The following is a 72089-nucleotide window of genomic DNA, read 5'->3' on the forward strand; positions in this document are numbered from 1 at the left end:
TACAGTATATAATGTCCTCAGAGTATATAATGTCCTCGTACAGGGTATATAATGTCCTCATACAGAGTATATAATGTCCTCATACAGAGTATATAATGTCCTCATATACAGTATATAATGTCCTCATACACAGTATATAATGTCCTCATACAGAGTATATAATGTCCTCATACAGAGTATATAATGTCCTCATACAGAGTATATAATGTCCTCAGAGTATATAATGTCCTCATACAGAGTATATAATGTCCTCATATACAGTATATAATGTCCTCATACAGAGTATATAATGCCCTCATACAGAGTATATGTCCTCATACAGTATATAATGTCCTCAGAGTATATAATGTCTTCATATACAGTATATAATGTCCTCATACAGAGTATATAATGTCCTCATACACAGTATATAACGTCCTCATACACGGTATATAACGTCCTCATACACGGTATATAATGTCCTCATACACGGTATATAATGTCCTCATACAGAGTATATAATGTCCTCATACAGAGTATATAACGCCCTCATACAGTATATAATGTCCTCAGAGTATATAATGTCCTCACACACAGAGTATATAATGTCCTCATACACAGTATATAATGTCCTCATACACAGTATATAATGTCCTCATACAGAGTATATAATGTCCTCATATACAGTATATAATGTCTTCATACAGAGTATATAATGTCCTCATATACAGTATAGAATGTCCTCAGAGTATATAATGTCCTCATACACAGTATATAATGTCCTCATACAGTATATAATGTCCTCATACAGAGTATATAATGTCCTCATACAGAGTATATAATGTCCTCATACAGTATATAATGTCCTCATACAGAGTATATAATGTCCTCATATACAGTATAGAATGTCCTCATAGAGTATATAATGTCCTCATACAGAGTATATAATGTCCTCATACACAGTATATAATGTCCTCATACACAGTATATAATGTCCTCATACAGAGTATATAATGTCCTCATACAGTATATAATGTCCTCATACAGTATATAATGTCCTCATACAGAGTATATAACGCCCTCATACAGTATATAATGTCCTCAGAGTATATAATGTCCTCATACAGAGTATATAATGTCCTCAGACACACAGTATATAATGTCCTCATACACAGTATATAATGTCCTCATACACAGTATATAATGTCCTCATACACAGTATATAATGTCTTCATACAGAGTATATAATGTCCTCATACAGAGTATATAATGTCCTCATATACAGTATATAATGTCCTCATACAGAGTATATAATGTCCTCATACAGAGTATATAATGTCCTCATACAGAGTATATAATGTCCTCATACAGAGTATATAACATCCTCACACACAAAGTGTATAATGTCCTCATACAGAGTATATAATGTCCTCACACAGCGAGTATATAATGTCCTCATACACAGTATATAATGTCCTCATGCACAGTATATAACGCCCTCATACAGTATATAATGTCCTCAGAGTATATATTGTCCTCATACAGAGTATATAATGTCCTCACACACAGAGTATATAATGTCCTCATACACAGTATATAATGTCCTCATACACAGTATATAATGTCCTCATACAGAGTATATAATGTCCTCATATACAGTATATAATGTCTTCATACAGAGTATATAATGTCCTCATATACAGTATAGAATGTCCTCAGAGTATATAATGTCCTCATACACAGTATATAATGTCCTCATACAGTATATAATGTCCTCATACAGAGTATATAATGTCCTCATACAGAGTATATAATGTCCTCATATACAGTATAGAATGTCCTCATAGAGTATATAATGTCCTCATACACAGTATATAATGTCCTCATACAGTATATAATGTCCTCATACAGAGTATATAATGTCCTCATACAGAGTATATAATGTCCTCATATACAGTATAGAATGTCCTCATAGAGTATATAATGTCCTCATACACAGTATATAATGTCCTCATACAGAGTATATAATGTCCTCATACAGTATATAATGTCCTCATACAGTATATAATGTCCTCAGAGTATATAATGTCCTCATACAGTATATAATGTCCTCATACAGTATATAATGTCCTCATACAGAGTATATAATGTCCTCATACAGTATATAATGTCCTCATACAGTATATAATGTCCTCATACAGTATATAATGTCCTCATACACAGTATATAATGTCCTCATACAGAGTATATAATGTCCTCATACAGAGTATATAATGTCCTCATACAGAGTATATAATGTCCTCATATACAGTATATAATGTCCTCATATACAGTATATGTCCTCATACACAGTATATAATGTCCTCATACACAGTATATAATGTCCTCATACAGACTATATAATGTCCTCATATACAGTATATAATGTCCTCATATACAGTATATAATGTCTTCATACAGAGTATATAATGTCCTCATATACAGTATAGAATGTCCTCATAGAGTATATAATGTCCTCATACACAGTATATAATGTCCTCATATACAGTATATGTCCTCATACAGAGTATATAATGTCCTCATACACAGTATATAATGTCCTCATACAGAGTATATAATGTCCTCATATACAGTATATAATGTCCTCATATACAGTATATAATGTCTTCATACAGAGTATATAATGTCCTCATATACAGTATAGAATGTCCTCATAGAGTATATAATGTCCTCATACACAGAGTATATAATGTCCTCACACACAGAGTATATAATGTCCTCACACACAGAGTACATAATGTCTTCATATACAGTATATAATGTCCTCATACAGAGTATATAATGTCCTCATACAGAGTATATAATGTCCTCACACACAGAGTATATAATGTCTTCATATACAGTATATAATGTCTTCACACAGAGTATATAATGTCTTCATACACAGTATATAATGTCTTCATACACAGTATATAATGTCTTCATACACAGTATATAATGTCCTCACACACAGAGTATATAATGTCCTCACACACAGAGTATATAATGTCTTCATATACAGTATATAATGTCTTCACACAGAGTATATAATGTCTTCATACACAGTATATAATGTCTTCATACACAGTATATAATGTCTTCATACACAGTATATAATGTCCTCATACAGAGTATATAATGTCCTCATACAGAGTATATAATGTCTTCATACACAGTATATAATGTCTTCATACACAGTATATGATGTCCTCATACAGAGTATATAATGTCCTCATACAGAGTATATAATGTCCTCATACAGAGTATATAATGTCTTCATACACAGTATATAATGTCTTCATACAGAGTATATAATGTCCTCATACAGAGTATATAATGTCCTCATACAGAGTATATAATGTCTTCATATACAGTATATAATGTCTTCATACACAGTATATAATGTCTTCATACACAGTATATAATGTCTTCATACACAGTATATAATGTCCTCATACAGAGTATATAATGTCCTCATACAGAGTATATAATGTCCTCATACAGAGTATATAATGTCTTCATACACAGTATATAATGTCTTCATACACAGTATATAATGTCCTCATACAGAGTATATAATGTCCTCATACAGAGTATATAATGTCTTCATACACAGTATATAATGTCCTCATACAGAGTATATAATGTCTTCATACACAGTATATAATGTCCTCATACAGAGTATATAATGTCTTCATACACAGTATATAATGTCCTCATACAGAGTATATAATGTCTTCATACACAGTATATAATGTCCTCATACAGAGTATATAATGTCTTCATACACAGTATATAATGTCCTCATACAGAGTATATAATGTCCTCATACAGAGTATATAATGTCCTCATACAGAGTATATAATGTCCTCATACAGAGTATATAATGTCTTCATACAGAGTATATAATGTCTTCATATACAGTATATAATGTCCTCATACAGAGTATATAATGTCCTCATACAGAGTATAGAGCTTTATTCAAGGGGGAGGACATTATGAACATTTCCAAATATCATTCAATTTTGGATGAAACTTTTCAGGTCGCTGCTAAAAAGTTGAAGATGAAGATGAATTCACTTTTCATAAAGACAACGACCCTAAGTAACCTCTAATCACAATGGCTGTGCCGGAAGAAGATCACAGTTTTGGAATATTCCAGCCAGAACCCAAACCTTACCTCTCGGGTGACCTGAGGAGGGCGCTGTACTCTGGAGAAGCCGCCATTACAGATGTGGCGCTACTATAAGATCGTCCTTCTAGATGTGTGATAGACTCCGACCAAAAAAACTGGAGGCTGACATAATACAAAGGGGGCTTCAGCCAAGTATTAGTGTAAGGGTGTGCATATTTATGCAACCACATTATTTTAGTTCCTCATCTTTCATTTTCCACCCGAAAAGACTTGTGTTCATTTTTCAATGGATTTGTATAGATAATGGGCAGAAAAAGTTCTGAATCTAGTCTTCTTGGCAGGATTAACCAGGGGTGTGTAAACTTTTTACATCTACTGTATATGATGTCCTTATATGGGGCTGATAGAAGGAATCCCAATCGTGTCATTAAATCTACCATCAGGGGGCCCCCGGACTTGCCCTAATATTAGGGTACCCACAGTGCGCCCCGCCATGAGCGAGGACATACAGGTATCCCTCGTGCTATCCCATCCGCCTCTATTAGCCGAATCGTCCCCACAATTACAGACACAGATTTACACTAAAGACTCGTCAGAAACATTTTTTTTTTTTAAAGTTTGGAACTGTTAAATTGAAATCTAAAAAAAAAAAAATAAAAAAAATATTCAAAAACTAAAATGTTTCTAGACTGTTAAGAGTTAACTCCCATAAGAAAAGCATTCTATGAGCAATGATACAAAGTATGGTTCTACATCTGAGGCTCCTGGGTGGCGGAGTGGCACCATGGGGCGCTGCGGTGGAGGCCATTAGCCCACGCTCCACTCCCCCGGCCACAAGCTATATTCCATTCTAGCTAATTACGCCGGGGACATTAACCCTTTGCCGGCAGCCCGATGGCAGTTGTGCTGACTCCTCACGATGGAGCGGAGCGCCTCTAGCTCTTATTGAGTAGGTGTCACTGTCTTAAATGGTCCTTAACCACATAACTCATTACTGAGCACACTCCTAAATTACCACACCAATTAAGAGAAGTAGCGTGGCCCGGGCAGGAGGAAAGCGCCCCCCGAGGGCTCCCCGTAAATCAACGGAAACAGAGCAGATTGTGGAGGGAAATGCTGGTACTATGTGGCTTATAGACCCCCAGGAATCACAGATGAATAATATAGGGGGGAAATGAGTGTAGGAGTGCACCCCGAGTGTCATTATCCTGTACCGAGTGTCATTATCCTGCACCCCCAGTGTCATTATCCTGCACCCCCAGTGTCATTATCCTGCACCCCCAGTGTCATTATCCTGCACCCCCAGTGTCATTATCCTGCACCCCCAGTGTCATTATCCTGCACCCCCAGTGTCATTATCCTGCACCCCCAGTGTCATTATCCTGTACCGAGTGTCATTATCCTGTACCCCGAGTGTCATTATCTTGCACCCCCAGTGTCAGTGTCATTATCCTGTACCCCCAGTGTCATTATCCTGTACCCCCAGTGTCATTATCCTGCACCCCCAGTGTCATTATCCTGTACCGAGTGTCATTATCCTGTACCCCGAGTGTCATTATCTTGCACCCCCAGTGTCAGTGTCATTATCCTGTACCCCGAGTGTCAGTGTCATTATCCTGTACCCCAGTGTCAGCGTCATTATCCTGCACCCCCAGTGTCAGTATCCTGCACCCCCAGTGTCATTATCCTGCACCCCCAGTGTCATTATCCTGCACCCCCAGTGTCATTATCCTGCACCCCCAGTGTCATTATCCTGTACCCCGAGTGTCATTATCTTGCACCCCCAGTGTCAGTGTCATTATCCTGTACCCCCAGTGTCAGTGTCATTATCCTGTACCCCCAGTGTCAGCGTCATTATCCTGTACCCCAGTGTCAGCGTCATTATCCTGTACCCCCAGTGTCAGCGTCATTATCCTGCACCCCCAGTGTCAGCGTCATTATCCTGCACCCCCAGTGTCATTATCCTGCACCCCCAGTGTCATTATCCTGCACCCCCAGTGTCATTATCCTGCACCCCCAGTGTCATTATCCTGTACCCCGAGTGTCAGTGTCATTATCCTGTACCCCGAGTGTCAGCGTCATTATCCTGTACCCCCAGTGTCAGTGTCATTATCCTGTACCCCCAGTGTCAGTGTCATTATCCTGTACCCCGAGTGTCAGTGTCATTATCCTGTACCCCGAGTGTCAGTGTCATTATCCTGTACCCCCAGTGTCATTATCCTGTACCCCCAGTGTCAGTGTCATTATCCTGTACCCCCAGTGTCAGTGTCATTATCCTGTACCCCGAGTGTCAGTGTCATTATCCTGTACCCCGAGTGTCAGTGTCATTATCCTGTACCCCGAGTGTCAGTGTCATTATCCTGTACCCCCAGTGTCAGTGTCATTATCCTGTACCCCGAGTGTCAGTGTCATTATCCTGTACCCCCAGTGTCAGTGTCATTATCCTGTACCCCCAGTGTCAGCGTCATTATCCTGTACCCCCAGTGTCATTATCCTGTACCCCCAGTGTCAGTGTCATTATCCTGTACCCCCAGTGTCAGTGTCATTATCCTGTACCCCCAGTGTCAGTGTCATTATCCTGTACCCCCAGTGTCAGTGACATTATCCTGTACCCCCAGTGTCAGTGTCATTATCCTGTACCCCCAGTGTCAGTGTCATTATCCTGTACCCCCAGTGTCAGTGTCATTATCCTGTACCCCCAGTGACAGTGTCATTATCCTGTACCCCGAGTGTCAGGGTCATTATCCTGTACCCCGAGTGTCAGCGTCATTATCCTGTACCCCGAGTGTCAGTGTCATTATCCTGTAACCCCAGTGTCAGTGTCATTATCCTGTACCCCGAGTGTCAGTGTCATTATCCTGTACCCCCAGTGTCATTATCCTGTACCCCCAGTGTCATTATCCTGTACCCCCAGTGTCATTATCCTGTACCCCCAGTGTCATTATCCTGTACCCCGAGTGTCAGCGTCATTATCCTGTACCCCGAGTGTCAGTGTCATTATCCTGTACCCCGAGTGTCAGCGTCATTATCCTGTACCCCGAGTGTCAGTGTCATTATCCTGTACCCCCAGTGTCATTATCCTGTACCCCCAGTGTCATTATCCTGTACCCCGAGTGTCAGTGTCATTATCCTGTACCCCCAGTGTCATTATCCTGTACCCCCAGTGTCATTATCCTGTACCCCCAGTGTCAGTGTCATTATCCTGCACCCCCAGTGTCAGTGTTGTTGCTCTATTACACAGTCAGGTATGGATCCTGCTGATTTCCTTCTCTCTTGCAGTACTGTTATTCACCACTTTGCTGACAGCAGATCTTTTCCATAAAGCTCAATAGAACAGCGCCACCACTGGGATCATTCAGATAAGTGACACTTGGAATGTAAGAACTTTGGGATACAGAATCTGATGGAAGCGTCCGCACCCTGCAAACCGGAGACTACAACGTACAATGTCACAGATGACGTGATATTACGTCCTCCATATCTGTCCGTCTACATCTTCTTCCTATGCTGCACATCTCTGTCATCCGTTTATTCTCTATCCATTCATTCATCTATTATGTCCGGAGTTTTGTTTTTAATTTTACTATGAAAAAAAATAAAAATGGTGATCGCCTTATGGGTTTTTTAGGCTTTTAAGAAGTTGTCCCATGTGGATAGATAGACCCTCCCTATAGGGGTATGAGGATGTCACGGTAGGGTGGGGTCCCTACTGGGACCCCCTATAAGTCAAAACACAGTCACCAAATAAAGGGTCTCATGATCGGACTCCATGTACTGGTTGTGTCCAGAACCAACAGTGCAGATTACATCAAAAGTGACAGGAAAAACACCCAAACCAGACGGAGCACTCACAGGGCGAGGAGGTCTGCGGGCACGGCGGGGGGTGATGCCAACAGGCGGACAGAATGGAAAAGTGTTTTACTAAGGAGGGATCTGTCACCAGCAAACCCGTCACCGGCAGATCCATCACCGGCAGATCCGTCACCAGGAGACCTGCCACCGGCAGATCAGTTACCGGCAGATCCGTCACCGGCAGATCCGTCACCAGGAGACCTGCCACCGGCAGACCCGTCACCGGCAGATCCGTCACCAGGAGACCTGCCACCGGCAGATCAGTTACCAGCAGATCCTTCACCGGCAGACCCATCACCGGCAGATCCGTCACCAGGAGACCCGCCACCGGCAGATCAGTTACCGGCAGATCAGTTACCGGCAGATCCGTCACCGGCAGATCCGTCACCGGCAGATCCGTCACCAGGAGACCTGCCACCGGCAGACCCATCACCGGCAGATCCGTCACCAGGAGACCTGCCACCGGCAGACCCGTCACCGGCAGACCCATCACCGGCAGATCTGTCACCGGCAGATCAGTTACTAGCAGACCCATCACCAGCAGAACCATCACCAGGAGACCCGTCACCGGCAGATCAGTTACTAGCAGACCCATCACCAGCAGAACCATCACCAGGAGACCTGTCACCGGCAGATCCGTCACCAGGAGACCTGCCACCGGCAGACCCGTCACCGGCAGATCCGTCACCAGGAGACCTGCCACCGGCAGACCCGTCACCGGCAGACCCATCACCGGCAGATCTGTCACCGGCAGATCAGTTACTAGCAGACCCATCACCAGCAGAACCATCACCAGGAGACCCGTCACCGGCAGATCAGTTACTAGCAGACCCATCACCAGCAGAACCATCACCAGGAGACCCGTCACCGGCAGACCCGTCACCGGCAGATCCGTCACCAGGAGACCTGCCACCGGCAGACCCGTCACCGGCAGACCCATCACCAGGAGACCTGCCACCGGCAGATCCGTCACCGGCAGATCCGTCACCAGGAGACCTGCCACCGGCAGACCCGTCACCGGCAGACCCATCACCGGCAGATCTGTCACCGGCAGATCAGTTACTAGCAGACCCATCACCAGCAGAACCATCACCAGGAGACCCGTCACCGGCAGATCAGTTACTAGCAGACCCATCACCAGCAGAACCATCACCAGGAGACCCGTCACCGGCAGATCCGTCACTAGGAGACCTGCCACCGGCAGATCAGTTACCAGCAGATCCTTCACCAGCAGACCCATCACCAGCAGATCCGTCACCAGGAGACCCGCCACCGGCAGATCAGTTACCAGCAGATCCGTCACCAGCAGACCCATCGCCGGCAGATCCGTCACAGGCAGGTCGGTCACCAGGAGATCAGTTACTAGCAGACCCATCACCAGCAGAACCGTCACCAGGAGACCCGTCACCGGCAGATCCGTCACCAGGAGACCTGCCACCGGCAGACCAGTTACCGGCAGATCCGTCACCAGTAGACCCGTCACCGGCAGATCAGTTACTAGCAGACCCATCAACAGCAGAACCATCACCAGGAGACCCGTCACCGGCAGATCCGTCACCAGTAGACCCGTCACCGGCAGATCCGTCACCAGTAGATCCGTCACCAGTAGATCTGTCACCAGTAGATCTGTCACCAGTAGATCCGTCACCAGTAGATCTGTCACCAGTAGATCCGTCACCAGTAGATCTGTCACCAGTAGATCTGTCACCAGTAGATCTGTCACCGGCAGATCCGTCACCGCAGATCTGAACAGCTCATATGTAGCAATGTTTATACAGCGCAAAAAAATGAAACAAAAATAAAACAAAAAGTAACAAATTCAACAGAATGTTACATTCTCCGGCCACAAATAATGGAGGAGACAAACTCCACTCACAAGATGGACAGTCCACGGCTGAGGCCACGGTCACATGTCCGGTAATCTAACGGATCCAGCAGCGATCACTTATCTGCACCGGACAATAAGTTCTGCAGAAATTACTTTTTTTTGTCCGGCTAAGAAATCGGATTGTAACCGGATCCATTCTGTCTAATGCGGAAAGTTATCGAAAACAGAATCGGATAATCATCAGACTGTGAACCATCAGCATCTGTACAGGACAGGGGGGGCGACAAGATGGGTCTGGGGGGCGACAAGATGGGTCCGGGGGGCGACAAGATGGGTCCGGCGGGGGCGACACGATGGGTCCGGGGGGGCGACAAGATGGGTCCGGGGGGGGGCGACAAGATGGGTCCGGGGGGGGGGGGGGGGGCCACAAGATGGGTCCGGGGGGGGGGCGACAAGATGGGTCGGGGGGGGGGGGCGACAAGATGGGTCGGGGGGGGGGGGGGCGACAAGATGGGTCTGGGGGGCAACAGGATGGGTCCGGGGGGGCGACAAGATGGGTCCCGGGGGGGGGGGGCTCCGAACTGGTCACCACCTAAATATAAAGAAACCGGACACATAGAAACAACCCTGCACCGAGGAATGGAGCATTCACAATCTGCTATCACCTATCTATTATCTATCTATCATATATCTATCATTTATTATCTATCTATTATCCATCTATGATCTATCATCTTTCCTATTTATCTTTCTATGTCTCTATGCAGAGAATACACATTGTAGCAGTCCCATGTCAGACCCCACGGAGGCTCAGTGTGTCCCGGCCCCCCGTATCCAGCCCTGTAGACAGGCGGCGCTCAGTGCTGCCCCCGCAGACAGCAGGCAGACAGGTGTGTGGCAGCAGCAGCAGACAATGGGCAGCACTCACCTCTCAGCGCCGTCACTGCGCCCAGGACCAGGCAGATCCCCCACGATCCCGTCCTCCTCCTCATCCTGCAGGGGGCACAGTGCCGGAGCGGGGGTCCCTCCCTGGAAAACTCCAACTCTCCTAAATCCAGCAGTCAGCGGCGCAATCCACAGCGCCCGGGGGAGGCGGCCGCCCAGGAGCCCGCCGGGCGCAGCATCCGCCTGTGATCCACTGGATCCCTAGAATCCCGGAGCAAGGAGGATCCTGCACCAACTCCAGGGAGGATGCGCACAAGACCCACCTGAAGTGGGGGGCACTGCGGGGTCCCGGCTGCACAGGACGCCCGGGCTGAGCGCATCCGCGGAGCTGCCAGGGAGGAGATCACCGGGCGCGGAGCCGGGGGTGCGGGGTGCGGAGCCGGGGGTCCGGGGCGCGGGGCCGGGGGTCCGGGGTGCGGGGCCGGGGGTGCGGGGCCGGGGGTCCGGGGTGCGGGGTGCGGAGCCGGGGCCGGGGGTCCGGGGCGCGGGGCCGGGGGGCCGGGGCGCGGGGCCGGGGTGCGGAGCCGGGGGTCCGGGGCCGGGGGTCCGGGGTGCGGGGCCGGGGGTCCGGGGCGCGGGGCCGGGGGTCCGGGGCGCGGGGCCGGGGGTCCGGGGCGCGGAGCCGGGGGTGCGGGGTGCGGAGCCGGGGGTCCGGGGCGCGGGGCCGGGGGTCCGGGGTGCGGGGCCGGGGGTGCGGGGCCGGGGGTCCGGGGTGCGGGGCCGGGGGTGCGGGGCCGGGGGTGCGGGGCCGGGGGTCCGGGGCCGGGGGTCCGGGGTGCGGGGCCGGGGGTCCGGGACGCGGGGCCGGGGGTCCGGGCTCCACAGGGCGGACGTTAACCCTTGCAGTGGCCGAGCATGCACAGACAGGTCAGGGGTGCAGAGGGGGCGCCGCTCCCAGGATGGGGACCCCTGGCTCGGGCAGGGCTGCCGCGGGGCACGCACAGGATCAGCCCGTGTCCGCAGGGTGCAGGCGGGAGCTCCGGTCCTGAGGGCGGCTGCGTCGGGGCAGGCACGGGGGATGCAGGAGGCGGCAGCCGGCACTCCGGCCCTGTGCTGGGCACTGCTGTCTCCGGAGTGTCCGCTCCACACGTGTTCCCTCCCTTCTCCCCTCTCTCGCCATTGACAGAGCCGTCTCCGAGCAACCCGAGGACGCCGCCGCCCCCGCCTGCCCGGACGGCCGGGGCTCACGATGCAATTGATTTCATTTTTTTGTTGTTGCTGTGAATGATGGCGCCCTCTGCCGGCGAGAGATGAGAACTGCAGCTCTGAGCGGAGGGATGCGGCAGCGGGACGGGTGCGGGAGGCTGCAGAGCTCGGGTCACCGGGAGGCTGTGGGACAGGGTGTGTGCAGGGTGAGGGCAGGACCTGGGTGTGTGCAGGGTGAGGGCAGGACCTGGGTGTGTGCAGGGTGACGGCAGGACCTGGGTGTGACCTCCTGCACCCCACCCGAGGACCTCTGCACAGGAGAAAAGACCTCTGTGTGCTGCTCACCACACACTCCGCCCTGCGGGCGCTGCACATTGCTGAAAGTCTACTGCTCCTTATATATATATAGGGGCTTTCCCCAGCAGGCGGGATGGAGAGAGGACAGTGAGTGTGCACCGAACGAACACAGCGTGCCCTACACCGAACGCAGCGTGCCCTGCACCGAACACAGCGTGCCCTGCACCGAACACAGCGTGCCCTGCACCGAACACAGCGTGCCCTACACCGAACGCAGCGTGCCCTGCACCGAACGCAGCGTGCCCTGCACCGAACACAGCGTGCCCTGCACCGAACACAGCGTGCCCTGCACCGAACACAGCGTGCCCTGCACCGAACACAGCGTGCCCTGCACCGAACACAGCGTGCCCTGCACCGAACACAGTGGGTGTGCCCTACACGGAACACAGGGTGCCCTGCACCGAACACAGCGTGCCCTACCCCGAACACAGCGTGCCCTACACCGAACACAGCGTGCCCTGCACCGAACACAGCGTGCCCTGCACCGAACACAGGGTGCCCTACACCGAACACAGCGTGCCCTGCACCGAACACAGCGTGCCCTGCACCGAACACAGCGTGCCCTGCACCGAACACAGCGTGCCCTGCACCGAACACAGCGTGCCCTGCACCGAACACAGCGTGCCCTGCACCGAACACAGCGCGCCCTACACCAAACACAGTGGGTGTGCCCTACACTGAACACAGGGTGCCCTGCACCGAACACAGCGTGCCCTACACCGAACACAGCGTGCCCTACACCGAACACAGCGTGCCCTACACCGAACACAGCGTGCCCTGCACCGAACACAGGGTGCCCTACACCGAACACAGCGTGCCCTGCACCGAACACAGCGTGCCCTGCACCGAACACAGCGTGCCCTGCACCGAACACAGCGTGCCCTGCACCGAACACAGCGCGCCCTACACCAAACACAGTGGGTGTGCCCTACACTGAACACAGGGTGCCCTGCACCGAACACAGCGTGCCCTACACCGAACACAGCGTGCCCTGCACCGAACACAGCGTGCCCTGCACCGAACACAGGGTGCCCTACACCGAACACAGCGTGCCCTGCACCGAACACAGCGTGCCCTGCACCGAACACAGCGTGCCCTGCACCGAACACAGCGTGCCCTGCACCGAACACAGCGTGCCCTGCACCGAACACAGCGTGCCCTGCACCGAACACAGCGCGCCCTACACCAAACACAGTGGGTGTGCCCTACACTGAACACAGGGTGCCCTGCACCGAACACAGCGTGCCCTACACCGAACACAGCGTGCCCTACACCGAACACAGCGTGCCCTGCACCGAACACAGCGTGCCCTGCACCGAACACAGCGTGCCCTGCACCGAACACAGCGTGCCCTGCACCGAACACAGCGTGCCCTGCACCGAACACAGCGTGCCCTGCACCGAACACAGCGCGCCCTACACCGAACACAGTGGGTGTGCCCTACACTGAACACAGGGTGCCCTGCACCGAACACAGCGTGCCCTACACCGAACACAGCGTGCCCTACACCGAACACAGTGTGCCCTACACCAAGCACAGAGTGCCCTGCACCAAACACAGTGTGCCCTGCACCGAACACAGGGAATCCTGCACTGAGAACGGGGCGCCCTGTACCGAGCATGGGGCGCCCTACACTGAACACAGCGTGCCCTACACCAAGCATGGGGCGTCCTACACTGAGCACAGGGATTCCTGCACTGAGAACGGGGTGATCTGCACCGAACACTGTGCTCAGTAACTATAATTGATACAAAGCTCCCTGCTATCCAGGGGATTCACCCATTTTCCCAATTTTCCTCCTTCACTCCTCATCAATCTCCCCCCTACTCCTCATCCTTCTCCCCGACTCCTCATACTTCTCCTCCCTGACTCCTCATCCCTCTTCTCCCCATCCTTCTTCTCCTTGACTCCTCATCCCTCTTCTTCCTGACTTTTCATCCCTCTTCTTCCTGACTTCTCATCCCTCTCCTCCCCAACCCCTCATCCCTCTCCTCCCCGACTCCCCATCCCTCTTATCCCCGACTCCTCATCCCTCTTCTCCCCATCCTTCTTCTCCCTGACTCTTCATCCCTCTTCTCCCTGACTCCTCATCCCTCTTCTTCCTGACTTCTCATCCCTCTTCTTCCTGACTTCTCATCCCTCTCCTCCCCGACTCCCCATCCCTCTTCTCCCCGACTCCCCATCCCTCTTCTCCCCGACTCCTCATCCCTCTTCTCCCCGACTCCTCATCCCTCTTCTCCCCGACTCCTCATCCCTCTTCTCCCCACTCCTCATCCCTCTCCTCCCTGACTCCTCATCCCTCTTCACCCCACTCCTCATCCCTCTCCTCCCTGACTCCTCATCCCTCTCCTCCCTGACTCCTCATCCCTCTTATCCCCGACTCCTCATCCCTCTTATCCCCAACTCCTCATCCCTCTTCTCTCTGACTCCTCATCCCTCTTCTCCCCATCCTTTGTCTCCCCGACTCCTCATCCCTCTTCTTGTCAACTTCTTATCCCTCTCCTCCCCAACTCCTCACCTCTCTTCTCCCAGACTCCTCATCCGTCTCCTCCCTACTACTCATCTCTCTTCTCCCGACTTATCCCTCTTCTCTCCGACTACTCATCCTTCTCTTCCTCGATTCCTCATCCCTCTCCTCCCCGACGTCTCATCCCTTTTCTCCCTGACACCTCATCTCTCTTCTCAACGACTCATCATTCTTCTCCTCCCCTACTCCACATCCTTCTCTTCCTTGACTCATTCTTCTCCTCCCCGATTCCTCATCCTTCTCCCCGACTCCTCATTCCTCTTCTCCCCGACTCATCATTCTTCTCCTCCCCTACTCCACATCCTTCTCTTCCTTGACTCATTCTTCTCCTCCCCGATTCCTCATCCTTCTCCCCGACTCCTCATCCTTCTTCTCCCCGACTCCTCATCCTTCTACCCAACTCCTCATTCTTTTCCTCCCCGACTCCTCATGCTTCTTCCGACTCCTCATTCTTATCCTCCCAGATTCCTCATCCTTCTTCTCCCCGACTCCTCATCCTTCTACCCGACTTCTTATTCCTTTCCTCCCCGACTCCTCATGCTTCTCCCCGACTCCTCATTCTTTTCCTCCCTGACTCCTCATTTTTTTTCTCCCCGATTCCCCATCTTCTCCCCGACTCCTCGTCCTCCTCCCCGACTCCTCGTCCTCCTCCTCCCTGATCCCAGAAGCAGATGTTCAGCTGCAGGTGATAAAATGTCTGCATAAGCCACCTACAACATAATTGGTGAAGTAGACGGCAGCAGCCAAATGATTGTATGACAAATACATGTTGTTTTGAAGTTCACAGGATCCGACGAGTCGGTTGTAACTATACTCCAAAAGGATTGAGTTACTGCCGAAACGTCGCCTCCAGTGAACTTCAATACATTTGGTTTGCAATTATTAGGAGTGCGTATTCTTTACTTTATGAAGTGTCTTCTTGTTTTTTATCCTCCTTGGCTCCTTCTCCTCTCTGTCTGCAGATCTTTTTCCTTCCTGTCTTCCCACCTTTCTCATGTCTTCTCATCTTTTTTCCCTGCTCCAAATCTTTCTCCACTCTGGCTCCTGATCCTGCGCCTTCCTGGCTCCACATCCTTCTCTCCTGCTCTATAACCGTCTCCTCCCTGATTTTCAATCCTTGTGCTTCCTGGCTCACCAACATTTTCTGGGTCTCCATCTGTCTTCCATGTCTTCCCATCCATTTCCTTTCTAGCTACTCATCCTTCTCCTTTCATCTTTCCCATCATTCTCCTTTCTTTTCCCACATCCTTCTGCTCTGTGGCTCCCTATCCTTCTCCATTGCTCCACATCCTTCTCCTTTCTATCTACCTAGCCTTCTCCTTTCTATATCCCCTTCTTTCTCCTTCCTGTCTCTCCACCCTTCTCCATTGCTCCAAATGCTTCTTTCTATCCCCCCATCCTTCTCCTATTTGGCTCCCCATCCTTCTCTTTGGCTCCCTATTCTCTAGATTTTCCTCCTCCCTTGCTCCACATCCTTCTTCTTTTTTATTCCCCATCAATTTAGTCCCTGGCTTCTCATCCTTCTCCTCCTTGTTTCCCCATTGATCTCCTCTCCGGCTTCTGATCCTTCTCCTCGCTGGCTTCTCATCCTTCCCCTCCTTGTCTCCCCATTGATCTCCTCTCCAGCTTCTGATCCTTCTCCTCGCTGGCTTCTCATCCTTCCCCTCCTTGTCTCCCCATTGATCTCCTCTCCAGCTTCTGATCCTTCTCCTCGCTGGCTTCTCCTCCTTCTCCTCCTTGTCTCCCCATTGATCTCCTCTCCGGCTTCTGATCCTTCTCCTCGCTGGCTTCTCATCCTTCTCCTCCTTGTCTCCCCATTAATCTCCTCTCTGGCTTCTGATCCTTCTCCTCGCTGGCTTCTCATCCTTCTCCTTGTCTCCCCAATGATCCCCTCTCCGGCTTCTGATCCTTCTCCTCGTTGGCTTCTCATCCTTCCCCTCCTTGTCTCCCCATTGACCTACTCTACAGCTTCTGATCCTTCTCCTTGCTGGCTTCTCATCCTTCTCCTCCTTGTCTCCCCATTGTTCTCCTCTCTGGCTTCTGATCCTTCTCCTTGCTGGCTTCTCATCCTTCTCCTCCTTGTTTCCCCATTGATCTCCTCTCCGGCTTCTGATCCTTCTCCTCGCTGGCTTCTCATCCTTCTCCTCCTTGTCTCCCCATTGTTCTCCTCTCTGGCTTCTGATCCTTCTCCTCGCTGGCTTCTCATCCTTCTCCTTGTCTCCCCATTGATCTCCTCTCCGGCTTCTGATCCTTCTCCTCGCTGGCTTCTCATCCTTCCTCTCCTTGTCTCCCCATTGATCTCCTCTCCGGCTTCTGATCCTTCTCCTCGCTGGCTTCTCATCCTTCCCCTCCTTGTCTCCCCATTGATCTCCTCTCCGGCTTCTGATCCTTCTCCTGGCTGGCTTCTCATCCTTCTCCTCCTTGTCTCCCCATTAATCTCCTCTCTGGCTTCTGATCCTTCTCGCTGGCTTCTCATCCTTCTCCTCCTTGTCTCCCCATTGTTCTCCTCTCTGGCTTCTGATCCTTCTCGTCGCTGGCTTCTCATCCTTCTCCTTGTTTCCCCATTGTTCTCCTCTCTGGCTTCTGATCCTTCTCCTCATTGGCTTCTCATCCTTCTCCTCCTTGTTTACCCATTGTTATTCTCTACGGCTTCCAATCCTTTTTCTTGTTGGCTTCTCATCCTTCTCCTCCTTGTCTCCCCATTGTTCTCCTCTCTGGCTTCTGATCCTTTTCCTCACTGGCTTCTCATCCTTCTCCTCCTTGTCTCCCCATTGTTCTCCTCTCTGGCTTCTGATCCTTCTCCTCGCTGGCTTCTCATCCTTCTTCTCCTTGTCTCCCCATTGTTCTCCTCTCTGGCTTCTGATCCTTCTCCTCGTTGGCTTCTCATCCTTCTCCTCCTTGTCTCCCCATTGTTCTCCTCTCTGGCTTCTGATCCTTCTCCTCACTGGCTTCTCATCCTTCTTCTCCTTGTCTCCCCATTGTTCTCCTCTCTGGCTTCCGATCCTTCTCCTCGTTGGCTTCTCATCCTTCTCCTCCTTGTTTCCCCATTGTTCTCCTCTCTGGCTTCTGATCCTTCTCCTCGTTGGCTTCTCATCCTTCTCCTCCTTGTTTCCCCATTGTTCTCCTCTCTGGCTTCTTATCCTTCTCCTCGCTGGTTTCTCATCCTTCTCCTCCTTGTCTCCCCTTTGTTCTCCTCTCTGGCTTCCGATCCTTCTCCTCGTTGGCTTCTCATCCTTCTCCTCCTTGTTTCCCCATTGTTCTCCTCTCTGGCTTCTGATCCTTCTCCTCGTTGGCTTCTCATCCTTCTCCTCCTTGTTTCCCCATTGTTCTCCTCTCTGGCTTCTTATCCTTCTCCTCGCTGGTTTCTCATCCTTCTCCTCCTTGTCTCCCCATTGTTCTCCTCTCTGGCTTCTGATCCTTCTCCTCGTTGGCTTCTCATCCTTCTCCTCCTTGCCTCCCCATTGTTCTCCTCTCTGGCTTCTGATCCTTCTCCTCGTTGGCTTCTCATCCTTCCCCTCCTTGTCTCCCCATTGTTCTCCTCTCTGGCTTCTTATCCTTCTCCTCGCTGGCTTCTCATCCTTCTCCTCCTTGTTTCCCCATTGTTCTCTACTCTGGCTTCTTATCCTTCTCCTCGCTGGCTTCTCATCCTTCTCCTCCTTGTTTCCCCATTGTTCTCCTCTCTGGCTTCTGATCCTTCTCCTCGCTGGCTTCTCATCCTTCTCCTCCTTGTCTCCCCATTGTTCTCCTCTCTGGCTTCTGTTCCTTCTCCTCGTTGGCTTCTCATCCTTCTCCTTTTCTCCCCTTTGTTCTCCTCTCTGGCTTCTGATCCTTCTCGTCGCTGGCTTATCATCCTTCTCCTCCTTGTCTCCCCATTGATCTCCTCTCTGGTTTCTGATCCTTCTCCTTGCTGGCTTCTCATCCTTCTCCTCCTTGTCTCCCCATTGTTCTCCTCTCTGGCTTCTGATCCTTCTCCTCGCTGGCTTCTCATCTTTCTCCTCCTTGTCTCCCCATTGTTCTCCTCTCTGGCTTCTGATCCTTCTCCTCGCTGGCTTCTCATCCTTCTCCTCCTTGTCTCCCCATTGTTCTCCTCTCTGGCTTCTGATCCTTCTCCTCGCTGGCTTCTCATCCTTCTCCTCCTTGTCTCCCCATTGTTCTCCTCTCTGGCTTCTGATCCTTCTCCTCGCTGGCTTCTCATCCTTCTCCTCCTTGTCTCCCCATTGTTCTCCTCTCCGGCTTCTGATCCTTCTCCTCACTGGCTTCTCATCCTTCTCCTCCTTGTCACTCCATTGATCTCTCCGGCTTCTGATCCTTCTTGCTGGCTCCTCATCCTTCTCCTCCTTGTCTCCCCATTGATCTCCTCTTCAACTTCTGATCCTTCTCAATGGCTTCTCATCCTTCTCCTCCTTGTCTCCCCATTGTTCTCCTCTCTGGCTTCTGATCCTTCTCCTCGCTGGTTTCTCATCCTTCTCCTCCTTGTCACTCCATTTATCTCTCCGGCTTCTGATCCTTCTTGCTGGCTCCTCATCCTTCTCCTCCTTGTCTCCCCATTGATCTCCTCTTCAGCTTCTGATCCTTCTCAATGGCTTCTCATCCTTCTCCACCTTGTCTCCCCATTGTTCTCCTCTCTGGCTTCTGATCCTTCTCCTCGTTAGCTTCTCATCCTTCCCCTCCTTGTCTCCCCATTGTTCTCCTCTCTGGCTTCTTATCCTTCTCCTCGCTGGCTTCTCATCCTTCCCCTCCTTGTTTCCCCATTGTTCTCGACTCTGGCTTCTTATCCTTCTCCTCGCTGGCTTCTCATCCTTCTCCTCCTTGTTTCCCCATTGTTCTCCTCTCTGGCTTCTGATCCTTCTCCTCGCTGGCTTCTCATCCTTCTCCTCCTTGTCTCCCCATTGTTCTCCTCTCTGGCTTCTGATCCTTTTCTCCTCGTTGGCTTCTCATCCTTCTCCTCCTTGTCTCCCCATTGTTTTCCTCTCTGGCTTCTGATCCTTTTCTCCTCGTTGGCTTCTCATCCTTCTCCTCCTTGTTTCCCCATTGTTCTCCTCTCTGGCTTCTGATCCTTTTCTCCTCATTGGCTTCTCATCCTTCTCCTCCTTGTCTCCCCATTGTTCTCCTCTCTGGTTTCTGATCCTTCTCCTTGCTGGCTTCTCATCCTTCTCCTCCTTGTCTCCCCATTGTTCTCCTCTCTGGCTTCTGATCCTTCTCCTCGCTGGCTTCTCATCCTTCTCCTCCTTGTCTCCCCATTGTTCTCCTCTCTGGCTTCTGATCCTTCTCCTCGCTGGCTTCTCATCCTTCTCCTCCTTGTCTCCCCATTGTTCTCCCCTCTGGCTTCTGATCCTTCTCCTCGCTGGCTTCTCATCCTTCTCCTCCTTGTCACTCCATTGATCTCTCCGGCTTCTGATCCTTCTTGCTGGCTCCTCATCCTTCTCCTCCTTGTCTCCCCATTGATCTCCTCTTCAGCTTCTGATCCTTCTCCTCGTTGGCTTCTCATCCTTCTCCTACTTGTTTCCCCATTGTTCTCCTCTCTGGCTTCTGATCCTTCTCCTCGTTGGCTTCTCATCCTTCTCCTCCTTGTCTCCCCATTGATCTCCTCTCTGGCTTCTGATCCTTCTCCTCGTTGGCTTCTCATCCTTCTCCACTTTGTCTCCCCATTGTTCTCCTCTCCGACTTCTGATCCTTCTCCTCGTTGGCTTCTCATCCTTCTCCTACTTGTTTCCCCATTGTTCTCCTCTCCAGCTTCCAATCCTTTTTCTTGTTGGCTTCCGATCCTCCTACTCTTCAGCTCCTCATCCTTTTCCTTGACTCCGTATTCCCTATCTCCTCACTAGCTCCTAATTCTTTGTCTTTTACCGAGCTCCAGGTTCTCCTTTTCCTCCCTGGCTCCCTGTTCCCCTGGCATCTCTCCGCTTTCTCCTGGGCTCCCATCCTCTGTCTCCTCTCTCCTATCTCCCCATTCTCATTCTTCCGCCCATTCTGTGTATTTTTCCTGTATTGCACATGCGCGGCTGTTGTGGGGTTGCGCGTCACTCAGTTTACCTTGTCTGAACAGTGGGTAAATGCGTGACAACTGTATTTCTCAGACTCTGCCCTGAGCAGTTGTCACTTCCCTCCCCCGCTCTTACCCCACATTATCCAGCTGTAGGCACCATTGAGCAAAGGGGAAAATCCAGAAGTGAGAAAGAGCAAGAAATCAGCGCTCTGTCGGCTGGGACTGACATTCAGGAATGGCGGAGTAGAAAATGCAGATGACAGATCCATGAACAGCAACTTGCTGACAGTTTCTGTCTAAGGCCACTTTCACACATCCGTCCCGCATAATCCGGCAGCGGGATGGATTGCTGGATCCGGCGCAATTAGTGTAAAAACTGATTGCGGATCAGCTTTTCTTCCGGATCCAGGATAAAGATATAATGTAAAAAAATAATTTAAAAAAATCGTGATATTCTCAACTTCCGGCGGCCCCGGCAGCCTTCCTGCTCCTCGCGATGCTCCTGGTTCCAGTAATGCATTGCGGCAATGGCCCGTGATGACGTAGCGGTCTCACGATTTTTTATTTTTGTTTATTATTTTTTATTATATCTTTTTACTATTGATGCTGCATAGGCAGCATCAATAGTAAAAAGAGAGAGAGAACAGAGCATGCGCAGTTTGGAGGCCTGACTATCGTCATGTGGCGCATCCGGTGTCCATTGTCAGAAAAGCCAGACAGCGCCAATTCCGGCGCCATCAGGTTTTTCGCCGCAACAAAAAAAGTTCCTCTGGATGTTTTCTTTGGCCGCCGGACCGGCAAAAATCGGATGAAACGATGGGACATCAGGCACCATCCGGCACTAATACAACTCTATGAGAAAAAAACGGATCCGGCAGGAAAAAAATGGATCCGTTTTTTTTTGAAAATTCACCGGATTGTGCATGATGCAAAAAACCTGATGTGTGAAAGTAGCCATCGGTGATGTGTGAAAGTAGCCATCGGTGATGTCTGACACTGGAGCTAGAATCTACAGACACATTCAGCACCATGGACAGCGGCCAGGAAACACAATGATACAATGTCTGCAGAGGCTGATGGGCACAGGGCAGATCAGTATGGGGGATAGACACAGATCAGTGTGGGCACAGGGCAGATCAGTAAGGGGGCAGAGGCAGATCAGTGTGGGGGATAGACACAGATCAGTGTGGGACACGGGAGATCAGTGTGGGACACCGGAGATCAGTGTGGGGGACAGGGGCAGATCAGTGTGGGGGACAGACACAGATCAGTGTGGGGGATAGATGCAGATCAGTGTGGGGCACAGGGGCAGATCAGTGTGGGGGACAGACACAGATCAGTGTGGGGGATAGATGCAGATCAGTGTGGGGGACAGGGGCAGATCAGTGTGGGACACGGCAGATCAGTGTGGGGCACAGGGGCAGATCAGTGTGGGGGACAGACGCAGATCAGTGTGGGGCACAGGGGCAGATCAGTGTCGGGGACAGACACAGATCAGTGTGGGGCACAGGGGCAGATCAGTGTCGGGGACAGACGTAGATCAGCATGGGGGAGAGACGCACATCATTGTGGGACACAGGCTAGATCAGTGTGGGGCACAGGGGCAGATCAGTGTGGGGGACAGACACAGATCAGTGTGGGGGATAGATGCAGATCAGCGTGGGGGTCAGATGCAGATCAGTGTGGGGGACAGACGCAGATCAGTGTGGGGGATAGATGCAGATCAGCGTGGGGGTCAGATGCAGATCAGTGTGGGGGACAGACACAGATCAGTGTGGGGGATAGATGCAGATCAGCGTGGGGGTCAGATGCAGATCAGTGTGGGGGACAGACGCAGATCAGTGTGGGGGATAGACACAGATCAGCGTGGGGGTCAGAAGCAGATCAGTGTGGGGGACAGACACAGATCAGTGTGGGGGACAGACGCAGATCAGTGTGGGGGACAGACACAGATCAGTGTGGGGCACGGGCAGATCAGTGTGGGGCACAGGGGAGATCAGTGTGGGGCACAGATGCAGATCAGTGTGGGGCACAGGGGAGATCAGTGTGGGGCACAGGGGCATATCAGTGTAAGGGACAGACGCAGATCAGTGTGGGACATGGGAGATCAGTGTGGGGCATGGGCAGATCAGTGTGGGGGACAGACGCAGATCAGTGTGGGGCACAGGGGCAGATCAGTGTGGGGGACAGACACAGATCAGCATGGGGGAGAGACACACATCAGTGTGGGACACAGGCTAGATCAGTGTGGGGCACAGGGGCAGATCAGTGTGGGGCACAGGTGGGATCAAAGTTCGGTGCAGGGGCAGATTAGTGTGGGGGACAGATGCAGATCAGTGTGGGACACAGGCTAGATCAGTGTGGGGCACAGGGGCAGATCAGTGTGGGGCACAGACGCAGATCAGTATGGGGCACAGGGGCAGATCAGCATGGGGGAGAAACACACATCAGTGTGGGACACTGGCTATATCAGTGTGGGGCACAGGTGAGATCAGTGTGGGGTGCAGGGGCAGATCAGTGTGTGGGACAGATGCAGATCAGTGTGGGGCACAGGGGCAGATCAGTGTGGGGCGCAGGGGCAGATCAGCATGGGGGAGAAACGCACATCAGTGTGGGACACAGGCTATATCAGTGTGGGGCACAGGGGCAGATCAGTGTGGGGCACAGGTGAGATCAGTGTGGGGGACAGATGCAGATCAGTGTGGGGCACAGGGGCAGATCAGTGTGGGCATGGACAGATCAGTGTGAGGCACAGGGGCAGATCAGTGTGGGGCACAGGTTAGGTCAGTGGGGCGCAGGGGCAGATCAGTGTGGGGGACAGACGGAGATCAGCGTAGGGCACAGGGGCAGATCAATGTGGGGCACAGGGGCAGATCAGTGTGGGGGACAGATGCAGATCAGTGTGGGGCACAGTGGAGATCAGTGTGGGGCATGGACAGATCAGGGTGGGGCACAGGGGCAGATCAGTGTGGGGCACAGACGCAGATCAGTGTGGGGTACCGGCAGATCGGCATGGGGGACAGATGCATGTCAGTGTGGGACACAGGCTAGATCAGTGTGGGGCACAGGGGCAGATCAGTGTGGGGTGCAGGGGCAGATCGGTGTGGGGGACAGACGCAGATCAGTGTGGGGCACAGGGGCAGATCGGTGTGGGGGACAGACGCAGATCAGTGTGGGGCACAGGGGCAGATCAGTGTGGGGCACAGGTGAGATCAGTGTGGGGCGCAGGGGCAGATCAGTGTGGGGGACAGATGCAGATCAGTGTGGGGGACAGACGGAGATCAGTGTAGGGCACAGGGGCAGATCAGTGTGGGGCGCAGGGGCAGATCAGTGTGGGACACAGGGGAGATCAGTGTGGGGCATGGACAGATCAGTATTGGGCACAGGGGCAGATCAGTGTGGGGCACAGATGCAGATCAGTGTGGGGCACAGGGGCAGATCAGCATGGGGACAGACGCACCTCAGTGTGGGACACATGCTAGATCAGTGTGGGGCACAGGGACAGATCAGTATGGGGCACAGGTGAGATCAGTGTGGGGGACAGATGCAGATCAGTGTGGGGGACAGACGGAGATCAGTGTAGGGCACAGGGGCAGATCAGTGTGGGGCGCAGGGGCAGATAAGTGTGGGACACAGGGGAGATCAGTGTGGGGCATGGACAGATCAGTATTGGGCACAGGGGCAGATCAGTGTGGGGCACAGACGCAGATCAGTGTGGGGCACAGGGGCAGATCAGCATGGGGACAGACGCACATCAGTGTGGAACACATGCTAGATCAGTGTGGGGCACATGGGCAGATTAGTGTGGGGCACAGGTGAGATCAGTGTGGGGTGCAGGGGCAGATCAGTGTGGGGCACAGGTGAGATCAGTGTGGGGCGCAGGGGCAGATCAGTGTGGGGGACAGACGCAGATCAGTGTGGGGCACAGGGGCAGATCAATGTGGGGAACAGGGGCAGATCAGTGTGGGGAACAGGCAGACCAGTGTGGGGGACAGGAGCAGATCAGTGTGGGGAACAGAGGGGGCAGGGTGACACCTTAGTATCTTGTATCCAGAAAGACCCCTATGTATGTTCTGTTCAGCGGTGGTCCTGGAGAGAGGGCACAGTAGTATCTCCTGGGGAGAGAACCCACAACTGTGAGCGTCAGAAACAGAGAGGCACAATAATCATACTGTGTATAGGGGCCGAGTGTGAGATCATACTGTGTATAGGGGCTGTGTGTAAGATCATACTGTATATAAGGGCTGTGTGTGATATCATACTGTATATAGGAGCTGTGTGTGAGATCAGACTGTATATAAGAGCTGTGTGTGGGATCATACTGTATATAGGGGCTGTGTGTGGGATCATACTGTATATAGGGGCTGTGTGTGATATCATACTGTATATAGGAGCTGTGTGTGAGATCAGACTGTATATAGGAGCTGTGTGTTAGATCATACTGTATATAGGAGCTGTGTGTGGGATCATACTGTATATAGGGGCTGTGTGTGATATCATACTGTATATAGGGGCTGTGTGTGAGATCATACTGTATATAGGGCTGTGTGAGATCATACTCTATATAGGCGCTGTGTGTGAGATCATACTGTATATAGGGGCTGTGTGTGAGATCATACTGTATATAGGGGCTGTGTGATATCATACTGTATATAGGGGCTGTGTGTGAGATCATACTGTATATAGGGCTGTGTGAGATCATACTCTATATAGGCGCTGTGTGTGGGATCATACTGTATATAGGAACTGTGCGTGGGATCATACTGTATATAGAGGCTGTTTGTGAGATCATACTGTGTATAGGAGCTGTGTGTGATATACTGTATATAGGAGCGGTGTGTGGGATCATGCTGTATATAGGAGCTGTGTGTGAGATCATACTGTATATAGGGGCTGTGTGTGGGATCATGCTGTATACAGGGGCTGTGTGTGGGATCATACTGTATATAGGTGCTGTGTGTGGGATCATACTGTATAAAGGAGCTGTATGTGAGATCATACTGTATATATGAGCTGTGTATGAGATCATACTGTGTATAGGGGCTGTGTGTGAGATCATACTGTATATAGGCGCTGTGTGTGAGATCATACTGTATATAGGAGCGGTGTGTGAGATCATACTGTATATAGGAGCGGTGTGTGAGATCATACTGTATATAGGAGCGGTGTGTGATATCATACTGTATATAGAGGCTGTGTGTGATATCATACTGTGTATATGGGCTGTGTGTGGGATCATACTGTATATAGAGGCTGTGTGTGATATCGTACTGTATATAGGGGCTTGTGTGGGATCATACTGTATATAGGAGCTGTGTGTGGGATCATACTGTATATAGGGGCTGTGTGTGAGATCATACTGTATATAGGAACTGTGTGTGGGATCATACTGTATATATGAGCTGTGTGTGGGATCATACTGTATATAGGGGCTGTGTGTGATATTGTACTGTATATAGGGGCTGTGTGTAAGATCGTACTGTATATAGGGGCTGTGTGTGGTATTGTACTGTATATAGGGGCTGTGTGTGACATTGTACTGTATATATGGGCTGTGTGTGATATCGTACTGTATATAGGGGCTGTGTGATATCGTACTGTATATAGGGGCTGTGTGATATCGTACTATATATAGGGGCTGTGTGTGATATTGTACTATACAGTGGGGCAAAAAAGTATTTAGTCAGTCAGCAATAGTGCAAGTTCCACCACTTAAAAAGATGAGAGGCGTCTGTAATTTACATCATAGGTAGACCTCAACTATGGGAGACAAACTGAGAAAAAAAATCCAGAAAATCACATTGTCTGTTTTTTTAACATTTTATTTGCATATTATGGTGGAAAATAAGTATTTGGTCAGAAACAAACAATCCAGATTTCTGGCTCTCACAGACCTGTAACTTCTTCTTTAAGAGTCTCCTCTTTCCTCCACTCATTACCTGTAGTAATTGCACCTGTTTAAACTTGTTATCAGTATAAAAAGACACCTGTGCACACCCTCAAACAGTCTGACTCCAAACTCCACTATGGTGAAGACCAAAGAGCTGTCAAAGGACACCAGAAACAAAATTGTAGCCCTGCACCAGGCTGGGAAGACTGAATCTGCAATAGCCAACCGGCTTGGAGTGAAGAAATCAACAGTGGGAGCAATAATTAGAAAATGGAAGACATACAAGACCACTGATAATCTCCCTCGATCTGGGGCTCCACGCAAAATCCCACCCCGTGGGGTCAGAATGATCACAAGAACGGTGAGCAAAAATCCCAGAACCACGCGGGGGGACCTAGTGAATGAACTGCAGAGAGCTGGGACCAATGTAACAAGGCCTACCATAAGTAACACAGTACGCCACCATGGACTCAGATCCTGCAGTGCCAGACGTGACCCACTGCTTAAGCCAATACATGTCCGGGCCCGTCTGAAGTTTGCTAGAGAGCAAATCCAGAGGAGTTTTGGGAGAATGTCCTATGGTCGGATGAAACCAAACTGAAACTGTTTGGTAGAAACACAACTTGTCGTGTTTGGAGGAAAAAGAATACTGAGTTGCATCCATCAAACACCATACCTACTGTAAAGCATGATGGTGGAAACATCATGCTTTGGGGCTGTTTCTCTGCAAAGAGGCCAGGACGACTGATCCGGGTACATGAAAGAATGAATGGGGCCATGTATCGTGAGATTTTGAGTGCAAACCTCCTTCCATCAGCAAGGGCATTGAAGATGAAACGTGGCTGGGTCTTTCAACATGACAATGATACAAAGCACACCGCCAGGGTAACGAAGGAGTGGCTTCGTAAGAAGCATTTCAAGGTCCTGGAGTGGCCTAGCGAGTCTATAGATCTCAACCCTATAGAAAACCTTTGGAGGGAGTTGAAAGTCCGTGTTGCCAAGCGAAAAGCCAAAAACATCACTGCTCTAGAGGAGATCTACATGGAGGAATGGGCCAACATACCAACAACAGTGTGTGGCAACCTTGTGAAGACTTACAGAAAACGTTTGACCTCTGTCATTGCCAACAAAGGATATATTACAAAGTATTGAGATGAAATTTTGTTTCTGACCAAATACTTATTTTCCACCATAATATGCAAATAAAATGTTAAAAAAACAGACAATGTGATTTTCTGGATTTTTTTTCTCAGTTTGTCTCCCATAGTTGAGGTCTACCTATGATGTAAATTACAGACGCCTCTCATCTTTTTAAGTGGTGGAACTTGCACTATTGCTGACTGACTAAATACTTTTTTGCCCCACTGTATATAGGGGCTGTGTGTGATATTGTACTGTATATAGGGGCTGTGTGATATACTGTACTGTATATAGGGGCTGTGTGTGATATCGTACTGTATATAGGGGTTGTGTGTGATATTGTAATATATATAGGGGCTGTGTGTGATATTGTACTGTATACAGGGGCTGTGTGATATACTGTACTGTATATAGGGGCTGTGTGTGATATTGTACTGTATATAGGGGCTGTGTGTGATATTGTACTGTATACAGGGGCTGTGTGTGATATTGTACTGTATACAGGGGCTGTGTGTGATATTGTACTGTATATAGGGGCTGTGTGTGAGATCGTACTGTATATAGGGGCTGTGTGAGATCATACTGTATATAAGAGCTGTGTGTGATATCATACTGTATAGAGGAGCTGTGTGTGTGATATACTTTATATAGGGGCTGTGTGTGATATCATACTGTATATACGAGCTGTGTGTGATATACTGTATATATGAACTGTGTGTGGGATCATACTGTATATAGGAGCTGTGTGAGAGATCATACTGTATATAGGAGCTGTATGTGAGATCATACTGTATATATGAGCTGTGTATGGGATCATACTATATATAGGAGCTGTGTGTGAGATCATATTGTATATAGGGCTGTGTGTGATATCGTACTGTATATAGGGGTTGTGTGTGAGATCATACTGTACATAGGAGCTGTGTGTGATATCATACTGTATAGAGAAGCTGTGTGTGATATACTTTATATAGGGGCTGTGTGTGATATCATACTGTATATAGGAGCTGTGTGTGATATACTGTATATATGAGCTGTGTGTTGGATCAGGGCCGGCGTCAACACCCGGCGTACCCGGGCAAGTTCCGGGGCCCTGGCGAAACAGGGGGGCCCATTCAGGGCCGGCGTTAGGGGCAGGGAGCTGCCTAGGGCCCCCGCTTTCCCAGGGGCCCTCAGCTAGTGGTGCGTCACGCACCCCCTATGGGGCCTCTGTGAGGCAGGGGGGCCCACCTGTCGCCAGCACCAACTCCCCCGCCGCCGCATTGAACTATACCGGCGTCTGCTGGTAAAGTTCAAAGCAAGTGATGGAGGAGAGCGTCACCTGACGCTCCCTCTCCCATCATTCCCCACTCTGCCTCTGACACTGCTAACATCATTGCACACTCGCTGTGTGTCAGGCAGTGCAGTGGCAGCCGCCCAGACCGGAGCAGAGAGCAGCGCGGGTACGTTGAGGGGTGAGGAGTATTTTTTTTTTTTTGTAACTATAACAGTGAGTACTGGACTATGGGGCCATTCTTGGGGGGAGGGAGGCTGTGCTGTATACTACATGTCTGTGCTATATACTACATGGCTGTGTTATATACTACGTGGGCTGTGCTATATACTATATTGGCTGTTATATGCTACGTGGGCTGTGCTATATACTACATGGCTGTTCTACATACTACGTTGGTCGTGTTATGTTCTATGTGGCTGTGCTATATACTATATGGACTGTTATATGCTACGTGGGCAGTGTTATACACTACATGGCTGTTCTATATACTACGTGGACCATGTTATATACTATGTGGGCCGTTATATGCTACGTGGGCTGTTCTATATACTACATGTCTGTGCTATATACTACATGGCTGTGTTATATACTATGTGAGCTGTGCTATATACTGTATGGGCTGTTATATGCTACATGGGCTGTGCTATACACTACATGGCTGTTCTATATACTACGTGGGCTGTGTTATATACTATGTGGGCTGTGTTATATACTACGTGGGCTGTGCTATATAATATAATGGGCTGTTATATGCTATGTGGGCTGTGCTATATACTACATGGCTGTTCTATATACTACGTGGGCCGTGTTATATTCTATGTGGCTGTGCTATATACTATATGGACTGTTATATGCTACGTGGGCAGTGTTATATACTACATGGCTGTTCTATATACTACGTGGTCCGTGTTATATACTATGTGGGCTGTTATATGCTACGTGGGCTGTTCTATATACTACATGTCTGTGCTATATACTACATGGCTGTGTTACATACTACATGGGCTGTGCTGTTGTGAATTCTGTTATCGAACTCCCTCCTGTGGTCATGAATGGTACTTCGGCGAGTTCTGTCCATGAACTCCCTCTGGTGGCTGTGGGTGGAGCTGCTGCTTCTGAGGTTCCTTCCACAGGTGACGTAGTTTATTCTTTGGCTGGCTGCTCTATTTAACTCCACTCAGATCGTTACTCCATGCCAGCTGTCAATGTTCTTGTACTGGTTTCAGTTCGCTCTTGGATCTTTCTGGTGACCTGTCTACTCCAGCAGAAGCTAAGTCCCTGCTAGTTAATTATTTGTTCATTGTTTCCTTGTCCAGCTTGCTATCATGATTTTGTCTCGCTAGCTGGAAGCTCTGGGATGCAGAGTGGCATCTCCGCACTGTGAGTCAGTGCGGGGGTCTTTTTGCACACTCTGCGTGGTCTTTTTGTAGTTTTTTGTGCTGATCGCAAAGATACCTTTCCTATCCTCAGTCTGTTTAGTAAGTCTGGCCTCCCTTTGCTGAAACCTGTTTCATTTCTGTGTTTGTGACTTTCATCTCTACTCACAGTCAATATATGTGGGGGGCTGCCTTTTCCTTTGGGGGAATTTCTCTGAGGCAAGGTAGGCTTTATTTTCTGTCTCTAGGGCTAGCTAGCTCTTAGGCTGTGAAGAGGCGTCTAGGTAGAGTTAGGTACGCTCCACGGCTATTTCTAGTTGTGTGATAGGATTAGGGGTTGCGGTCAGCAGAGCTCCCACTTCCCAGAGCTTGTCCTGTGTGAGTTTAACCATCAGGTCGTTCCGGGTGCTCCTAACCACCAGGTCCATAACAGTACAGCTGGTCCAAAGTATTAATGCATCTCAATAGAGGGATAAGAGAAGTTCTAAGACCATTTTTTTTTCTCTGCAGTGTGTTTTGTCTTTCTTTTCCCCTTAACCTCTGGTTGGTTCAGGACACAGGTGTAGATATGGACATTCAAGGTCTGTCCTCTTGTGTGGATCATCTCACTGCAAGGGTACAAAACATTCAAGATTTTGTGGTTCAGAATCCGATGTTAGAGCCTAGAATTCCTATTCCTGATTTGTTTTCTGGGGATAGATCTAAGTTCCTGAATTTCAAAAATAATTGTAAACTGTTTCTAGCTTTGAAACCCCGCTCCTCTGGTGACCCCGTTAAACAAGTAAAAATCATTATTTCTTTGTTGCGTGGTGACCCTCAAGACTGGGCATTTTCCCTTGCGCCAGGAGATCCTGCATTGCGTGATGTAGATGCGTTTTTTCTGGCGCTTGGATTGCTTTATGATGAACCTAATTCAGTGGATCAGGCAGAGAAAATCTTGCTGGCTTTGTGTCAGGGTCAGGATGAAGCGGAGGTGTATTGTCAGAAGTTTAGAAAGTGGTCTGTGCTTACTCAGTGGAATGAGTGTGCCCTGGCGGCAATTTTCAGAATGGGTCTTTCTGAAGCCCTTAAGGATGTCATGGTGGGATTTCCCACGCCTGCTGGTCTGAATGAGTCTATGTCCTTGGCCATTCAGATCGATCGGCGCTTGCGTGAGCGCAAAGCTGTGCACCATTTGGCGGTATTCTCTGAGCATAGGCCTGAGCCTATGCAATGTGATAGGACTTTGACCAGAGCTGAACGGCAAGAACACAGACGTCGGAATGGGCTGTGTTTTTACTGTGGTGATTCCACTCATGCGATCTCCGATTGTCCTAAGCGCACTAAGCGGTTCGCTAGGTCTGCCACCATTGGTACGGTACAGTCAAAATTTCTTTTGTCCGTTACTCTAATTTGCTCTTTGTCGTCCTATTCTGTTATGGCATTTGTGGATTCAGGCGCTGCCCTGAATTTGATGGACTTGGAGTTTGCCAGGCGCTGTGGTTTTTTCTTGGAGCCCTTGCAGTATCCTATTCCATTGAGAGGAATTGATGCTACGCCTTTGGCCAAGAATAAGCCTCAGTACTGGACTCAATTGACTATGTGCATGGCTCCTGCACATCAGGAGGATATTCGCTTTTTGGTGTTGCATAATCTGCATGATGTGGTCATTTTGGGGTTGCCATGGCTACAGGTCCATAATCCAGTATTGGATTGGAAATCTATGTCTGTGTCCGTCTGGGGTTGTCAGGGGGTACATGGTGATGTTCCATTGCTGTCAATTTCGCCTTCCACTCCTTCTGAAGTCCCTGAGTTTTTGTCAGACTACCGGGATGTATTTGATGAGCCCTGTTATGAAAGGCAATTCAGTACCACAATGGACATAGCGGTCAGAGCACATACAGTGATCTGACAATAACCCAAAATCATAGAACGAGCTCTGAGACGTGGGAACTCTGCAGACCGCAATCCCTAATCCTCTCCAAACAACACTAGAGGTAGCCGTGGATTGCGCCTAACTCTGCCTATGCAACTCGGCACAGCCTGAGAAACTAACTAGCCTGAAGATAGAAAATAAGCCTACCTTGCCTCAGAGAAATACCCCAAAGGAAAAGGCAGCCCCCCACATATAATGACTGTGAGTTAAGATGAAAAGACAAACGTAGAGATGAAATAGATTCAGCAAAGTGAGGCCCGACTTTCTTAACAGAGCGAGGATAGAAAAGGCAACTTTGCGGTCTACACAAAACCCTAAAGAAAACCACGCAAAGGGGGCAAAAAGACCCTCCGTACCGAACTAAGGGCACGGAGGTACACCCCTTGCGTCCCAGAGCTTCCAGCAACAAATTAGACAAGCTGGACAGAAAAAATAGCAAACAAATAGCAAAGAAGAACTTAGCTATGCAGAGCAGCAGGCCACAGGAATGATCCAGGGAAAAGCAAGTCCAACACTGGAACATTGACAGGAAGCCAGGATCAAAGCATTAGGTGGAGTTAAGTAGAGAAGCACCTAACGACCTCACCAGATCACCTGAGGGAGGAAACTCAGAAGCCGCAGTACCACTTCCCTCCACCAACAGAAGCTCACAGAGAGAATCAGCCGAAGTACCACTTGTGACCACAGGAGGGAGCTCTGCCACAGAATTCACAACAGAGCCCAAATCCAGTGCCCTACCTCCTCATAGGGATTGCGATTGTGCTATTAATTTGATTCCTGGTAGTAAGTTTCCTAAGGGCCGACTGTTTAATTTATCTGTGCCAGAGCATGCCGCTATGCGGAGTTATATAAAGGAATCCTTGGAGAAAGGTCATATTCGCCCGTCGTCATCACCGTTGGGAGCAGGGTTCTTTTTTGTGGCCAAGAAGGATGGTTCTTTGAGACCTTGTATTGATTACCGCCTTCTTAATAAGATCACAGTCAAATTTCAGTACCCTTTGCCGCTGCTATCTGATTTGTTTGCTCGGATTAAGGGGGCTAGTTGGTTCACCAAGATAGATCTTCGAGGGGCGTATAATCTTATGCGAATTAAACAGGGCGATGAATGGAAAACAGCATTTAATATGCCTGAGGGCCATTTTGAGTACCTGGTTATGCCATTCGGGCTTTCTAATGCTCCATCTGTGTTTCAGTCCTTTATGCATGACATCTTCCGAGAGTACCTGGATAGATTCCTGATTGTATATTTGGATGATATTTTGGTCTTTTCGGATGATTGGGAGTCTCATGTGAAGCAGGTCAGAATGGTGTTCCAGGTCCTTCGTGCAAATTCCTTGTTTGTGAAGGGGTCAAAATGTCTCTTTGGAGTTCAGAAGGTTTAATTTTTGGGTTTCATTTTTTCCCCTTCTACTATCGAGATGGACCCTGTTAAAGTTCAGGCCATTTATGATTGGACTCAGCCGACATCTGTGAAGAGCCTGCAGAAGTTCCTGGGCTTTGCTAATTTTTACCGTCGCTTCATCGCTAATTTTACTAGTGTTGCTAAACCGGTGACTGATTTCACCAAGAAAGGTGCTGATGTGGTCAATTGGTCCTCTGCGGCTGTAGAGGCTATTCAGGAGTTGAAGCGTCGTTTTTCTTCTGCCCCTGTGTTGTGCCAGCCAGATGTTTCGCTCCCGTTTCAGGTCGAGGTTGATGCTTCTGAGATTGGAGCAGGGGCGGTTTTGTCGCAAAGAAGTTCTGATGGCTCGGTGATGAAACCATGTGCCTTCTTTTCTAGAAAATTCTCGCCTGCTGAGCGCAATTATGATGTTGGCAATCGAGAGTTGTTGACCATGAAGTGGGCATTCGAGGAGTGGCGACATTGGCTTGAAGGAGCCAAGCATCGCATGGTGGTCTTGACGGATCACAAGAATTTTACTTATCTCGAGTCTGCCAAATGGTTGAATCCTAGACAGGCTCGATGGTCGCTATTTTTCTCCCGTTTTGATTTTGTGGTTTCGTACCTTCCGGGCTCTAAGAATGTGAAGGCTGATGCCCTGTCAAGGAGTTTTGTGCCTGACTCTTCGGGTGTTCCTGAGCCGGCGGGTATTCTCAAAGAGGGGGTTCTGGTGAGGGTTCGGTGACCCCTCCTCAAGGGGGGGGTACTGTTGTGAATTCTGTTATCGAACTCCCTCCTGTGGTCATGAATGGTACTTCGGCGAGTTCTGTCCATGGACCCCCTCTGGTGGCTGTGAGTGGAGCTGCTGCTTCTGAGGTTCCTTCCACAGGTGACGTAGTTTATTCTTTGGCTGGCTGCTCTATTTAACTCCACTCAGATCGTTACTGCATGCCAGCTGTCAATGTTCTTGTACTGGTTTCAGTTCGCTCTTGGATCTTTCTGGTGACCTGTCTACTCCAGCAGAAGCTAAGTCCCTGCTAGCTAATTATTTGTTCATTGTTTCCTTGTCCAGCTTGCTATCATGATTTTGTCTCGCTAGCTGGAAGCTCTGGGATGCAGAGTGGCACCTCCGCACCGTGAGTCGGTGCGGAGGTCTTTTTGCACACTCTGCGTGGTCTTTTGTAGTTTTTTGTGCTGATCGCAAAGATACCTTTGATATCCTCAGTCTGTTTAGTAAGTCTGGCCTCCCTTTGCTGAAACCTGTTTCATTTCTGTGTTTGTGACTTTCATCTTTACTCACAGTCAATATATGTGGGGGGGCTGCCTTTTCCTTTGGGGGAATTTCTCTGAGGCAAGGTAGGCTTTATTTTCTGTCTCTAGGGCTAGTTAGCTCTTAGGCTGTGAAGAGGCGTCTAGGCCGGTTAGGTACGCTCCACGGATATTTCTAGTTGTGTGATAGGATTAGGGGTTGCGGTCAGCAGAGCTCCCACTTCCCAGAGCTTGTCCTGTGTGAGTTTAACCATCAGGTCGTTCCGGGTGCTCCTAACTACCAGGTCCATAACACTGTGCTATATACTATATGGGCTGTTATATGCTATGTGGGCTGTGCTATATACTACATGGCTGTTCTATATACTACGTGGGTCGTGTTATATACTACGTGGGCTGTTCTATATACTACGTGGGCCGTGTTATATACTACATGGGCTGTGTTATATAATATGTGGCTGTGCTATATACTATATGGGCTGTTATATGCTACGGGGGCTATGCTATATACTACTTAGCTGTTATACACTACGTGAGCTGTTATATACTACATGGCTGTGTTATATGCTACGTGGCTGTGTTATATACTACATGGCTGTGTTATATGCGATCATGAATCTTGGTATATGTTAAAGGGGGGCCCACTGAGACTCTTTCGCCCGGGGCCCTCAAAAACCTGGAGCCGGCCCTGTATGGGATCATACTGTATATAGGGGCTGTGTGTGATATACTGTATATAGGAGCTGTGTGTGTGATATACTTTATATAGGGGCTGTGTGTGATATCATACTGTATATAGGAGCTGTGTGTGATATCATACTGTATAGAGGAGCTGTGTGTGATATACTTTATATAGGGGCTGTGTGTGATATCATACTGTATATAGGAGCTGTGTGTGATATACTGTATATATGAGCTGTGTGTGGGATCATACTGTATATAGGAGCTGTGTGTGAGATCATACTGTATACAGGAGCTGTGTGCGATATCGTACTGTATATAGGGGCTGTGTGTGAGATCATACTGTATATAGGGGCTGTGTTTGATATCGTACTGTATATAGGGGTTGTGTGTGAGATCATACTGTATATAGGGGCTGTGTGTGAGATCATACTGTATATAGGGGCTGTGTGTGATATCGTACTGTATATAGGGGTTGTGTGTGAGATCATACTGTATAGAGGAGCTGTGTGTGATATACTTTATATAGGGGCTGTGTGTGATATACTGTATATAGGAGCTGTGTGTGATATACTGTATATAGGGATTGTGTGTGGGATCATACTGTATATAGGAGGTTGTGTGTGAGATCATACTGTATATAGGGGCTGTGTGTGGGATCATACTGTATATAGGAGGTTGTGTGTGAGATCTTACTGTATATAGGGGCTGTGTGTGGGATCATACTGTATATAGGATCTGTGTGTGGGATCATACTGTATATAGGAGCTGTGTGTGAGATCATACTGTATATAACAGCTGTGTGTGAGATCATACTGTATACAAGAGCTGTGTGTGAGATCATACTGTATATAGGAGGCTGTGTGTGGGATCATACTGTATATAGGAGCTGTGTGTGAGATCATACTGTATATAGGAACTGTGTGTGGGATCATACTATATATAGGGGCTGTGTGTGAGATCATACTGTATATAGGGGCTGTGAGTGAGATCATACTGTATATAGGAGATGTGTGTGGGATCATACTGTATGTAGGAGCTGTGTGTGGGATCATACTGTATATAAGAGCTGTGTGTGAGATCATACTGTATATAAGAGCTGTGTGTGGGATCATACTGTATATAGGGGCTGTGTGTGGGATCATACTATATATAGGGGCTGTGTGTGAGATCATACTGTATATAGGAGCTGTGTGTGAGATCATACTGTATATAGGAGCTGTGTGTGGGATCATACTGTATATGGGAACTGTGTGTGGGATCATACTGTATATAGGAACTGTGTGTGGGATCATACTGTATATAGGGGCTGTGTGTGAGATCATACTGTATATAGGGGCTGTGAGTGAGATCATACTGTGTATAGGGGCTGTGTGTGATATTGTACTGTGTCACGATTCACACCGTGACCGTCACCCCCACGTCACAGATCGGGGTGACTTTAGGCCAACAGACGGCTATCACATGTGCAGGGGGGGCTTATCTTAGTTATCCCTCCACTCCACACTGTGATGAAAACACACACAAGGCTATTGACCTCTTAGTTTACAGCAGGGGCTTATCTTAGGTATCCCACTGCTCTTCAATATACCACGAACTGCAGGGATTTATGTATATCCCGCTTACAGTTCCACTTGAAACTTGCAGCTCTCTGGCACCCCCCTTACTCTCAGGTCAGATTAGGTACTGCACCTAGGGTAATTAGTCACCAGAAAGGCTGCCTGCTATGTACTGGCTATTGGGAACGCTGCAACGAGGCGATATAACTACTCCCGCTCAGGCAGGAGCAATAATTATCAACGCCGCAGTCGCTACAACGACTCCCAAAGGCACAGAACAAAGGTATGCTGCCACCAGCTTCGATTAAACGGGTCCGAAGCTAACCCCAAAACAGTAGCATAATTCCCTTCAGAAGACTTAGGGTACGTTTTAGAGCAGGAAGAACGAATCTAGTATTTTAAATATTTTACTCCATTAAAGTTAGGCAGTGTTTAGGAAAAGGCATATAAAGATGTTACAAAAGAGACAATTGAAATATGTACAAGGTAATTATTCAATAAAGGGATTAAATGAGAAAATCAACACTTACATGTTCTCAGTTCATTTCAGGCAAAACCATGCTGGTGGGCGAAGCTCCCCAAATGTCCCAGTGCATCAGGAGGTCTGGATAGAAACAGCTCCTTAAGTAAACCTCTGCTGACTCTAAAGGCTGGGTAATGTGGAGTCACTTAAATAACCACAGCCTTGTGACATCACTAACAGGGCTAGTTTCCTCAGACCTTCCTATCTCTTCAGTCTTAGTAAATTTCACACAAGTTTGTCTAATGCCTGTATCTCCGCTACAGAACATGTCAGAATCATAACACACCCAGCATTCATCTTGTATTAAGATTTGCTCTCTATAGATACTAAATTCTGGCTAGTTCCTACACTCCGTTTCAGAGAAATCTGTTTTTTGTTACCTGGTGGAATTAGAGGCTAGTGTTTATAGGGGCCGATAGATCTGCCGATGGAGGTTAGCAATATATACTTATTATTTTTCTAGCCCAAATTGGTGGCCCAATATCTTACTATAACCAAACAAAGAACCGCATGGCTTTGAGAAAGCTATCAGACCGGCTCTAGCTGGAGAGAGAATTGTGCCGCTACAAGCGCATTAGACCTTTCTGGCTTGGGGGAGGGCAGAGCATTGAGAAGAAAAGCTCCACTCACACATTGAAACAAAGAGAAGGGGGGTCAATGCCGACCCTGTATGTGCTGGCAAGAGAAATTAAAACTTATATTATACATTTCCTCACATACTGTATATAGGGGCTGTGTGGGGCACATTAGTTAGTTGTGGGCGGGGGCACATTAGTTAGTTGGGGGCACATTAGTTAGTTGTGGGTGGGGGGCACATTAGTTAGTTGGGGGCACATTAGTTAGTTGTGGGTGGGGGGCACATTAGTTAGTTGGGGCACATTAGTTAGTTGTGGGCGGGGGCACATTAATTAGTTGGGGGCACATTAGTTAGTTGTGGGTGGGGGGCACATTATTTAGTTGTGGGTGGGGGGCACATTAGTTAGTTGTGGGTGGGGGGCACATTAGTTAGGGGGCGGCGGTGAGGCGGCGGCATGGTTATTGTAGGCTTTCTTGAAGAGATGGGTTTTCAGGTTCCGTCTGAAGGATCCGAGGGTGGTGGATAATCGGACGTGTTGAGGCAGAGAATTCCAGAGGATGGGGGATATTAGGGAGAAGTCTTGGAGGCGGTTGGATGAGGAACGAATAAGTGTGCAGGAGAGTAGGAGGTCTTGGGAGGATCCGAGATTACGTGAGGGAAGATAGTGGGAGATTAGTTCAGAGATATAGGGAGGGGACAGGTTGTGGATGGCTTTGTAGATCAGTGTTAGTAGTTTGAACTGGATTCGTTGGGGAATTGGGAGCCAGTGGATGGATTTGCAGAGGGGAGAAGCAGTGGAGTAGCGAGGAGAGAGGTGGATTAGCCAGGCAGCAGAGTTGAGGACAGACTGGAGCGGTGCAAGAGAGTTAGAGGGGAGGCCACAGAGGAGGGTGCTGCAGTAATCGAGACGGGAGATGATGAGGGCATGCACAAGAGTTTGGGTAGATTGTGGGCTGAGGAAGGAACGGATTCTGGCAATATTTTTGAGTTGGAGGCGACAGGAGGTGGAAAGAGCTTGGACGTGAGGTTTGAAGGACAGGGCAGAGTCGAGAGTTACCCCGAGGCAGCAGATTTCAGGTGCGGGAGAGAACGTGATGCCGTTTACCATAATATATAGATCGAGTAGGGGGGATACGCGAGATGGGGGAAAGATGATGAATTAGGTTTTGTCTACATTGAGTTTTAGGAAGCAAGAGGAGAAGAAGGAGGCTATGGCTGATGGACACTCTGGGATTCTGGACAGCAGAGAGGTGACATCTGGGCCAGAGAGGTAGATCTGTTAATTAGTTGTGGGTGGGGGGCATGTTAGTTAGTTGTGGGTGGGGGCATGTTAGTTGTGGGCGGGGGGGATGTTAGTTATTTGTGGGCGGGGGGCACGTTAGTTAGTTGTGGGCGGGGGGCACGTTAGTTAGTTTTGGGTGGGGGGCACGTTAGTTTTGGGTGGGGGGCACGTTAGTTGTGGGTGGGGGGCACGTCAGTTAGTTTTGGGGGAGGGGGTCACGTCAGTTAGTTGTGGGCGGGGTAGTAGCTAACATAGAAAAAACTCAGAAAAAATACATACCATGAGATATGGCCTTCCCAACACCCTGTCTGATGACAAATGCACACTTAGCAGGATGCAGCAGGCCTCCACTGATAAAGGCTAGGAGCGGCACAGGTGCAAACTACTTGATAAAAACAACCACCCCGACCAAACATTGCAGGGGTTGGCTGCCTAGCAGAAAAAATGCACATTGATATACCTCACATAGGACGCCAGTCACACTGATAGGTGCGGTGCATAGTGTCTGTATGCAACCTATTGATGACGCCCCTTGTATTAACAGGCGGGCTCCCCAGCACTATAAAATGCAGCGCACAGTGAAAGACGCCCAAGAAAAACCTAGCCAACATAAAGAGGCCTGGCCACATCCTGCAGAAAAGGATATGATATAATGCAAAAAAAATGCATGCATATGATAAATACATACACTATATGAGGTATTGGTTTAATATTTTGGCCAAAATAAAGTGGAGGCCTGCTGCATCCTGCTTAGTGTGCATTTGTCATCAGACAGGGTTTTGGGAAGGCCGTATCTCATGGTAGTTGTGGGCGGGGAGCACATTAGTTGTGGGTGGGGGGCACTTTAGTTGTGGGTGGGGGCATGTTAGTTAGTTCTGGGCGGGGGCACGATAGTTAGTAGTGGGCGGGGGGCACATTAGTTAATAGTGGGCGGGGGCACATTAGTTAGTTGTGGGCAGGGGCACATTAGTTAGTTGTGGGCGGGGGCACATTAGTTAGTTGTGGGTGGGGGCACATTAGTTGTGGGCAGGGGCACGTTAGTTAGTTGTGGGTTGGGGCACATTAGTTAGTTGTGGGTGGGGGCACATTAGTTAGTTGTGGGTGGGGGCACATTAGTTGTGGGCAGGGGCACGTTAGTTGGGGCAGGGAGCACGTTAGTTGTGGGTGGGGCCATGTTAGTTGTGGGCGGGGGCATGTTAGTTGTGGGCAGGGGCACGTTAGTTAGTTGTGGGCGGGGACACGTTAGTTGTGGGCGGGGGGCACGTTAGTTGTGGGCGGGGAGCATGGTAATTGTGGGTGAGGGGCACGTTAGTTGTGGGCGGGGGGCACGTTAGTTAATAGTGGGCGGGGGCACATTAGTTAGTTGTGGGCAGGGGCACATTAGTTAGTTGTGGGCGGGGGCACATTAGTTAGTTGTGGGTGGGGGCACATTAGTTGTGGGCAGGGGCACGTTAGTTAGTTGTGGGTTGGGGCACATTAGTTAGTTGTGGGTGGGGGCACATTAGTTAGTTGTGGGTGGGGGCACATTAGTTGTGGGCAGGGGCACGTTAGTTGGGGCAGGGAGCACGTTAGTTGTGGGTGGGGCCATGTTAGTTGTGGGCGGGGGCATGTTAGTTGTGGGCAGGGGCACGTTAGTTAGTTGTGGGCGGGGACACGTTAGTTGTGGGCGGGGGGCACGTTAGTTGTGGGCGGGGAGCATGGTAATTGTGGGTGAGGGGCACGTTAGTTGTGGGCGGGGGGCACGTTAGTTAGTTGTGGGCGGGGGGCATGTTACTGTCCGGAGTCTCTTCATAGTTTCTGGATCCTTAATTAACAAATTGTGAACAATCCCTCCAAAGTGTCGGCCACGCAGCTTCTCCCATCCGTGTAACCTTGACAAACTTCATGTATGATGCGTCTCTGACAACAGGGGCTCGGGGACGGTTCACAGGACATGGGGGGCAGGCGCTCGTTTCTCTGCGGGAAGTGGGGGCGAGTCTTTGTCTCTCTGCTTCTTCCCTAATGTCTGTCCACAGGTAGAACAGAGAGGTGGGCTTCCAGGTCAGGGCCTGCAAACCAGTGGACAATAACAGGTGCAATGCATGCTGGGAAGTCAGAGAGGAAGTTCCAGCACCTACAGTGCTGCCAGAATGCTGATGGAGAGATGTCGCCTATTGAAAAAGAGTGGATGGCAGATGAGATCTCATAAGAATGGAGAAAGTTCCTGGCCATATTGCACTGGTGTGACGGTGGGCAGGGCGGCCATGCTTTATGCTGTAGGACAGAGGAGAAGTCACAATCACGTTTAATTAACTGTTTGAAGGCTCCAGAATTAGCATTTAAATGAAGCTTAAGACGCCGCCAGTCTGGGAAATATCTCTGAAGTGGTCACTGAAGCAGCAATTTAATACTTGAGTGTATGAGCGGAAGGAAAATATATTAAGACGGGAATTTTCTTTCTTGTGTTGGGAAGGAAAAATACTCAGCAGAAAATGACTTCTGATCCCTTGTACGTGAGATAAGACAGTGACCGGAATACAACGGTCTGCGCTAAGGGGGACGTCAATCCTGCGGCCGAGCTCATCCCATCATCCCCTGCACCATTATGGGACGCTCTGAAATCGACACAATAATTATCTCTCAATATCTCATTAGATTTAATGTAATTCCAGATGTAGCAGAGCTGATTGTGCAGTCACACCATGCCCAGACTGCAAGCAATTTCAGCACATTTATTATAGTAGTTATACAGTTAGGGCCAGAAATATTTGGACAGTGACACAAGTTTTGTTATTTTAGCTGTTTACAAAAACATGTTCAGAAATACAATTATATATATAATATGTGCTGAAAGTGCACACTCCCAGCTGCAATATGATAGTTTCCACATCCAAATCGGAGAAAGGGTTTAGGAATCATAGCTCTGTAATGCATAGCGTCCTCTTTTTCAAGGGACCAAAAGTAATTGGACAATGGACTCTAAGGGCTGCAATTAACTCTGAAGGCGTCTCCCTCGTTAACCTGTAATCAATGAAGTAGTTAAAAGGTCAGGGGTGGATTCCAGGTGTGTGGTTTTGCATTTGGAAGCTGTTGCTGTGAGCAGACAACATGCGGTCAAAGGAACTCTCAATTAAGGTGAAGCAGAACATCCTGAGGCTGAAAAAAAAGAAAAAATCCATCAGAGAGATAGCAGACATGCTTGGAGTAGCAAAATCAACAGTTGGGTACATTCTGAGAAAAAAGGAATTGAGTGGTGAGCTTGGGAACTCAAAAAGGCCTGGGCGTCCACGGATGACAACAGTGGTGGATGATCGCCGCATACTTAATTTGGTGAAGAAGAACCCGTTCACAACATCAACTGAAGTCCAGAACACTCTCAGTGAAGTAGGTGTATCTGTCTCTAAGTCAACAGTAAAGAGAAGACTCCATGACAGTAAATACAAAGGGTTCACATCTAGATGCAAACCATTCATCAATACCAAAAATAGACAGAAAAACACCTCAAGAAGCCAGCTCAGTTCTGGAAAAGTATTCTATGGACAGATGAGACAAAGATCAACCTGTACCAGAATGATGGGAAGAAAAAAGTTTGGAGAAGAAAGGGAACGGCACATGATCCAAGGCACACCACATCCTCTGTAAAACATGGTGGAGGCAACGTGATGGCATGGGCATGCATGGCTTTCAATGGCACTGGGTCACTTGTGTTTATTGATGACATAAGAGCAGACAAGAGTAGCCGGATGAATTCTGAAGTGTACCGGGATATACTTTCAGCCCAGATTCAGCCAAATGCTGCAAAGTTGATTGGACGGCGCTTCATAGTACAGATGGACAATGACCCCAAGCATACAGCCAAAGCTACCCAGGAGTTCATGAGTGCCAAAAAGTGGAACATTCTGCAATGGCCAAGTCAATCTCCAGATCTAAACCCAATTGAGCATGCATTTCACTTGCTCAAATCCAGACGTAAGACGGAAAGACCCACAAACAAGCAAGACCTGAAGGCTGCGGCTGTAAAGGCCTGGCAAAGCATTAAGAAGGAGGAAACCCAGCGTTTGGTGATGTCCATGGGTTCCAGACTTAAGGCAGTGACTGCCTCCAAAGGATTTGCAACAAAATATTGAAAATAAAAATATTTTGTTTGGGTTATGTTTATTTGTCCAATTACTTTTGACCTCCTAAAAATGTGGAGTGTTTGTAAAGAAATGTGTACAATTCCTACATTTTCTATCAGATATTTTTGTTCAACCCTTCAAATTAAACGTTACAATCTGCACTTGAATTCTGATGTAGAGGTTTCATTTCAAATCCAATGTGGTGGCATGCAGAGTCCAACTCGCGAAAATTGTGTCACTGTCCAAATATTTCTGGCCCTAACTGTATTCTTGTACATAGGAGCAGTATTATAGTAGTTATATTCTTGTACATAGGGGCAGTATTATAGTAGTTATATTCTTGTACATAGGGGGCAGTATTATAGTAGTTATATTCTTGTACATAGGGGCAGTATTATAGTAGTTATATTCTTGTACATAGGGGCAGTATTATAGTAGTTATATTCTTGTACACAGGAGCAGTATTATAGTAGTTATATTCTTGTACATAGGGGCAGTATTATAGTAGTTATATTCTTGTACATAGGGGCAGTATTATAGTAGTTATATTCTTGTACATACAAGCAGTATTATAGTAGTTATATTCTTGTACATAGGGGGCAGTATTATAGTAGTTATATTCTTGTACATAGGAGCAGTATTATAGTAGCTATATTCTTGTACATAGGGGCAGTATTATAGTAGTTATATTCTTGTACATAGGAGCAGTATTATAGTAGCTATATTCTTGTACATAGGGGCAGTATTATAGTAGCTATATTCTTGTACATAGGGGCAGTATTATAGTAGTTATATTCTTGTACATAGGGGCAGTATTATAGTAGTTATATTCTTGTACATAGGAGCAGTATTATAGTAGTTATATTCTTGTACATAGGAGCAGTATTATAGTAGCTATATTCTTGTACATAGGAGCAGTATTATAGTAGCTATATTCTTGTACATAGGGGCAGTATTATAGTAGTTATATTCTTGTACATAGGGGCAGTATTATAGTAGTTATATTCTTGTACATAGGGGGCAGTATTATAGTAGTTATATTCTTGTACATAGGGGCAGTATTATAGTAGTTATATTCTTGTACATAGGAGCAGTATTATAGTAGTTATATTCTTGTACATAGGAGCAGTATTATAGTAGCTATATTCTTGTACATAGGGGCAGTATTATAGTAGTTATATTCTTGTACATAGGGGCAGTATTATAGTAGTTATATTCTTGTACATAGGAGCAGTATTATAGTAGTTATATTCTTGTACATAGGGGCAGTATTATAGTAGTTATATTCTTGTACATAGGGGCAGTATTATAGTAGTTATATTCTTATACATACAAGCAGTATTATACTAGCTATATTCTTGTACATAGGGGCAGTATTATAGTAGTTATATTCTTGTACATAGGGGCAGTATTATAGTAGTTATATTCTTGTACATAGGGAGAAGTATTATAGTAGTTATATTCTTGTACATAGGAGCAGTATTATAGTAGTTATATTCTTGTACATAGGGGCAGTAATATAGTAGTTATATTCTTGTACATAGGGGCAGTATTATAGTAGTTATATTCTTGTACATAGGGGCAGTATTATAGTTATATTCTTGTACATAGGGGCAGTATTATAGTAGTTATATTCTTGTACATAGGGGCAGTATTATAGTAGTTATATTCTTGTACATAGGGGCAGTATTATAGTTATATTCTTGTACATAGGGGCAGTATTATAGTAGTTATATTCTTGTACATAGGAGCAGTATTATAGTAGTTATATACTTGTACATAGGGGCAGTATTATAGTAGTTATATTCTTGTATATAGGGGCAGTATTATAGTAGTTATATTCTTGTACATATGGGCAGTATTATAGTAGTTATATTCTTGTATATAGGGGCAGTATTATAGTAGTTATATTCTTGTATATAGGGGCAGTATTATAGTAGTTATATTCTTGTATATAGGGGCAGTATTATAGTAGTTATATTCTTGTACATAGGGGCAGTATTATAGTAGCAATATTCTTGTACATAGGGGCAGTATTATAGTAGCAATATTCTTGTACATAGGGGCAGTATTATAGTAGTTATATTCTTGTATATAGGGGCAGTATTATAGTAGTTATATTCTTGTATATAGGGGCAGTATTATAGTAGTTATATTCTTGTACATAGGGGCAGTATTATAGTAGTTATATTCTTGTACATAGGGGCAGTATTATAGTAGTTATATTCTTGTACATAGGGGCAGTATTATAGTAGTTATATTCTTGTATATAGGGGCAGTATTATAGTAGTTATATTCTTGTACATAGGGGCAGTATTATAGTAGTTATATTCTTGTACATAGGGGCAGTATTATAGTAGTTATATTCCTGTACATAGGGGGCAGTATTATAGTATTTATATTCTTGTACATAGGAGCAGTATTATAGTAGTTATATTCTTGTACATAGGGGCAGTATTATAGTAGTTATATTCTTGTACATAGGGGCAGTATTATAGTAGTTATATTCTTGTACATAGGGGCAGTATTATAGTAGTTATATTCTTGTACATACAAGCAGTATTATAGTAGCTATATTCTTGTACATAGGGGCAGTATTATAGTAGTTATATTCTTGTACATAGGGGCAGTATTATAGTAGTTATATTCTTGTACATAGGGGCAGTATTATAGTAGTTATACTCTTGTACATAGGGGCAGTATTATAGTAGTTATATTCTTGTATATAGGGGCAGTATTATAGTAGTTATATTCTTGTACATAGGGGCAGTATTATAGTAGTAATATTCTTGTACATAGGGGCAATATTATAGTAGTTATATTCTTGTATATAGGGGCAGTATTATAGTAGTTATATTCTTGTATATAGGGGCAGTATTATAGTAGTTATATTCTTGTACATAGGGGCAGTATTATAGTAGTTATATTCTTGTACATAGGGGCAGTATTATAGTTATATTCTTGTACATAGGGGCAGTATTATAGTAGTTATATTCTTGTACATAGGGGCAGTAATATAGTAGTTATATTCTTGTACATAGGGGCAGTATTATAGTAGTTATATTCTTGTACATAGGGGCAGTATTATAGTTATATTCTTGTACATAGGGGCAGTATTATAGTAGTTATATTCTTGTACATAGGGGCAGTATTATAGTAGTTATATTCTTGTATATAGGGGCAGTATTATAGTAGTTATATTCTTGTACATAGGGGCAGTATTATAGTAGTTATATTCTTGTACATAGGGGCAGTATTATAGTTATATTCTTGTACATAGGGGCAGTATTATAGTAGTTATATTCTTGGACATAGGGGCAGTAATATAGTAGTTATATTCTTGTACATAGGGGCAGTATTATAGTAGTTATATTCTTGTACATAGGGGCAGTATTATAGTTATATTCTTGTACATAGGGGCAGTATTATAGTAGTTATATTCTTGTACATAGGGGCAGTATTATAGTAGTTATATTCTTGTACATAGGGGCAGTATTATAGTTATATTCTTGTACATAGGGGCAGTATTATAGTAGTTATATTCTTGTACATAGGAGCAGTATTATAGTAGTTATATACTTGTACATAGGGGCAGTATAATAGTAGTTATATTCTTGTATATAGGGGCAGTATTATAGTAGTTATATTCTTGTACATATGGGCAGTATTATAGTAGTTATATTCTTGTATATAGGGGCAGTATTATAGTAGTTATATTCTTGTATATAGGGGCAGTATTATAGTAGTTATATTCTTGTATATAGGGGCAGTATTATAGTAGTTATATTCTTGTACATAGGGGCAGTATTATAGTAGCAATATTCTTGTACATAGGGGCAGTATTATAGTAGTTATATTCTTGTATATAGGGGCAGTATTATAGTAGTTATATTCTTGTATATAGGGGCAGTATTATAGTAGTTATATTCTTGTACATAGGGGCAGTATTATAGTAGTTATATTCTTGTACATAGGGGCAGTATTATAGTAGTTATATTCTTGTATATAGGGGCAGTATTATAGTAGTTATATTCTTGTACATAGGGGCAGTATTATAGTAGTTATATTCTTGTACATAGGGGCAGTATTATAGTAGTTATATTCCTGTACATAGGGGGCAGTATTATAGTATTTATATTCTTGTACATAGGAGCAGTATTATAGTATTTATATTCTTGTACATAGGAGCAGTATTATAGTAGTTATATTCTTGTACATAGGGGCAGTATTATAGTAGTTATATTCTTGTACATAGGGGCAGTATTATAGTAGTTATATTCTTGTACATAGGGGCAGTATTATAGTAGTTATATTCTTGTACATACAAGCAGTATTATAGTAGCTATATTCTTGTACATAGGGGCAGTATTATAGTAGTTATATTCTTGTACATAGGGGCAGTATTATAGTAGTTATATTCTTGTACATAGGGGCAGTATTATAGTAGTTATACTCTTGTACATAGGGGCAGTATTATAGTAGTTATATTCTTGTATATAGGGGCAGTATTATAGTAGTTATATTCTTGTACATAGGGGCAGTATTATAGTAGTAATATTCTTGTACATAGGGGCAGTATTATAGTAGTTATATTCTTGTATATAGGGGCAGTATTATAGTAGTTATATTCTTGTATATAGGGGCAGTATTATAGTAGTTACATTCTTGTACATAGGGGCAGTATTATAGTAGTTATATTCTTGTACATAGGGGCAGTATTATAGTAGTTATATTCTTGTATATAGGGGCAGTATTATAGTAGTTATATTCTTGTACATAGGGGCAGTATTATAGTAGTTATGTTCTTGTACATAGGGGCAGTATTATAGTAGTTATATTCCTGTACATAGGGGGCAGTATTATAGTATTTATATTCTTGTACATAGGAGCAGTATTATAGTATTTATATTCTTGTACATAGGAGCAGTATTATAGTAGCTATATTCTTGTACATAGGAGCAGTATTATAGTAGTTATATTCTTGTACATAGGGGCAGTATTATAGTAGTTATATTCTTGTACATAGGGGCAGTATTATAGTAGTTATATTCTTGTACATACAAGCAGTATTATAGTAGCTATATTCTTGCACATAGGGGCAGTATTATAGTAGTTATATTCTTGTACATAGGGGCAGTATTATAGTAGTTATATTCTTGAACATAGGGGCAGTATTATTGTAATTATATTCTTGTACATAGGGGCAGTATTATAGTAGTTATATTCTTGTACATAGGGGCAGTATTATAGTAGTTATATTCTTGTACATAGGAGCAGTATTATAGTAGTTATATTCTTGTACATAGGGGCAGTATTATAGTAGTTATATTCTTGTACATAGCAGCAGTATTATAGTAGTTATATTCTTGTACATAGGGGCAGTATTATAGTAGTTATATTCTTGTACATAGGGGCAGTATTATAGTAGTTATATTCTTGTACATAGGAGCAGTATTATAGTAGTTATATTCTTGTACATAGGGGCAGTATTATAGTAGTTATATTCTTGTACATAGGGGCAGTATTATAGTAGTTATATTCTTGTACATACAAGCAGTATTATACTAGCTATATTCTTGTACATAGGGGCAGTATTATAGTAGTTATATTCTTGTACATAGGGGCAGTATTATAGTAGTTATATTCTTGTACATAGGGGCAGTATTATAGTAGTTATATTCTTGTACATAGGGGCAGTATTATAGTTATATTCTTGTACATAGGGGCAGTATTATAGTAGTTATATTCTTGTACATAGGGGCAGTATTATAGTAGTTATATTCTTGTACATAGGGGCAGTATTATAGTTATATTCTTGTACATAGGGGCAGTATTATAGTAGTTATATTCTTGTACATAGGAGCAGTATTATAGTAGTTATATACTTGTACATAGGGGCAGTATTATAGTAGTTATATTCTTGTATATAGGGGCAGTATTATAGTAGTTATATTCTTGTATATAGGGGCAGTATTATAGTAGTTATATTCTTGTACATAGGGGCAGTATTATAGTAGTTATATTCTTGTATATAGGGGCAGTATTATAGTAGTTATATTCTTGTATATAGGGGCAGTATTATAGTAGTTATATTCTTGTATATAGGGGCAGTATTATAGTAGTTATATTCTTGTACATAGGGGCAGTATTATAGTAGTAATATTCTTGTACATAGGGGCAGTATTATAGTAGTTATATTCTTGTACATAGGGGCAGTATTATAGTAGTTATATTCTTGTATATAGGGGCAGTATTATAGTAGTTATATTCTTGTACATAGGGGGCAGTATTATAGTATTTATATTCTTGTACATAGGAGCAGTATTATAGTATTTATATTCTTGTACATAGGAGCAGTATTATAGTAGCTATAAGCTATAAGATCACTTATATAAATATCTATTGTGATTGGGGATGTGTTTGATGGTGATAACACAAATCTTTCTGGACCTCATACTATGTTCTGTGATTAGTCAGTCCTTTACTATCAGCTCAGTGAGTCCATTTTGCCAGTATAAATGCAGCTTTTAGCGATCCGCCACAATCTGGCTCAGGTTCTTCATATCTAGTGATCTGGAAAAACACTGGAGCAGATGGAGCTACAACTTAGTGTAAAGCAAATACATTTACGCAGTCACCTGCTTCATGCCTTTGCTACATAAGCCACAATACCGAGGCTCAAGGACAGACTTAAAGGGATCCTGTCCTCAGGATTTGGCCGGGATCACACATACGCGAGATACGTCTGAGTCTCGCAGGTGAAAACCCAGCTCTGGCGACGGCACTCCAGAGCGGAGCGTGCAGCCACACAGCAACACATGGAGCCGCACGCTCCGCTCTGGAGTGCCGGCGCTAGAGGTGGGTTTTCACCTGCGAGACTCGGACGTATCTCGCGTATGTGTGATCCCAGCCTTTTGCTGAGTAACCTACAGACAGTGTCATGTTGGCGCTATTATACTGATTACAATGATACCTTGGTTGATGAAATCCATCTTGTGGTTGTTGTTTAATCTGCATTTGCAGTTTTGAGTTAATGACATTGTTGTGCTCCGGGGGGGACCTGTTGGCGGGGCTTTATGTGGTGCTCTGGCCTCATTATCATCTTTTTGGGCTTAAATGACAGGTCATTTCTCCCCTCCCCACATGCCTCTCTTCAAAGTATTCCCCCCAGACTGCTCCACCACACAATCACTCTCCATAATGTGCTCCCTCATTCTGCCCCTTTCCATATCTCTCCCAAACTGCTTTTTTCCAAGTCCCCCACCCCTCTGCCCCTCATTATGCTATGCCCACTTTCATAATGTTTCCTAATTTCCACACAGTGTCCACCATAATGTCCCAAACTGGCTTGTTATGTGCCCTCGTAGTAACACTCTCCCTCCATCCCCCAGCCCTCATCTAAAACTAAAATGACATTTAATCTTTGGCTTCTCCATGGAGTGTTTACCAATGCCCGACGTCTTATCATGTATGTCTGTATACAGGGAGCTCCCCCTAGTGGTGACTGCAGACAGGATCTTATCATGTATCTCTGTATACAGGGAGCTCCCCCTAGTGGTGGCTACAGACAGGATCTTATCATGTATCTCTGTATACAGGGAGCTCCCCCTAGTGGTGGCTGCAGACAGGATCTTATCATGTATCTCTGTATACAGGGAGCTCCCCCTAGTGGTGGCTGCAGACAGGATCTTATCATGTATCTCTGTATACAGGGAGCTCCCCCTAGTGGTGGCTGCAGACAGTATCTTATCATGTATCTCTGTATACAGGGAGCTCCCCCTAGTGGTGACTGCAGACAGGATCTTATGTATTTCTGTATACAGGGAGCTCCCCCTAGTGGTGGCTGCAGACAGAATCTTATCATGTATATCTGTATACAGGGAGCTCCCCCTAGTGGTGACTGCAGACAGGATCTTATCATGTATCTCTGTATACAGGGAGCTCCTCCTAGTGGTGGCTGCAGACAGGATCTTATCATGTATCTCTGTTTACAGGGAGCTCCCCCTAGTGGTGGCTGCAGACAGGATCTTATCATGTATCTCTGTATACAGGGAGATCCCCCTAGTGGTGGCTGCAGACAGGATCTTATCATGTATCTCTGTATACAGGGAGCTCCCCCTAGTGGTGGCTGCAGACAGTATCTTATCATGTATCTCTGTATACAGGGAGCTCCCCCTAGTGGTGACTGCAGACAGGATCTTATGTATTTCTGTATACAGGGAGCTCCCCCTAGTGGTGGCTGCAGACAGAATCTTATCATGTATATCTGTATACAGGGAGCTCCCCCTAGTGGTGACTGCAGACAGGATCTTATTATGTATCTCTGTATACAGGGAGCTCCCCCTAGTGGTGGCTGCAGACAGGATCTTATCATGTATCTTTGTATACAGGGAGCTCCCCCTAGTGGTGGCTACAGACAGGATCTTATTATGTATCTCTGTATACAGGGAGCTCCCCCTAGTGGTGACTGCAGACAGGATCTTATCATGTATCTCTGTATACAGGGAGCTCCCCCTAGTGGTGGCTGCAGACAGAATCTTATCCTGTATCTCTATATACAGGGAGCTCCCCCTAGTGGTGGCTACAGACAGGATCTTATTATGTATCTCTGTATACAGGGAGCTCCCCCTAGTGGTGGCTGCAGACAGGATCTTATCATGTATCTTTGTATACAGGGAGCTCCCCCTAGTGGTGGCTACAGACAGGATCTTATTATGTATCTCTGTATACAGGGAGCTCCCCCTAGTGGTGACTGCAGACAGGATCTTATCATGTATCTCTGTATACAGGGAGCTCCCCCTAGTGGTGACTGCAGACAGGATCTTATCATGTATCTCTGTATACAGGGAGCTCCCCCTAGTGGTGACTGCAGACAGGATCTTATCATGTATCTCTGTATACAGACAGCTCCCCCTAGTGGTGGCTGCAGACAGAATCTTATCATGTATCTCTGTATACAGGGAGCTCCCCCTAGTGGTGGCTGCAGACAGGATCTTATCATGTATCTCTGTATACAGGGAGCTCCCCCTAGTGGTGGCTGCAGACAGGATCTTATCATGTATCTCTGTTTACAGGGAGCTCCCCCTAGTGGTGGCTGCAGAAAGGATCTTGTCATGTATCTCTGTATACAGGGAGCTCCCCCTAGTGGTGACTGCAGACAGGATCTTATCATGTATCTCTGTATACAGGGAGCTTCCCCTAGTGGCGACTGCAGACAGGATCTTATCATGTATCTCTGTATACAGGGAGCTCCCCCTAGTGGTGACTGCAGACAGAATCTTATCATGTATCTCAGTATACAGGGAGCTCCCCCTAGTGGTGGCTGCAGACAGGATCTTATCATGTATCTCTGTATACAGGGAGCTCCCCCTAGTGGTGGCTGCAGACAGAATCTTATCATGTATCTCAGTATACAGGGAGCTCCCCCTAGTGGTGGCTGCAGACAGGATCTTATCATGTATCTGTATACAGGGAGCTCCCCCTAGTGGTGGCTGCAGACAGGATCTTATCATGTATCTCTGTATACAGGGAGCTCCCCCTAGTGGTGGCTGCAGACAGGATCTTATCATGTATCTCTGTATACAGGGAGCTCCCCCTAGTGGTGACTGCAGACAGGATCTTATGTATTTCTGTATACAGGGAGCTCCCCCTAGTGGTGGCTGCAGACAGAATCTTATCATGTATATCTGTATACAGGGAGCTCCCCCTAGTGGTGACTGCAGACAGGATCTTATCATGTATCTCTGTATACAGGGAGCTCCTCCTAGTGGTGGCTGCAGACAGGATCTTATCATGTATCTCTGTTTACAGGGAGCTCCCCCTAGTGTTGGCTACAGACAGGATCTTATTATGTATCTCTGTATACAGGGAGCTCCCCCTAGTGGTGGCTGCAGACAGGATCTTATCATGTATCTTTGTATACAGGGAGCTCCCCCTAGTGGTGGCTACAGACAGGATCTTATTATGTATCTCTGTATACAGGGAGCTCCCCCTAGTGGTGACTGCAGACAGGATCTTATCATGTATCTCTGTATACAGGGAGCTCCCCCTAGTGGTGACTGCAGACAGGATCTTATCATGTATCTCTGTATACAGGGAGCTCCCCCTAGTGGTGACTGCAGACAGGATCTTATCATGTATCTGTATACAGGTAGCTCCCCCTAGTGGTGAGTGCAGACAGGATCTTATCATGTATCTCTGTATACAGGGAGCTCCCCCTAGTGGTGGCTGCAGACAGGATCTTATCATGTATCTTTGTATACAGGAAGCTCCCCCTAGTGGTGACTGCAGACAGGATCTTATCATGTATCTCTGTATACAGGGAGCTCCCCCTAGTGGTGACTGCAGACAGGATCTTATCATGTATCTCTGTATACAGACAGCTCCCCCTAGTGGTGGCTGCAGACAGAATCTTATCATGTATCTCTGTATACAGGGAGCTCCCCCTAGTGGTGGCTGCAGACAGGATCTTATCATGTATCTCTGTATACAGGGAGCTCCCCCTAGTGGTGGCTGCAGACAGGATCTTATCATGTATCTCTGTATACAGGGAGCTTCCCCTAGTGGTGACTGCAGACAGGATCTTATCATGTATCTCTGTATACAGGGAGCTTCCCCTAGTGGCGACTGCAGACAGGATCTTATCATGTATCTCTGTATACAGGGAGCTCCCCCTAGTGGTGACTGCAGACAGAATCTTATCATGTATCTCAGTATACAGGGAGCTCCCCCTAGTGGTGGCTGCAGACAGGATCTTATCATGTATCTCTGTATACAGGGAGCTCCCCCTAGTGGTGGCTGCAGACAGAATCTTATCATGTATCTCAGTATACAGGGAGCTCCCCCTAGTGGTGGCTGCAGACAGGATCTTATCATGTATCTCTGTATACAGGGAGCTCCCCCTAGTGGTGGCTGCAGACAGGATCTTATCATGTATCTCTGTATACAGGGAGCTCCCCCTAGTGGTGGCTGCAGACAGGATCTTATCATGTATCTCTGTATACAGGGAGCTCCCCCTAGTGGTGGCTGCAGACAGGATCTTATCATGTATCTCTGTATACAGGGAGCTCCCCCTAGTGGTGACTGCAGACAGGATCTTATGTATTTCTGTATACAGGGAGCTCCCCCTAGTGGTGGCTGCAGACAGAATCTTATCATGTATATCTGTATACAGGGAGCTCCCCCTAGTGGTGACTGCAGACAGGATCTTATCATGTATCTCTGTATACAGGGAGCTCCTCCTAGTGGTGGCTGCAGACAGGATCTTATCATGTATCTCTGTTTACAGGGAGCTCCCCCTAGTGGTGGCTACAGACAGGATCTTATTATGTATCTCTGTATACAGGGAGCTCCCCCTAGTGGTGGCTGCAGACAGGATCTTATCATGTATCTTTGTATACAGGGAGCTCCCCCTAGTGGTGGCTGCAGACAGGATCTTATCATGTATCTCTGTATACAGGGAGCTCCTCCTAGTGGTGGCTGCAGACAGGATCTTATCATGTATCTCTGTATACAGGGAGCTCCCCCTAGTGGTGGCTGCAGACAGGATCTTATCATGTATCTCTGTATACAGGGAGCTCCTCCTAGTGGTGGCTGCAGACAGGATCTTATCATGTATCTCTGTTTACAGGGAGCTCCCCCTAGTGGTGGCTGCAGACAGGATCTTATCATGTATCTCTGTATACAGGGAGCTCCCCCTAGTGGTGACTGCAGACAGAATCTTATCATGTATCTCTATACAGGGAGCTCCCCCTAGTGGTGACTGCAGACAGGATCTTATCATGTATCTCTATACAGGGAGCTCCCCCTAGTGGTGGCTGCAGACAGGATCTTATCATGTATCTCTGTATACAGGGAGCTCCCCCTAGTGGTGGCTGCAGACAGGATCTTATCATGTATCTCTGTATACAGGGAGCTCCCCCTAGTGGTGACTGCAGACAGAATCTTATCATGTATCTCTATACAGGGAGCTCACCCTAGTGGTGACTGCAGACAGGATCTTATCATGTATCTCTATACAGGGAGCTCCCCCTAGTGGTGACTGCAGACAGGATCTTATCATGTATCTCTGTATACAGGGAGCTCCCCCTAGTGGTGACTGCAGACAGGATCTTATCATGTATCTCTGTATACAGGGAGCTCCCCCTAGTGGTGGCTGCAGACAGGATCTTATCATGTATCTCTGTATACAGGGAGCTCCCCCTAGTGGTGACTGCAGACAGGATCTTATCATGTATCTCTGCATACAGGGAGCTCCCCCTAGTGGTGGATGCAGACAGGATCTTATCATGTATCTCTGTATACCGGGAGCTCCTCCTAGTGGTGACTGCAAACAGGATCTTATCATGTATCTCTGTATACAGGGAGCTCCCCCTAGTGGTGACTGCAGACAGGATCTTATTATGTATCTCTGCATACAGGGAGCTCCCCCTAGTGGTGGCTGCAGACAGAATCTTCACCCCAAAAGAATACAAAAGACAGCACCACAATGGACAGTGAAAAAATAGCTTACATTTTATTCTGCCTCCTGCGGCGAGGTTTCGGTCAGAAGACTATTATCAAAGCACAGTACACAAGATTCCAACCACCATTATATACCCTTAGTACCACCCACTAGTTAAGAGAACACCAATAGGGATACAGCACAATAATAACAAAACATATTATAACCAGAAAAACACATATAAATATACAAAACCATTGAATTTGAGTAGCGATCATGATATCATCCCATCTGACACACAGTCACTCGCCCCGATCGCTCTTATTCCTACTTCCCAGCACAACATTATATAACATACTCCCCGTTACAGAGATGTAAAGAAATAATGTCCCACCTATTATTACCAGGCATTTGCGGTTACCATGGTGATAACCACCCCTACAGGAGTGTCCATATACGCCGTAGTCCAGTCGAACCGCCGAGCCGTACATCACGTGGCTGCATCGTCCCATCATGCAGTGCGCATCATTGCGCAGGTCCAGTCAGCTCACACGTCATCCCAGAAGACATCCTTATTGCGCATGCGCCAGATCCACATTGCGTCCGCGCAGCTCTACACCAGGGACCACAGTGCGCATGTCTGGGTTCTTCACTAAGTTTCCATATGAGTAGTCCGTCTGCGCACAGGACCCATCCTCCCACAGCTCCAGCATAAACGTGGGCACGTTCCTCCCACACTCCTCCTATGTCTCCAACCATGGCAGAAGAGAATCCAATTATGCCAATCATCAAAAGATAATATAAGTGATTAATCAACTCATTCTTAGGGGCCTATAATAAAGCATTTATGTATAAAAATATAGATAGATTTTTATAAAACATGCGCACCCATTGCTCACATCATAGATAGCAAGACATCTTCCCATGTAATGGATACATACATTTATAAACCCAACAATATTAAATAAACTCATAAATCATCATCCAACAGACCCAGTGCGGACAAATGTAATATACTCTTAAATCAACAAGCCAAAAAATATAAAAAACATTTTTTTTACAAAAAACAAAAACATCCCCAATGGGTCCGTAATGGATGCGAACATATTAATACTTATCCATCCTATCATACATGCTATAAAAAGCTCATCTATCGTATCACTCATTAATATCCTTCACTATTCTACTGATATTCTAAATACCTAGATCTCAGGACGTAGAGAGTAGTGATAGAGAGAAATAGGGATTAACTCGCATAGAGAGACAGGGGTATATACCACTACTCACATAGAGAATATCACTCCTAGGAATACTATTACCCAAATAAACAATAAAGTAAGAAAAGAGAAAGTATATAATACAGCTAAAAAGAATACACCAATAAGAAGCCGCAGAAAAACACAACATACTAAAGGAGACAACTCTGTTGATATTCAATATTCATTCCTTTTGGATAAAGGGTCTCAAGTTCAAATATCCATTTTAGTTCTTTTTTCTTTAGGAGGGTAATACGATCCCCACCCCGTCTCCAAACAGACACATCATCGATAACTCTATATCTCAATTGATTGACTCAATGACCCATTTCGTGAAAATGTCTCGGTACAGGAAGTTCTGATAACTCAGTCCTCATCGTACTCTTACGCTTTAACCTCCATCGTGGTCTCTCCCACATAGAAGACACCACATGGGCAGCTCAGGACATAAACCACAGAACTCCTCGTACACATATAACGTTTCCGTATCACATATTTTTTTCCTGTATGTGGATGGCAATAAGAGGCCCCTTAACCAAGTTATTAGAACACGCACATCCGAGACAGGGAAATTTACCGAGACTCGGGCGGCTAAGGGTGGTTTGTAGATGTTTCCTAGAACGGCCAACATCAGACATAAGTAGCTCATCTCTCAAGTTCCTATTCCTCCTATAAGAGAACAATGGAGGTAACTGAAATTCATCAACATCACTATGGCCCTTACTCAACAAAGGCCAATGTCTACGTATGACATCAGACATTCTTTGGCTCATACCATTATATTTTCTCACACACGGTGTCCTTGTACTTGCCCCAGCAGCTATTTTTGGAACCAAAAGGTCATCACGTCTCTTATCCAGGGCCCGTGTTTTGACCCAATAGCTTCAAACTTGGCACAAAAGTGGGTGTTATTAGGCATTAAGGTGGGTCTCAAACTCGGCCATAAAGGGACACTGTCACCTGAATTTGGAGGGAACAATCTTCAGCCATGGAGGCGGGGTTTTGGGGTGTTTGATTCACCCTTTCCTTACCCGCTGGCTGCAATATTGGATTGAAGTTCATTCTCTGTCCTCCATAGTACACGCCTGCGCAAGGCAAGATTGTGTATGGTTTTTAGCTGTATTATATACTTTCTCTTTTCTTTTCTTATTTTATTGTTTATTTGGGTAATAGTATTCCTAGGAGTGATATTCTCTATGTGAGTAGTGGTATATACCCCTGTCTCTCTATGCGAGTTAATCCCTATTTCTCTCTATCACTACTCTCTATGTCCTGAGATCTAGGTATTTAGAATATCAGTAGAATAGTAAAGGATATTAATGAGCGATACGATAGGTGAGCTTTTTATAGCATGTATGATAGGTTGGATAAATATTAATATGTTCGCATCCATTACGGACCCATTGGGGATGTTTTTGTTTTTTGTAAAACATTTTTTTATATTTTTTGGATAAATGCTTTATTATAGGCCCCTAAGAATGAGTTGATTAATCACTTATATTATCTTTTGATGATTGGCATAATTGGATTCTCTTCTGCCATGGTTGGAGACATAGGAGGAGTGTGGGAGGAACGTGCCCACGTTTATGCTGGAGCTGTGGGAGGATGGGTCCTGTGCGCAGACGGACTAGTCATATGGACACTTAGTGAAGAACCCAGACATGCGCACTGTGGTCCCTGGTACAGAGCTGCGCGGACGCTATGTGGATCTGGCGCATGCGCAATAAGGATGTCTTCTGGGATGACGTGTGAGCTGACTGGACCTGCGCAATGATGCGCACTGCATGATGGGACGATGCAGCCACGTGATGTACGGCTCGGCGGTTCGACTGGACTACGGCATATATGGACACTCCTGTAGGGGTGGTTATCACCATGGTAACCGCAAATGCCTGGTAATAATAGGTGGGACATTATTTCTTTACATCTCTGTAACGAGGAGTATGTTATATTATGTTGTGCTGGGAAGTAGGAATAAGAGCGATCGGGGCGAGTGACTGTGTGTCAGATGGGATGATATCATGATCGCTACTCAAATTCAATGGTTTTGTATATTTATATGTGTTTTTCTGGTTATAATATGTTTTGTTATTATTGTGCTGTATCCCTATTGGTGTTCTCTTAACTAGTGGGTGGTACTAAGGGTATATAATGGTGGTTGGAATCTTGTGTACTGTGCTTTGATAATAGTCTTCTGACCGAAACCTCGCCGCAGGAGGCAGAATAAAATGTAAGCTATTTTTTCACTGTCCATTGTGGTGCTGTCTTTTATATTCTTTTTGGATCTGGACTTTTATCTGGGATGGACCCCCTGGTGATGTCGTGCACCCTTTTGTCCATGGGGACTTTGTGATTATAGGGTGCGCTTCAACTTTTTCTTTTTTTGGAATTTCTGCAGACAGGATCTTATCATGTATCTCTGTATACAGGGAGCTCCCCCTAGTGGTGACTGCAGACAGGATCTTATGTATCTGTATACAAGGAGCTCCCCCTAGTGGTGGCTGCAGACAGAATCTTATCATGTATCTCTGTATACAGGGAACTCCCTCTAGTGGTGACTGCAGACAGGATCTTATCATGTATCTCTGTATACAGGGAGCTCCCCCTAGTGGTGGCTGCAGACAGGATCTTATCATGTATCTCTGTATACAGGGAGCTCCCCCTAGTGGTGGCTGCAGACAGGATCTTATCATGTATCTCTGTATACAGGGAGCTCCCCCTAGTGGTGGCTGCAGACAGGATCTTATCATGTATCTCTGTATACAGGGAGCTCCCCCTAGTGGTGGCTGCAGACAGGATCTTATCATGTATCTCTGTATACAGGGAGCTCCCCCTAGTGGTGGCTGCAGACAGGATCTTATCATGTATCTCTGTATACAGGGAGCTCCCCCTAGTGGTGACTGCAGACAGGATCTTATGTATCTGAATACAAGGAGCTCCCCCTAGTGGTGGCTGCAGACAGAATCTTATCCTGTATCTCTATATACAGGGAGCTCCCCCTAGTGGTGAATGCAGACAGAATCTTATCATGTATCTCTGTATACAGGGAGCTCCCCCTAGTGGTGAATGCAGACAGAATCCTATCATGTATCTCTGTATACAGGGAGATCCCGCTAGTGGTGGCTGCAGACAGGATCTTATCATGTATCTCTGTATACAGGGAGCTCCCCCTAGTGGTGGCTGCACACAGAATCTTATCATGTATCTCTGTATACAGGGAGCTCCCCCTAGTGGTGACTGCAGACAGGATCTTATCATGTATCTCTGTATACAGGGAGCTCCCCCTAGTGGTGGCTGCACACAGAATCTTATGTATCTCTGTATACAGGGAGCTCCCGCTATTGGTGGCTGCAGACAGGATCTTATCATGTATCTCTGTATACAGGGAGCTCCCCCTAGTGGTGACTGCAGACAGGATCTTATCATGTATCTCTGTATACAGGGACCTCCCCTAGAGGTGGCTGCAGACAGGATCTTATCATGTATTTTATTATTATTATTATACATTTTTATAGCGCCATTTATTCCATGGCGCTTTACATGTGAATACGGGGCAAATATAGACAAATACATTAAACACGAGCAGATAACAAGGCACACAAGTACATAAGGAGGGAGGACCCTGCCCGCGAGGGCTCACAGTCTGTAGGGGGTGGGTGAGGATACACTAGGAGAGTTGAGGATCACTGCAGGTTGTAGGCTTGTCGGAAGAGATGAGTCTTCAGGTTCTTTTTGAAGGTTTCTATGGTAGGCGAGAGTCTGATGTGTTGGGGTAGAGAGTTCCAGAGTATGGGGGAAGCACGGGAGAAGTCTTGGATGCGGTTATGGGAAGAAGAGATGAGAGGGGAGTAGAGAAGGAGGTCTTGAGAGGATCGGAGGTTGCGTGTAGGTAGGTACCGGGAGACCATGTCACAGATGTATGGAGGAGACAGGTTGTGGATGGCTTTGTCTCTGGGCGATAGGAAGCCAGTGAAGGGCTTGACACAAGGGAGAGGCTGGGGAATAGCCGGGGGACAGGTGGATTAGTCGGGCAGCAGAGTGTAGGATGGATTGGAGGGGTGCGAGAGTGTTAGAGGGGAGTCCAGAGAGTAGGAGGTTGCAGTAGTCGAGGCGGGAGATGATAAGGGCATGCACTAGCGTTTTAGCGGTGTCGTGGTCAAGGAAAGCACGGATCCGGGAAATATTTTTGAGTTTGAGACGAAAGGAGGAGGCAAGGGCTTGGATATGTGGCTTGAAAGAGAGGGCAGAGTCGAGGATCACCCCGAGGCACCGGGCGTGTGGGACTGGGGATAGTGAGCAGCCATTGACATTGATGGATAGGTCTGGTGGAGGGGTAGAGTGAGATGGGGGAAAGATGATGAATTGTTTTGTATCTCTGTATACAGGGAGCTCCCCCTAGTGGTGGCTGCAGACAGGATCTTATCCTGTATCTCTGTATGTGGAGAACCCCCACCCTACTTAGTGGTGAAATGCAGACAGAACTTTAGCATTTATCTCTATGTCTGTGCAGTGGATTTGGAGCTTTGTATCTGCAAACTGGAAAAAGATATATTAGGAAATGAATCGATGTCGTGTTTTCTCTATGAAGACGTCTCCCGCCAGGAAGGAGCAAGCAGCAACACTGAACTTCACATAACCGCTAATTAAGTGAACAAGATAATCTCTGGTTCGGTGAAAATGCATTTTCTCTGTGTTCCCTACACAAATAATACATTTCTGTAAGAAAACAATCAGGAGCCCCCAGGAATCAGCTTATGGGGTGGCACTAATTGAGGGGTCCATCATTTGTAATTATGCACGGTTAACATTGGCCCTGCAGTCATCAGTGGATAATCCAGCCTCTATGAAACCTTGATGGATCTTTTCTTCTTGTTCTGTGTCTCGTTAGCACCTTGGATAGCGGTGCCTTGTAGTAAATGGACTGGGAGTTTTAATAATGTAGATAGTAGAATTCTCTTAATTCAAAATGTCAGAATCGAGCAGTGATCTCCGGTATAGAATTGTATTAACCCCTTTGCCCCGAAGCTTGTTTTCACCTTCCTGACCAGGACAGATTTTACAAATTTCATGAGGTCACAAGTCTGGAATTCTTCAACAGATCCCGCTGATTCTGAGAATGTTTTTCCATGACATATTGTACTTCATGATGTTGATAAAATCAATTTGACTTACATTTATTTGTGAAAATATTGGAAATTAGGGGAAAATTTGGCAACTTTACATTTTTGTACCCTTAAATTAGAGAGATACAGTATGTCACACAAAATAGTTACTAAATAACATGTCTCACATGTCTACTTTACATTAGCACAATTTTTGAAACTTGTTTTTTTTTTTGTTAGGATGTTAGAAGGGTTCAAAGTTGACCAGCGATTTCTCATTTTTCCAACAAAATTTACAAATTATTTTTTTAGGGACCATCTCACATTTAAAGTGAGCCATTCTAAAAACTGCACTCCTCAAGGTGCTCAAAGCTACAATCAAAAAGTTATTAACCCTTCAGGTGATATTTTTCACAAAAAATTAACTTTAGAACCCAATTTTGTTATTTTCACAAGGGTAAAAGGAAAAACTAGACCCCAAAATTTGTTGTGCAATTTCTCCTGAGCATGCCCATACCCCATATGTGGGGGTAAACTACTGACTGAGCGCATGGCAGGGCTTGAAAAGGAAGGAGCACCATTCGACTTTTTGAATGCAAAATTGGTTGGAATCAAGAGCGGATGCCAAATTGCATTTGGAGAACCCCTGATGTGCCTAAACAGTGGAAACTCCCCACAAGTGACCCAGTTTTGGGAACTAGACCCCTCAAGGAATTTATTTAGATGTGTAGTAAGTAGTTTGAACCCCAAGCTGCGCAGAAGTTTGTAAAGAAGAGGCATGAAAATAAAAAGTCTAGTTTTTCAACAAAAATTATAATTTAATCCCAAATATTTTATTTTCACTAGAGTAAAAGGAGAAAATGTGTACGTTGAGTCACTAAAATAAAAAAGATCCAATTTTTTTTAACAAAATGTTATTTTATCACCACAGTATTTAATTTTCACAAGGGTAACAGGAGAAAATGGACGCCAACATTTGTTGTGCAATTTCTGCAGAGTACGCTGATATGCGGAGGAAAACTACTGTTTGGGCGTACAGCAGGGCTCAGAAGGTAATGAGAGATGTTTTGGAATGCAGACTTTGATGGAATGGACTGTGGGCGTCAAGTCATGTTTGGAGAACCCCTGATGTGTCTAAACAGTAGCAACACCCCACAAGTGACCCTATATTGGAATTGATCAAGTATTTTCATGGTATGTGAATTTTATAATGTGGTAGCATACGTAAGTTGTGTAGTGTACGTCAGGTTGGCATATGTGAGTTGTGTACCGTGCATCAAGTTGGCATAAGTGAGTTGTGTAACGTGGGTCAGGTTGGCATAGGTGAGTTGTGTAACGTGTGTCAGGTTTGCATAGGTGAGTTGTGTAACGTGTGTCAGGTTTGCATAGGTGAGTTGTGTAACGTGCGTCAGGTTTGCATAGGTGAGTTGTGTAACATGCGTCAGGTTTGCATAGGTGAGTTGTGTAACGTGCGTCAGGTTTGCATAGGTGAGTTGTGTAACATGTGTCAGGTGTGCATAGGTGAGTTGTGTAACGTGTGTTAGGTTTGCATAGGTGAGTTGTGTAACATGTGTCAGGTTTGCATAGGTGAGTTGTATAACATGTATCAGGTTTGCATAGGTGAGTTGTGTAACGTGCGTCAGGTTTGCATAAGTGAGTTGTGTAACATGCGTCAGGTGTGCATAGGTGAGTTGTGTAACGTGTGTTAGGTTTGCATAGGTGAGTTGTATAACATGTATCAGGTTTGCATAGGTGAGTTGTGTAACATGTGTCAGGTTTGCATAGGTGAGTTGTATAACATGTATCAGGTTTGCATAGGTGAGTTGTGTAACGTGCGTTAGGTTTGCATAGGTGAGTTGTGTAAGAAATGAATTTATTTGTACCACACATCCATGGACTGTCTGAAGCATTCTTTCAGACACAGGCCAGGTTTGTCGGGGCCAGGGTCGCATTGCCATATGGTGGTGTCCTTTCCTATCCCCCTTCTGTAACACACTCGGCATCTCTTTTGCAACCTTCCTTTCTCTGAGGTTTGAGTGCCCTCACCGGTAAAATGTTGGCCTGGTACGATACGAGCACCTTCAGTTCCATAACTGCATGGGCCGGCTCCTTCCTGACTGCCAAATATTCGGGCCTTGGTCACTACCTCCTGGAACTGAAGGTGCATCGTACCGCTGTCGCCTGCACATTGTGATAGCACGTAAGCATTGTACATGGCCATCTGTACGATGTGCGCGGCCAGCTTCTTGCACCACACCTTAGCTTTTCTCATGGTACTGTACGGCTGGAGGACTTGATCAGAGAGATCAACTCCCCTTATGTTCTTGTTGTACCCCATTACACAGTCTGGTCAGAATCGAACAGCCAATCACAGCGATCCCGGCCGTCCGATTGTCTCGGGCATGGGAGGTCTGAGTGACCCAATCTGTAAATTTGTGGATTTTTATCTTAAACCTTTGGTCGAGACCCTTCCCTCCTATGCTCGGGACACATCGGATGTGCTGAGTGGGATCAATGGGATCCAATTGGAAGATGACATGATTCTTGTCACCGCTGACATTGAGTCACTATATACATGTATAACACATGAGGACGGACTGGAGGCGGTCCGCTTCTTCTTGGGGTCTGACAGCCGGGATGGCCTTATGTGTGATTTCATTTTGGAATTACTTACTTTCATTCTAACCAAAAAATTTTTTGTTTTTAAGGATGTTTTTTATTTGCAGCAACGCGGCACTGCCATGGGCGCGGCCTGTGCGCCCTCTTTCGCCAACCTCTTCCTTGGATATTGGGAGAGGGAGATTTTTGGTGGGGGGGGGGGCGTCCGGGCCGCGGACCATGTGCAGTGCTGGTTGCGTTATATTGACGACCTGCTTATAATCTGGCAGGGGTCCGAGCAGGAGTTATGGACCTTCATGCAGGACCTTAATTGCAATAGATTTAACATCAAATTGACATACCAAATGAGCACGACGGCAGTGGACTTTCTGGATGTTAAAATTGAGGTGGATGAACATCGGTATTTACAGACCGATGTACACAGGAAGTCCACCTCCGTCAACTCTCTATTGCATGCGAGTTCGAGCCATCCTTATAGCACCATTAGGGCCATCCCGGTTGGGCAGCACCTCAGGGTGAGGAGGATTTGTTCCTCTCAGTCCAAGTTTGAAGTGCAGGCTAAGGATCTCCAAGAGAGGTTTAAAGAAAGAGGCTACAGCAATAGATGCATTAAAAAGGGATATCAGAGGGCCAAGTTCCAAAAACGGGAGACTTTGCTATATCCCCAGAGAAAGGAGAATTTTCAACAGGAAAATGTAGTTCGATTTATATCTACATTCAATGGGGAATGGATCACAATGAGAAATTGTCTCCAAAAACATTGGAATGTACTAATGACCGATCCAACACTATCCAAAGTCCTGACAGAACACCCCTTGATGACATCCAGAAGAAGTAGGAATCTTAAGGATATCCTAGTGTCCAGTCATTACATCCCTTCCCCTCCAAAAAATCAATTTGGATCAATTGGTCCCAGCAAAGGATGCTTCCCATGTGGAAACTGCATCTCGTGCAAGAACATCAGTCGGGCGTCAGATTTTCAATCAGTGGGAGGAAAAACATTCCCCATAAAACAACATATTACCTGCAATACTACTCAGGTTATCTATTATGCAGTTTGTAGCTGTCCTAAAATTTATATTGGCCTGACGTCTAGACGACTGGGTACTCGCACGAGAGAGCATGTTAGGGACATCATGGCGGCGGAGAGAGAAGATGCTTCGAAATTAAAAACCATTCCACGCCACTTTAAAGAGCTCATGTGACTGGGATGGGTGGGGACTCGACTACGTGGTGGGGGCCACTGCGGGACATGTGGTGCTCGTCGGCACCAGTAGTTAAACATAGTATGCGAGCACTAGGTGATCACTGGTTGGTATACAAGCGGCGTTGTAGCGCCGCTGGTCTCCATGACGATGACACGTCACAAGCACGTAAGCGTTGTAGCGCCGCTGGTCTCCATGATGATGACACGTCACAAGCACGCAAGCGCACTTTTACTTAGCACGGATTGGATGCCGCACGGTCAAGTGACCGGAACGGCACAGTATTTAATGAGCACTAAGATCGGAGTTAAGCCACGCCCCCTGAGGAAGCGAGGCTACAATTAGCACGCGAAACGCGCGTTGGGGTAACCGGGACTCACACCTTAACTGGACATGGGTAATTATTGATTTTGATATGTAATTGATTTACCGGCTATATGTGTCCCATGTGGGTTTAGTTATATGAGTAGTGGGTGTTTGGAAATTTGGGAACATAGTTCCCTGGGAAGGTATTTTATATTATACCCACACTTTATATAATTACCCAGATAGAATTTCAAGCCTATCTTCCTGGTTTAGAGTGTGAATCACTGGTCAAGTAACTTCACCTGGGTATGGTTCACATATTACAATTTTTTACCTATGATATCCATTTTTATTCTTGTATATATCTTTTTGATTCTAATAAAGTTTGTATTTTGTGCTAACTCTATGTCCTCCTTTTCTATACAATTGCTTATTGAGTATTGCCTTAATTATGGATATTTGCACCGTACTGGTATCTCTTTAATAATCACAGCGATCGTAGTTCCGGGGGAAGTGGCGCCAACCCCCAGGTCGATGATTCCAGGAGCCCTCCTGCGAGATTCAGCAGGCTCCTTAATGCAGTCACGGTGCCGCATTGTACCCAAGATGCCAAAGGTCGGTAACTACGTCTAAGATCGGGAAGATGATAAAAAAATACAAATGAAAAATAATTACAGTGGGGCAAAAAAGTATTTAGTCAGTCAGCAATAGTGCAAGTTCCACCACTTAAAAAGATGAGAGGCGTCTGTAATTTACATCATAGGTAGACCTCAACTATGGGAGACAAACTGAGAAAAAAAAATCCAGAAAATCACATTGTCTGTTTTTTTAACATTTTATTTGCATATTATGGTGGAAAATAAGTATTTTGTCAGAAACAAAATTTCATCTCAATACTTTGTAATATATCCTTTGTTGGCAATAACAGAGGTCAAACGTTTTCTGTATGTCTTCACAAGGTTGCCACACACTGTTGTTGGTATGTTGGCCCATTCCTCCATGCAGATCTCCTCTAGAGCAGTGATGTTTTTGGCTTTTCGCTTGGCAACACGGACTTTCAACTCCCTCCAAAGGTTTTCTATAGGGTTGAGATCTGGAGACTGGCTAGGCCACTCCAGGACCTTGAAATGCTTCTTACGAAGCCACTCCTTCGTTGCCCTGGCGGTGTGGTTTGGATCATTGTCATGTTGAAAGACCCAGCCACGTTTCATCTTCAAAGCCCTTGCTGATGGAAGGAGGTTTGCACTCAAAATCTCACGATACATGGCCCCATTCATTCTTTCATGTACCCGGATCAGTCGTCCTGGCCCCTTTGCAGAGAAACAGCCCCAAAGCATGATGTTTCCACCACCATGCTTTACAGTAGGTATGGTGTTTGATGGATGCAACTCAGTATTCTTTTTCCTCCAAACACGACAAGTTGTGTTTTTACCAAACAGTTCCAGTTTGGTTTCATCAGACCATAGGACATTCTCCCAAAACTCCTCTGGATCATCCAAATGCTCTCTAGCAAACTTCAGACGGGCCCGGACATGTACTGGCTTAAGCAGTGGGACACGTCTGGCACTGCAGGATGTGAGTCCATGGTGGCGTAGTGTGTTACTTATGGTAGGCCTTGTTACATTGGTCCCAGCTCTCTGCAATTCATTCACTAGGTCCCCCAGCGTGGTTCTGGGATTTTTGCTCACCGTTCTTGTGATCATTCTGACCCCACGGGGTGGGATTTTGCGTGGAGCCCCAGATCGAGGGAGATTATCAGTGGTCTTGTATGTCTTCCATTTTCTAATTATTGCTCCCACTGTTGATTTCTTCACTCCAAGCTGGTTGGCTATTGCAGATTCAGTCTTCCCAGCCTGGTGCAGGGCTACAATTTTGTTTCTGGTGTCCTTTGACAGCTCTTTGGTCTTCACCATAGTGGAGTTTGGAGTCAGACTGTTTGAGGGTGTGCACAGGTGTCTTTTTATACTGATAACAAGTTTAAACAGGTGCCATTACTACAGGTAATGAGTGGAGGACAGAGGAGACTCTTAAAGAAGAAGTTACAGGTCTGTGAGAGCCAGAAATCTTGATTGTTTGTTTCTGACCAAATACTTATTTTCCACCATAATATGCAAATAAAATGTTAAAAAAACAGACAATGTGATTTTCTGGATTTTTTTTTCTCAGTTTGTCTCCCATAGTTGAGGTCTACCTATGATGTAAATTACAGACGCCTCTCATCTTTTTAAGTGGTGGAACTTGCACTATTGCTGACTGACTAAATACTTTTTTGCCCCACTGTATATTTTTTAACTTGGAATTTATTTTTTCTTTCTTTTGTCATATTTTTCTAACAATCCAATAATCCGGAATATTCATATTCCAGTACTTATTATGTTCTATTCAGGAAGTTTACTATGTTTTTGGTATTCCTGTTAACGTGTCCTACAATTACAGTTTATCAACTCTTCACAGGATAGGTGATAAGTGTCTGATGGCTGCGGGGATGACTACCATTGGTGGCCGCGCATGCGCGATGTTGCCCAAAAACGGTCTGTGGGACTGATGGAAATAGGGGATTCCAGTGTCTGAGTGCAAGGGGGTCTCACTACTAGGATCCGCACCTGTCTCAAAAATGGGAGTCCTGTGGCCCCACATTTACAAGGTGCAGTGATTGTGCATGCGCGATCTTGCTCCATATTGTCTATTGACCTTACGTAAATGGACAGTGCAGTACTGTGCCATCATCATCGGATTCAGGACCCCAATTATCAAGACCACTGGGGTTTCCAAAAATGTTGTCATGTAATCTGTACTGCAGAAGGAACAGGGTTTGTGTACATTAGCATGTAAGTAATCTATGCAGATTTGGGAAGGGCTAGGATTAAAGGGGTGCTGTCCAGCCTTAGGCTGCAAGGCTGCAGTCACTTTATGTGACTGCAGACTTAGGAATCCCCACAATGTGCACACTGCGAGATGTGAGGATTCTTCGCTGCTGGAGCTGTGGGACCATAAATGTGGGGTTTGCATAGATGTGGTCCTGTACCGACTAGACATGCGCGTCCTTGCTCATTGCAAGTGTATTGAACAAGGCAGGACAAGTCTAGTCGGAATGTGGCTGGAAGTATGCACATGACATATTTATGGTCACATGAGCTCCCGGTCCAGGAACAGAGAATGGCGACAGTGTGCAGCATATATAACAATGATATGACTTGTAAACGGCTAACCTACCTGCTGACAGTTTCCAGGATATAAAATCAAACTAAAATGTGCATAAAAAAAAAACAGACTTACTACAGTATTTAATCCTTCAGACATCATGTATGACCTAAAGGCATCCTGTAGGGGCTCCACCCAAATAAAATGGATAGTGAGGACACAGCGATGTGTTTCCCCCCAAGCAGTAAATATAGCAGAGTAATGCGTTTCCGTATAGTCCGATATCATTACGTAATGCAACATTTCCCCCCAATTATAAAGTATCACTCGTTAGCAGTTTCCAGCAAGGTGGCAAAAAGAATGTTTCGCTTTTCTCCTTGCGTTGCTCCGGCAACCGCAGCACAAAGAATCAAAGTTCCATTTCTTGATTCCGTCAGGGCGCTCAGCGGGTCACTGCCCACGAAGGTGCTGCTGGCCCTGACAGCTGGCAGACAACTGCGAGTGCTACCGGCCGCACGTCCCCCCTCCCCCGCAACCCCATTTCAAGGTTCATATCTGGAATATTGATCAGCAAAATGCGCAATTTCATTAACCTTTCTTCCTTTATAATTTCTGTGGAATTGAAGGCTTTTTGGCAACGTCTAAATCCTTCTTGTGTTTTTTTTTTTAATCACCTTAAAATCCCGCATGTAGAAATCTGCAATTTAAAAGAAAGGAGACGTTCTCAGACGAGACTGCACTGTCATTACGGATGAAATCCTATAAATGTCAGCGCTTCCCAAGGTTAAAGGGGGTCATCCTCCCTGGACAATCCCTTTTTGCAAAAAACTTCTTCCAAAACAAGTCAATAATTAGTCACTCCGCTGCTGTGATCCGCAGTGATCAGCTGCAATCCGAGGAGGAACATCGAAACAAGTGCTCAATTTCTCTACAGTGCCACCCCAGGAGAAATGAAGCATTGCATTCTGCCAAAAGAAATTGGTTGGTCACGTAAGTTGCAAACATGGTGTGTCCTCCAGTGACAGAGATGCTTTTTTTGCTTAATTAAATGCTTCGTTAATAAAAAGTCACAAGAACCATCTCAGAGGTAAAGAGGATCATCCATAGTGGACAGTCACATTTTGCAACAGTTTCCTAAATACTAAGCTAATCATTTAGTACCCTCCTGCTGTGAAGACTAGTGATCAGTTGCGATCCTTGAAGGAACCTTGAAACAAGAGTTAAGTTTCCCTGCAGCGCCACCAGAGGAGAAATAAAGAATTACATGCGGCCCATAAAAATGTATAAAGTACACTGTTCATGTAATGTACAAAGATGGGAGGTGGGTTTTTGTTTAATTCATAAATGCTTCTTTATCAAAAATCCACAAAAAACATCAAAAGGATAAAAGGAGTCATACTGTTACTCACTTGTGTCATATCCGAGCTTTGCTCCCCTCGCCCCTGTCCACTGAACTTATCCTGTGTCTTGGCATCAAAACTTTTAAGAATTCTAGAGTCCTGTGTACCTGCGTTCTTCAGTATCTTTCCTACCTGTTCTCCGTTCCTGTCCACGTATGGTCTCCAGGACCTCTGCTACCTGTCTGTAGTCTCCAGGACCACTGCTACCTGTTCCACATCTCCTGTCTGCCTGTGGTCTCCAGGACCTCTACTATCTGTCTGTAGTCTCCAGGACCTCTGCTACCTGTTCATGGTCTCCTGCCAGCCAGCAATCTCCAAGACCTCTGCTAACTGTTCCCAGTCTCATTTCTGCCTGCGGTCTCCAGGACAAACCTCTGCTACTTGTTCCTGGTCTCCTGTCCGCCTGCACTCTCCAGGACCTCTGTCACCTGTTCCCAGTCTCCTGTCTGCCTGCAGTCTCTAGGACCTCTGCTATCTGCTGCCAGTCTCATTTCTGCCTACAGTCTCCAGGACGGACCTCTGCTACCTGTTCCTGGTCTTCTGTCTGCCTGCAGTCTTCAGGACCTCTGTTACCTGTTCCAAGGTCTCCTGTCTGCCTGCAGTCTCCAGGACCTCTGCTACCTGTTCCAAGGTCTCCTGTCTGCCCACGGTCTCCAGGACCTCTGCTACCTGTTCCTGGTCTCCTGCCTGCCTGCAGTCTCCAAGACCTCTGCCAGCTGTTCCCGGTCTCCTGCCTGCCTGCAGTCTCCAGGACCTCTGCTACCTGTTCCTGGTCTCCTGTCTACCTGCCGTATCCAGGACTTCTACTACCTGTTCTTGGTGATTAGTGGCAATCTGTGGAGCAATCTGGCAACAATT

At 46.3% G+C, this 72089-nt stretch overlaps 1 protein-coding gene across 1 annotated transcript; it reads right to left on the bottom strand.

Moving 5' to 3' along the window:
- Positions 1 to 17444: 17444 nt before the first annotated feature.
- LOC138671530 (trichohyalin-like) lies at positions 17445 to 19333 on the bottom strand. Its single transcript, XM_069759706.1, has 2 exons — positions 19289 to 19333; positions 17445 to 19145 (listed from the first exon to the last, which is right to left on the bottom strand). Exons 1-2 carry the CDS (start codon positions 19331 to 19333, stop codon positions 17445 to 17447), a joined length of 1746 nt encoding a protein of 581 aa, XP_069615807.1.
- Between the last annotated feature and the right edge of the window lie 52756 nt (positions 19334 to 72089).

This window comes from Ranitomeya imitator, chromosome 3 (assembly GCF_032444005.1).
Source record: "Ranitomeya imitator isolate aRanImi1 chromosome 3, aRanImi1.pri, whole genome shotgun sequence".
Taxonomy (NCBI): Eukaryota; Metazoa; Chordata; class Amphibia; order Anura; family Dendrobatidae; genus Ranitomeya; species Ranitomeya imitator.

Excerpts from the sequence above, each read along its gene's own strand:
- LOC138671530 (XM_069759706.1), bottom strand. The coding sequence starts at position 19,333 with ATGAGGAGCCAGCAAGAAGGATCAGAAGCCGGAGAGATAAATGGA. Across the intron at positions 19,146-19,288 it reads AAGCCGGAGAGATAAATGGA|GAGGAGAAGGATGAGGAGCC; the intron begins GTGACAAGGAGG and ends TGGGGAGACAAG.